This window comes from Struthio camelus, chromosome 1 (genome assembly GCF_040807025.1).
Source record: "Struthio camelus isolate bStrCam1 chromosome 1, bStrCam1.hap1, whole genome shotgun sequence".
NCBI classification, from domain to species: Eukaryota; Metazoa; Chordata; class Aves; order Struthioniformes; family Struthionidae; genus Struthio; species Struthio camelus.
The window spans coordinates 84,119,611-84,191,699 of NC_090942.1; the positions used below are offsets into that span (position 1 = coordinate 84,119,611).

Here is a 72,089-nt window from a genome sequence, read left to right on the forward strand (position 1 = left end):
AGTAATTTATTTCAAATTCTACTCACAACAGTAGAGCATTGCCTTTGGCAGTCTCCTTCTACCTCAGTTAGCCATTTGAAAACGGAAACTGTCTGTTATCCACACATGAATATCATGATAATTGGGTATTTCTGTACTCCATGTGGCACTTGCAAGACAATCCAGAAAACACTACAGTTTTCACAGCAGAATTTGAATAACATCCAGTAAATCAAGTATAGGCCACATATAATAAGCTCAAACAAGGCCATTTAAAGTTTGGGTTCTATGGAAAACACATGCAATCGAGTATTTAAAAAAAAAAAAAAAAAAATCACAAAAACAGTTAAGCATCAACCTAACAATATGCACTTTACTTCTGGTTTTTGCTAGCCTTTGAATGTGTGACTTGGCAAACTTATTTTTAAAGTGAGTGAACTTACCTTACCCAAAAAAAGAAAAAGAAAAAAAGAAATAAACAATCCATGAAAGCCAATACAAGTAGGCAGGATCAGAAAATTCACAGTATCACATGAACCCGCCTCCTCCCAAAAGTGTAAACATTATCAGAAGTAGATTGTACATCGACCAAGAGCAGCATGGGGCACCGCTGAAATTAAATAAACATTTTGCCTATGGTTTTAGGGTAGTTCACTGACAGCAGAGAAACCGAGATTCTGATCTGTGGCTTCATCAATGACTGATGCAATGGAGAGACTTCTGTGCTCCTTCCCCTAACCTCTTTGCCCTTATTCTTTTCAATCTGCTCATCTGCTCCTCTCCCCCCCTACCATGCTCCATTTTAATCACTTACTCAGCCCCAGTCTCCATTTCAGGTTTCTCCACCACCATTATCTCCACCTTTGATACCCTGATCATTTGTCCATCTTATCCCAGTTCCTCCTCTCCTGACGTCACATCCAACAGAGGCAAACAGTAGGAAACGTGATAGTGAAAACACAAGATGTTCTGTCACTCGCTGCATCCTCTCTCTCCCAGCCCCAATTAAAACCAGATTTCCCACCAATCTCAGCTCATCCTAGTTAATGCAACTTGCCTTCTCCCAGAACTAGCAGCTCCCTCCTTGGTTCAAGAAATTTCTTCTTTCACTTTTCTTGGAGCCATCAGAAGATTGCACTAAAAACAGAAGACCCAGACCTCTGCTCAGTCCAGTGCACAAATCTTACTCTGTCCTCTAGCATACCTAATGGTGCCACTGTCAAAATTTAACCAAAAGCCTCCAACTTGCCTTTGGATAAATAAATAGTATTTGGTCAAAGTCAGGCAGGTTTCTTTCTTTGATCTTTAATAATAACAATAATTATTCAACTTTGAAACAAAGCTCATCTCCCTTGCCAAAAATCAAGGCAATGCCCCAACACACAAAAGCTTTGAGCATCTCAAAATAATGAGATTCTCAGATTCAAAAATGGGGGAAATTACACATTTCCTCATGCTTATGAGCCACAGCACACAGAATTATCACAAGAGACCAGCTGATATGCAGTTTGTATGTAACTTGTTTGCTTATCTAATCCACCTTCCTTGATCTTAGAAACATCATACACTGTTTTGGTTGATTTTTTTTTTTTTTTTAATAATAATTCAGCTCAGGGAAGATGGAAAACAAAGCTCAAAAAGTCAAGAGCAACTAAGAAAATGGTTTTATTTCATGCCTGATAATCTGAATAGGTGGCAGAACTGGCTCTGCCTATCGGAAAAGACATATTCCAGTCCACATAGTTTTCAACTGTAACTTTTTTCAAATCATTTAAAGAGAGCACTTACTAAAACCCAGTGAAAGGCTTGCTCTGAGAGCATAGGGAGAAACTGACCGAGAGTTATGACATATTGTCCCTCACCTCAATATTTTAATGCTCACAAACTAAGGAACAATATGCAAATTTGCTTTAAGACCTTTTAAAGAGAAGTATTACACATCACTGAAATTCTGCCATAATTAAAACCGAGACAATAACACTAGTGAAATACAGTTTACGTGATTAACAGATTTTACTCAGTATGTACACAGTTCTCCAAACTAGGTCATAGAAAGGCAGTTTAACAAGCATGAGTAACTGCCTTGGCAATTGTTACATGGGATATGTCTTTGCTGGCTTTGCTTCCTCCAGCTCAGCCTCCAACCAGCGGTATCTGCGGTGACGGCGCAGAACTTCAATTGCTTTTTGTTCCAGAGGTGTTGGTTGAATATCCAGGTCCTCCAGACCAGGAAGATCAGGAAATGTCATGTCAGTTGTGTGAAACTTTAAAAAAAAAAAAAAAAAACAGAGAGAGAGAGGGGATGTTTCTTGAGCAAATGAACAGCGTTACAGTCAATGTAATTATGCACTTACTACAAAATACTATGTACTTACACCTGAGTTCACCTTTCTTTTATGGAAACAAACTAGCACAAATCACTAGTACTAGAAACATTTTAATATACCTCAAAACAATTTTCTACAAATGGCAGGTCCTGGGAGATTCAACTGCAAGTACTTAGATTTTCATTTGAAACACTCCTTTTAATAAAGGTTGCTGAGGTAAGATGTTTCTCCCAAGAAAGAACCTTAAAATATAACACACTGCTATATCTTGTACTACATCTGAAGAACTATTCAACCACAAGTGTGGGCTCAGCTGACTATTTATCAACCCCAAACCCCTGACCATGATTTTTGGGTGTTTGAATATTTCCTTCCTCCCAAGAAAAAGCAATATGGCCCTAAAGAACTATGGCCCAATTTTCAGAGATATTAAGTGCCTAATCTACTTCAGTAGGAGGTAGAGATGTTCTGCACCTCTACAAAAAAAATTCTTCAATCAAAACTTCAACTTTGCAAAATACCTGGGGGAGTACCTGCAAATTTCAGAGAATATCACGCATAGCGTGTAGGTGTCAGAGGGCACAACTTTACCTTTGCTAACCTGCATAGAGGCCAATAGTTCTGGCATTGACACTTATTAGATCCACCTTTTCTTTACTTGCAGTATGTTTTTTGCAACTTACTTGTTCACATACTCCACTACTCACATACTCTGAGAAGTCAGGAATAAATATGGAGCTGCAACTTCTTCTTTAGTTATGGAGTCTAACATTAAGCATGAATTTTGGTGGTAACCAGTGCAGTTAGTTCAACTTGAGTTGTTAAAAATTCCATTATCTGGATAGTATAAGCACAATGCTACCGATTTGAATACAGCTAGAGGTACATAAACTCACTAGTTACCTAAAGTGGGGAGCAACCATCCCCAAGAAGGGAGAGAAAGAAAAAAAAAAATCAGTTAGCTGCACATTGGATCTCTACTTTGGCTTCTCTGTTTTGAATATTGCTTTTTTGTTTGTTTCTTTTCGAAAAAGCAAGCAGCCTTGACCACTTTTAACATCTGGAAGGATGGGTCCTCTCCTGACACATGACTTCTTGCTATATAACCTTCTCACCAGTTGTTTCAACCTTTCTTAAATATATTAAGAGAAAGTTATTAACTCCTCTTCCTCCACCAATGCTAGCAACAAAGACTACATCCTAATGATACCTTAAAAAAAAAAAAAAAAAGTTAGTCTGTATCCCCTGCTAAGTCTTTGCAAAACCAGACCAGAGGAATTTCCAGACTGCTTTGACAGTGCATCCCCTTTGCAGTGTAGCAGGCCTGGACAGATAATTGTGAGATTGCAGAAGAGTAGCTGCAAGTAACTTGTTGCAAAATGCCCACACAGTTGGAAAGCAATTCTTTACTGTAGCCAGTGAATTGACTGAAATACTATAACACATAATGTGCACACATTTCAGCACTCCTTGAATTGCAAAGTTACAAGTGGAAGTTACAAGCACACAGCAAAACATTTCAAAGAACAACTTTAGGAATGTCCTACGCTTACCCGATCCACTTTGTCTCGCGTTAACCATGGTTCAAATGGATTAATCTCAAAGCATCTTGCAATTAAACTGTAACCAGAAAGAGTATTGTAGAAGTATAGTTATTATCCAGACTCACACAAGAAAATAAGAAATGGTAAGAGCATTTCAGACTCAATTTGCCCAGTGAGTGAGCAAGAACCCATTTTGTAGCTGCTCTTCTAGGCTAAGAATTCATTTAAGCAGTGAACAAGGAAGTCAGCAAGTTCTCAGCCGCATTTCTGGTAACTCTAACTTTGCTTCCAAATTCTTCAATGCCCTATTCTTCCACTTCTGAAGGGAATGGAGGAACAGAGATCTGGAAGTAAAACTTAGCGGTTAGGTAAAGTAAACCTCCCCTTTCAGTTTCCCACACACCATCGGGTTCTGTCTTGCCCCTGCCTCTCCTCCAAACTCTGCTCCCTAGTAGTGTAGGCAGTAATCCAGTTAGTCACAAACTTTGATTCACTGCCTCCATGGGAAAGCATACTTGCTGACAACTAAATGATTTAACAGCCATATAAACAAGATGATGGCATCTGGAGCAATTTGCATCTATAAAAAGGATGAGGATCAGAGTACTTGCAGTTTCCAGAAATGAAATTTCCCTTCAAAGTAAGTAAATCTGGCAGAGAAAAGAAAATAATATAACAATTTTTCTTCAGTGTCTCAGGACCAACAGTATTCAAGGTAGAATCTCTTACTGAAGCGCTCACCTAGCAGGCTAGGAGCTCAGACAATTAAGTTACTGCACATAAAGAGAGATAGGCCTGTCAGCCTTAGATACATCTTTCCTCAAAAATATGAAATATCACTTAGTTTAGCCTACAAAGAAAAAGGCTTAAATTGGCCTGAAGAGAATGTAGACTAATAAGAAGGGTAAGCAGCCACATAGCTACTTTTCAACAAGCTCTCCTGGGTCACCTGAGCCATGTTAAGCTACTGATGTGTCTATGGCCAATTTCTTCAGGACAGTCACAACAGTTTAAGATGTTGTTCTAGTATCATTCATCATCAGTTACACGAATGCAGTGTGGAGACCCATTAGAAGAGTGGTTGGAGAGTTCTAACATTGGTAACTTTTTTAGCTAGGTAACTTACATTGTACTAACACAGAGGAGGACCAGCACCCAACACCATCAACACATCTCAACAGTGCCAAGGGTAACTTTTGAAATGGTGTTTAGTGCTCAAGGTAGCTCTCCAAAAGGATATCTGATTATACCTTAAGGACTAAGCCCAGACTCAGATTTATACTGCACCTTTTCATGCACTGTTACTCAGTCGTCATGATTTAGCAGATCAGTCTCTCCTCTCATTTACCATCCCAGTGCCCCAAGAGGGTAAGATGTACAACTGCAGACAAAGTTCAGTGCATGCAAACTCAATCTTCACAACACATCTATTATAGTCATCTGAAGTGGTACTACACCTTTCTCTTACTGCCTCCCCATTTATTACTATCTTCTAAAGATGTTACTACCCTCATTTCACAGATGACAAAGAAATGTGTGTTCACAACTGCACTGCTCAAATTCCCAGGCCAGCATCTCAATATAAACTTACCTCCACCACGGGTTCAAATCAAAGGACTAAACTAGAACAGTCAAGATACACACATACACATCTTTATACCAATTCTGCTTCCAGGATGGCAGTGTTCAACAGACCAGAAGGAGAGCTGACACTAAGAACATATTAAGCAGCTGTAGAAAAATCTGTCAGAACCTACAGTCAAAAGTAGACACACAGATTTTTCTCTGTGGTATGATTAAAAGTTCACTTAATTTGCTACTAATAGTCTATACTTAGGACCATTTACTTCTTGATTCAGCAAAAGCAAGGCCATTCAATAACTCTGTAATAAATAGTTTTGTTAAGTCTTTTACAAGTACACATTTAATACACTACTTCATAATGGGCAGACTTGTTGCTGAGCAGAAGACTCAAAGTTAACTAACAAGTACTTAGGGAAAGCCAGTCTTCTCAATCCTACATTATTTATTTAATAACACTGTCAATTTAATATTAAATGACTAATGCAATAGTTACTTATATTTCTATGCTACTCGATGGATCATAAATTCTTAGTGAAGGATTCCACTTACTGATAAAGAGGACGTGGAAGTGGATATGGAAAAAAGGTTCGGAAGGAAACAGCATAGATGTATTCTACCAAGTCATGAAGGAGGTATCGATTCGGTCTAGATGAAAATAAATAAATAAATAAATAAATAAACAAACAAATATAGGTAAGTTAGGCTGCGGCTTTTTTCTTCTTTTTTTGAGGGGTAGTGCTGTTCAATTTTTTGTCGCTGCAAATAATTAAATATACCTATGAATGTCCTGTTTTCTTCATTCTAAATGCTTTGTCATTTTCCTCACAAAAGGGGAGCAAATTCTGCACTAAAGATTCTATACTGTTTGAAACAGAGAGAGATTAAGTTAGAAAAACATATCATCAGACTCCAGTGATGGTAACAATATACTTCATAAATTGCAAAACTGTTTCATCAGACAATGAAGTTTATTCTGAACACTTCTAAAGCACAATTTTGAAGTGCTTCCTCCATGTTAGGACTGACTCAAATTCCAAATACAAGATTTTCAGCACTGTGACAGGACTGAATTTGCAGAAGCCCATTCAGCAGCTTGAAATAGAAGGAAGGCAGAAAACAAACAATGAATTTAATACGGTTTGTTAACAAAACAGCCCATCTTTGGTAAGAAATGACAGCAGGGAAATCAATTCACTTGACTAAGAACACGGTGTTCTCTCCAAGAGCAAGAGGAAGAAACTAAGATAAATTCCCCCCAAAGGAACACATTTATCATCCCAAAAATGGAAGAAAGGAAGCAATCAAGTTTCCTGCACGCTTGCAGTAGATTAAGAGAAACATATACCATTGGGAGCTCCCATTCCTTTCCTGTTCTGGCTTTGCTTTGACATTTTAATATTCTGGCTTTAGGGATGGCTTAGACTGACAGAAAAATCTTCCTTGGCTTTCAAGACAATTTGCTGGTATTTTAAAACATTCTGAAAAATCTTCATGATGACACCCCAGAACACGTTGCTGAACTCTGACGTGTCACTTGGTTCAACCTTCAAAATTCCATCCTGCTGATCATAATCAAAAAGCAATAAGCACACCAGAAGTGTTTTTCTGTTGATAATTTGCTATCACTTCTCAGCAGAGCCAAAGTCCTCAAAGAGATAATAATGCCCTTGTGATTGACCACTTCCTAAACATAAGACTGTACCTCTTTCCATCTTCAATTTTTTTTTTTAAATAATAAACACTGAATTACTGTCAGATCTCAAATCCCAGAAGAACGAAACCACACTACAGTAGACAGTTTAAAGATGCAAAACTATTCAAACAGTCCAGACATCCAAAGCCGTGATGCAAATAACATGAATTTCAAGTTTGATAAAACCAAAGATCAGATTTCAAGGTCTGAGGTTCCAGGCATCCAAACTGAGGCTTCAGTAGACTTGCTCTTCAGAGAAAAACAGCAACGTGCGTAAGCACAAATAAAGTTGGCTGGCTGATGCTAGAAAAGGGACAAAAACCCCAAATCACCTTTTTCTTCTTCTTCAGTTTTTAAAGGCTAAATAGTGGCAACACATTCTAATGCACATACTTAAAGCTAGGTGAACATATTCAGGAGAATGGAAAAGAATTCAACACTCGCACATCCTTTCCAACTTGATCTGGGCGTTTACATTATAGAACCTGTGAGATGTGAATTTATGAAGTTGCATTAAAGGAGTTTCATCAAAAACAAGATACTAGTTTTCCTCTTTTCATTAAGCTTCCAAGAGAAAGAGAGTAAAAAATGGGTAACATTAATTTACTTACTCAGCTGAGAAAAAAGGAACTGAAACATTCATTAGTGATTTTTACCACATTTTCTGCCTTTACATCTTAACGTTCTCATGCTTATTTATCTAAAGCTAACAAAAGCCAATTTCAGTTCTATCCTAATAGACAGGAATACTCGGGGCAGCATAGCATAGCCATACTTAAATATGTGAGAATAAAGAAAAATATTGTTTGTTCCTCTACAAATTACTGAATAGTAACAATACAACATCATCAAGAAAATAATTACATTGGAGACTTCTTATGTTAACCACCATACAAGCAGATTGTAAGCTCTACAGAGCATTAGCATTCAAGATGCAAGATTGAACAAGTGGATGAAGCAAAACCAATGCCAAGGGGAAGACGGGAAGAATGAAAAATGTACAGACTCCTCAGTCATTCAGAAATGGCAATGACACGACCAACTGTAATGGCTAAAATTGGATTCTATCACAGAGTAGAACAATATTCTTTTACAAGATCAGTATTTTAAATTTCAAACTGCTAACTGCTGGAAAAAAAGCCTCATAAAGCTTTATTCAACGGTCTCTGCAGATTTGATTTGAACTTTCAATTTAGACCATCATTTATTCAAAGTCTTTTCAGTCACTGCTAGGTGCCTGAAACTCTGAATTCCTTGCACTGAAAGTCTGGCATCCTTCCTTGAATTTCTGCCTCTGAAACCTGGGCATTGAACTCCTGGCCTTCTGCAAACTGCCAAAAAATGAGACTTTGAAACTGTAAGAACACATTCAAAGTTTAGTCAATTGCCCTTGCATTTGGCTGCAAACACAGTGTTCTATTTAGTAAGCAATCCTTACTTTCTCCTGCAGTTGGAGCAGTTGCTTCTGCTGAGCCAAAGGGAGGAAGCCAAAAGCATCTCTCTTTCCTTGTCTGGTAAAAGTACTTTGAGAACATGTTTACTCATATTCAAGTTTGCACCCAGCAAATAAAGTAGTCATGTAAAGGGTTAATTCCAATACATCTGGTTTTGCTGGAAAGACATCCAAATCGGGTGCATTTTGACATTGATTGTGCTCATCTGATACATTTATATCTGTTTTCTTCAATAAAAAGTCTTTCTGAATAACCATTCATTGCCTAGCATTGGTTTCCACTTGCTGCTTAAGGTGGCACTTAACATCATTCAAGTGATTTGTAAGCAGCTTCAGGTTACTTAATAACCTGTCATGGCTATTAGTTCTTTCAGACCCTTGCTAGCTTCCTCATCTTACTTTGCCAGTTTTTGAGTAAAAGCTCTTAAGCATGACCCACAAGAATCTGAAGACCTGCAGCCTTTTCCAGTACACCAGCACACAGCATAACTAGCCTGGCTGCTAGGATATCTTCTTCAATAGCTTAGTAACAGTACTGAAGAAATGAAAGACTAACCAGCAACAATCTCTGCACTACAGGAGTAAAGAGCTGCCACTGTAAGAGCGTCAGAAAATGAATATGGAAAAACAATGATGTCACTGACATCTCTTTTGCAAAGTCCACATACTAAGCATACTTCCAGTGTAAGAGGGGGTAAGACAGAAAGATAAGCATACAATATAAAAGGGAGGGGGGTTCAGCATCATTTGCAACTTGGCTAATTAGCAATTGTTATCTTCTTCAGCATATGTAATGCTCCTTTTGCCATATATTGCACAAAGATTAACTCCAATGCTACATTACAATATTGAAACATGAACCTTAGCCTTTAGCATGCTGTTTTTTCTTAGAGCCAATGACATACTCTGCCTTGGACTTTTTGTATACAGACTATTCAAAAGGATCCACTGCCTCTATCTGTTCTTATTACAAGTCATTTTCCACACATTTTAAGCAGAATTTTCTCCAAAGCTATAGCTTTCTCTATTAGTAGATGTGTGCATCGGGCACTGCTTTTAATTTCTGGAAAGTTTTGTTAAGTTTTGTTTACTCTCTCAATTCTTTTACATGATACTGACTATACATATGGATTTTATTTCTCAGTTCTGTAAAATAAGTATCAGTTTTTCATAAGCATTCTAGAAAACAAGTTTTATATCATGTCCAACAGATACCTATCCCGGAACATCAGACAGGGTGAACTCAAACTATTTGCCCACAAGCTGAATCCCTCTCTTCCACCTATCTATCTTGCCTAGCAACTTTTCCAAGACTGCTTATTTCTTTGTGTGAATACACATAACATTAAATGCAATGGGGCCCCAACTAGGTTTATCAGTGTATTTGCAATAACAGCTTGAGTCATTTTTCCTCCCAAAAAGGAGGTGGAATTTATTGCAGCTCAAACTGTGTGCATGGATGGAGAAATTAAATGTACTGTGCAGCATGCCAAAAAAATGACACTAAAAAGAAGTACTTTGATTAATTAGAATCAGAAAAGTAACAACCTACCCAGCCAAGGCATATGTTTTTCCTTTAGCATCGGGATCCTTAATTGCATTAATAATTGCCTTTGCAACATCAACCACCTGTGAGAAACATATTGAGAAAATTACCTTTACCTTTAGAAAACATGAATGTACAGGCACACCCTTCTTCCAGAAGGGACTGGGGAGGAGAAGAATCTCTTTTCTCACACCCCAGGTTTGGAATTGTCTTGTTTTTCAGTAAAACTTACATATATTGGTTGCTTCACTGTTTTTTTGCCCAGAGAAATAAGAGGCACACCACCAAACCAGCGCATGTCTGAATAGAGACACATAAATAACTTAACAATAAAATTGCTGAATCTTTTCAATAGGCAAATAACTGACATACTGCACTAGAGCAAAACAAATCCAGAGTGCACCTATGCTGTGGATATTTCTTGAACAATGACTTATTAAAAAAAAAAAAAAACCCTACCATCCCAATTCAGTACTTTGTTTTGTTTTCAACTGACATTCAGTTTTCTTATCAACAACCACTGGACAACTGTGTTTACTGTTTACTCAGAGTGGTTCAGAGATCTCTCAACTTTGTGAGACAGAAACAAATCCTGCTCTATGTCGTCTAGCAATTTTGCTGCTGATATATTAGTCATTACTGTTGCTTCTGTACGAGCCCAGAATAACTCAAGTCAATTTTTACTTTCCAGTATTGCCAATTTGAAAAACTAATTTCAGAGGTAAGATTTCAGATGTTAGCTCAGAACAATCTAAATAAGCAGCAATAATACACAAAATCATCAAACAGTCACTTAGTCTAATTGGATTCAAAAAGAATTCAGAAGCTACCACTTAATCATGAGGTGAAAATGTATTATATTTTCATTACACACAGTGTAATGTAAACACACAGTGTACAGCTTATAAAATGTAGTCTATTTCTGATAAAAATACACCTTCCTGCTTTTTGAAAAGAAAATACCGCCTTTTCCCCTTTCTCCTCTAGATAAAAGGTATACAAACCAGACAGTTTTATTTCAAGAATACATACTTGCATAATGATTGAGAAAGCGGTCCTCTCTCCCAAACATCTCGGAGGGCTTCATAATTATAGCATCTGGAAATTCTTCTCTCACCGTTTTCTCTCCAACAGCCTATCATTAAATTAAGATAAACATATGAAACACTTGTGAATTAGACTCATTCTGAACAGGCCAGAATAGGATATCCTTTCAGAACTTAGTGCATCCTGACTACAGCACTCAATAACATAATACTGGCAGTAGCACAAAACTATTTCTACTTGACGCATTTCAGCTTGCGATGTTATGGTAAGAAGCAGGTCTCACAGTAAGCCCTAGAAGTCCCATAAGCATGCAGATAATTTGTATCTGAGATCCAATACAGTCTCATCAGTGAAGTGTTACACATTTAAAGTGAAGCTCAAAAAGCAAAGAAACTACTAGGTACTTCTCTGGCCTGTCAGCACCTTTAAGTACTTCTCCAGCATAAGTCAGACCAGAGTTTGGAAGAAAACAGAAAGTTTACAGATCCCTTTTATAGTACTGGAACACTCCAAGAACAGCTTACATACAACTTAAAATTCAGTGGCAGCTATCTGCTTTCCACATGGGGCTGGTCAACACAATAAAGCCTGACTATACTATAGAATCATTGCACGTTGACAGATACCAAATTTTAACCCTGGTTTGAAAATTGTGTTCATACTATAAAGCAAAACAGCAGAATATAGTGGGCGTAAAAAAAAAAGTCTGAAACTGGGAAAGCAGCCATTTGAGAGAGAGAGAGAAGGAAGGAGGGAGGGAGATCAAAAAAATATGTGTATGTATATATATGTATATATATTTGTACAGAAACAGGTAATAGTCCCACTATAAAGACCTATAATCGTGACACTAATCTGTCCTTGCAGCAGTCATTTTGGCATCAACTACTTATTTACATCTGCTAAGTCATTCCAGTGTTAGATGTTAGGACTGATTTCAGATCCCAGTCCATCATCAGACTAGCTCCTCTTTCATAATGACAGCAATGGTATAGGCAGGGCATATTCAAGGATAGAAGGAAGGAAGGAAGGATTTTAAGGAATACAATCACTTCCCTTCAAAGCAGATGAAGTACTAAGCAGGCTTTGTAGCTCCAGGAAGCACATAGTCTAAGTCCACAACACAGTTAAAGTACTTTCAGCTGAGGAAAAGACTCTTTAGTAGAGAAAATTCATACACAGATTTCCTTCAAACAGATTCAGTTTAAAAAAAAAAGAAAGAAAGAAAGAAAGAAAGAAAGAAAAAAGAAAAAATGAGAGCTCTCTAAAAGTATATTCAAAAGAATTCTATACTTACTTTACTTCTAAGGTATTTGGAAGGACTCTTCATGTTAGCATTCAGGTGAGATATATGCACAAATGTTTCCACACCAGCTTCCCTAGTTACCTGGGCAATACTTCTAGGAATATTTACAAATTCATCTTCAAAACTGAAGTTTCTAAAACAAGATAAACACAGGTTTTAATTTAAGAGCAACGCTGGTTGCCAACCAACCAACAGCAACTAGCAATGCGCTCATTGTTCAGTTATCACCTGAACATACTTCATAAACCTATTTTGATACCCTTTGTTAATAAGTTCCTTTACCACGGGACTCTTCATAAAATAAAAACACAATGCAAATCAAATACAACAGAAAGCTGCAAATATAGCCATAGTATCACCTGTTTTTTCCTGTGAAGATTAAATTGGTTTGAAAAACTCTTGCCCATTTCTCTGTTGACAAATAGAAACTCTTCCCAACTGAAAACATTTTAAAAAAAAAAAAAGTGCTGCTTTTTGAAATCTGAGTAAAGCTGTCTGTTTCCACAATACCTGTTCAAAATCTGCCCTCAATTACAGAGGAGCTTAAAAATCCTGAACACTCTCAGAGATAAAACAGATGCTGGAATTGGGAAACTGGACAAAAACAAACCAAAGAACTCACAGGTACTTATATAAATGGAAAATTTTACATAGATGGAGCAGTTACAACAGTCTCATAGCAACTGTAAGGGACTTCAAGGAAAAGCGTGCAGAAGAATATTAAGTTTATAGCATTCAAGGGGCCTAAATTAGGGGATTCAACTGTAATCTAGTTTAGCATTAGATCAGAAATAATACAGAGGCTCAGTCTCCAAGTAAAATTGACTCTATAGCCTGGCAACAACCCCCAAATTCCTTCCAACTACCCCAAGACTGAGGAGAGAGGGGAGCAAAAAATAAATAAATAAAAAGGGCACAACTGACTTCTCATGTTTCAATACTGTCCTTGTAAGCATCCTGCGCAATCTTTTACATCTGCTTTTGAGGAACAGACACTTTGTTCAAATGCCTATCTCTGTCCTTATCTACTCCCACATCTCTTCAGATCCCTTCAGAGTCTAAAGAAAGCCTTAAAAAGTTATTTTAGACCCATCAATAGCTAATCTGATCCTGGGAACCATTACTCCTGTTCTACTCATGAAAATAGATTTTAGAAACACACAAGAATGAACAACATCCCTCTTGTAGCTATGGAGCTCTCAAACAACATAATATACACAGATGAAACTGTATATTAGTACTAGGCGAGGAAGAAAGTATTTAATGGCAGACTTTACTTTTTTTTTTTTTACTCATTTACATTTCTAATCTTACTTTTCTTTTCCTGCTTATGTTGCTCATACATTTTGGCATTTTACAACGGTTAGTCTTACCTCATATTTAACTGGCCACAGAATTATATGGCAGGGTTCCAGCATCACCACTGATATCAACATGGCAGTTAATATATATGATAAGGGTTTCTGGGCAATATAGTAGTAACAACTGTAAAAACTAAAAGTCCTTAACATGTACCAAGACCTCTCACTGTTTTTGGCATTGTTGAAAGATCACAGTGACTAGGTTTGGGTTTTTTGACTTGGTTTTTACTTTTTTTTTTTTTTTTAAACTTCAATGAATATTTGTTTTTTTGTTGTAGTTGCACTTCTAGAAGGCTGTATTTCAATAAACAAGGAGCCGTCCCTTACATAAACCACATATTTCACATGAGTCCAGAAATCTGGAGGAAAAAAAAGCATGTGAAAAACATATCTGAATGATAAACGGAGATTATGTTGTCCTTGGGGCAACTAAACAGATTTTCTTTTCTTCCCTCACTCACATGCTGCAAAGAAATTATTCACTTCTATTCTGAGAGCAAAAGGAGTTTTAAGTTTTGTATTTGTATTCCAGTAACAGCATGCACTAATCTTGGCAGGTTGGTTTGTATGTCATTACCTACATCCTAAAGTCTGAAAAAGAGAAAAAGAATCAAGTACTTTGTCAGATGTACAAAGTCAAAGTTAAGATGAGTTGTGGTCTTCCTACCCCCCAATTAAACTACGCTATAAACTCCAGCAGTGGGATAAGGAACTAAACGACATATCAGAAAAAAGTGCCTCTACAAATTTGAATGCCAAATCAAAGTGTCTCCCAAAAGTTACATATGATACTTGACTAGGCAAGAATAAGTTGAAATGGTTGCTTGCCAGCAGACATATTATTTTAGGAAAATTAATTTTAGAATTTGAGACTACAACACCAAATGAGCGTCCACAAAAACAGGTAACAGAGACATTAAGCTTATAAACATAGATTAAACTGAGATTTACATTGGTTTCTGTCTGCTACAATAGGAAAATTATACACCTAATAAAGGTAAATCATACAAATAATGAGTACTTCTCTGGCAGTTCTGCACTAACAGGGCTTTAAATAAAGCAGACTTATTTGCATGCAAAAAAAAAAAAAAGATTACTACACATATTTTCAATCTAAAATAAATATCAAGATCAGCGAGTTATCAGTACAAGAAAACTGCTTAAGATGCTAATAGTATCTATGCCAAAATTCTATCGAGGAATGACATTATTAATCATACCTGTAGGAACACTCCACTAGCTATTCCCATTTATTAACATTTAACAGAGAATGAGAAAAACTGGACTGCAGCTTATTATACTAGGTTATAATTCACCAGTACACCAAAGTGATAGGACAAAAGCCCACTTCTGTAACACCATAAATATGAGCCCAGAGATTTGTAAACCCCTATCACCTACAAGAAGCCACCCACCAAACATCAGCAAGGTGTACGAAAGCAGTAAATTTAAACTGTCTGACAGAGCAGGAGTTGTGCATTAGACAGTTACGGAAAGAATGTACTTTCTAAGAACAGATCATAACCAAAATTCCAGTTAACCATTCAAAGAAATGGACGCACTTTTATGCACAAAAGTTCAATCTTGTCTCTTCATGGAAGGCGCGTGAAATATCAGTGTCACTGTGTACTATAAACATGCTGTAAAATGCTGCTACAATGTCTAATACATGTTGCAAATCTAGCCATGGGGGAGGGGGGGGGAAAAGGGAAATTACTTTGTTTCCCACTCCTTTCCAACAAGATTAATGACCACATTGCTGTGTTCCACGGCTCTTCGGATAGAGTCTTTGTCCTTACAGTCCCATTCCTGTAACCAGAGAATCAAACAGGAGAGATGAGATAATATGCAAACAGCCATAATCAAAAAAAGCTCTTTCAGACCACTTCCATTTAGAGGCTAAACAATAGCTGAAGTTCTGACTTTCAGAATGATTACCAGACTTCCTTGTATAGAAATGGTATTATATTTGATCTAACTCCAAAGCAAAAGACTTACTAAGAACAGAAGCTGCCCCAGGTCACCCATCGGTCGGAGATACATAAGGTCATACCGATCACAGCGATAGGGGATGATCACTTGAGATCCTATGCGACCTAAGTGTTCAAAGAATTCTTCAGTTATATTAAACTACTACATAACTTTAAGTAGATCATCTTCTGAATGTATGTCATTTCCTTTTTTTCACTGGCATTAAAACATAACAATAAACATAGATAACTTGAATACTCATCTGCAAAACTAAAAGTAGCATAGAAGTTCCTAAACTTACAGTATCATAGGAATTCGTAAGCAGGAATTCATACTTGAATAGTTAGGCAAATTAATAATCAAATAAGCTTATTAAACAAAAAAACTTTTCAATTAGTACAAATTATAAACATACTGCAATACCTAAAAGTGCGTCGCATCTAAGGATAATCACGTGCATAGATTTTATTTGCATTTTTAAAAGCTGGACAGAGAAAGGAAGAAGGAAAAATAGGGAAACAACTGCTTCTTCTTTTTTTTTTTTTTAAATCAAATTCATAAGGGCAATCCTAAAGAATTCTGATCAAATTCCAGATTGCTGCAAACATTTTAGCAAAATGTCCTAACATGGCTGAGAACAGAAGAACTTCTTGTTAGAATTGCATCTCATGAGCTAAAAAACAACAAAGAAACAAAAAACAACAATCCACTAAACACCTAACTGAAAGAGAATGAATAATCATTATGATTTGAGTAACCTCCAAAGGCTTCTGCATTTTCTTGCATTACAACTATACAGTTTCCACTACTTATCACACAGGTATCACACAGAACACAACTGCACTGCTCAATTTTTAAGATCCAAAATGCAAGAGATTTCTATGGCTATTCTGTAACCCGAAGGCAACCAGCGTTTGGTTAAGCATATGAACTTTTAATTGGCATTCCTGGGAAGTCTTACCTAAACGATTGACAACATATCGTCCCAGGAAACCTGTAGCCCCAAAGACAGTGGCCACGATGCCACTAACAGAGGATCGTCCGCTTCTTCCATGAGGGATTAACGCATGATGAACTTGGCAGTGCTGCTGCAAACTAGGTGGCAATGCAGCTAATGCAGAAATGCCAGAGCCTACAATACAAAATGGGAGTGAGCATGTGACATGATTTAAGGGTTACCACTGTCAAGGGGTACCACTGTCCAACTTGCCTCAGTAAAATTTCCCATACCAAGGTTCCTGTCAGGCTACTTCAAAGAAATCTAGATAAGTCAGAGGACAATGAGATTGAGGGAGCTGTGGATAAAAATCAAAGATCAAACTAAGCCACAGAAGGAGCTAAGACCATTGATTCCTAAACAGCACATAAAGCTTAACTGGCTAGCAGTAGCACATGACGTATGACTTGTGGCAAAAAGCATAAACAAATAAGGACTACCAAAACCATGCTGGCTATAGGCAGGGCCCACCTGAGTATGTCCACACCATGCTCCTAGACCTGGGAACTGTGGCACAAAGACATCAGAACGGCTCCAGACGCAGTTAAGCAGACTTTTTACCCCAGTCTAAAGATAGCAGTCTCAAAGGTTGGAGGGGGCAGCAGGTCTCCAATCTGACACATCTGGAGCGACGGGAGTGAAGAGATGCGAAGAGTCAGACCCATGTAGTATGAAATATTGCCTATTTTCTCAAGGAAGACCAAGTTGTGAAAAGTTGAAAGCCACTGAAACAAGGCACTGCTATGACAGTGATATAAATTGACAAGAGAGCCTGAATAGGGAGTCTGAAGAGAAAAAATTTACTTCCTTTCCAATTCAAGCTACACAAAAAGAAAAAATAAACTCCTTTTAAGAGATTTTTAAAATTAGAAGTTTTTAATGTTACTGCATGTCCATGTTCTTACTTTCCAAGGAGGTGAAAATGCAAGGAATAGATGAGGTGTAGAGTGCACAAACACACGACAGACATACTGTAGTTGACCAGATCAAACCATAAGAGATGTTAATACAAAATCAGCTTGAGGATGTAACAGAAAACCAGTAACTAACATTCAAGCTTCAAACAAAGCATTTTCTGGATAAGGATAAACAAGTTCCACCTTCACCCTACCACCAAAGTGACAAGAATCACAGAGAAAACAACATGACTAGTATTTGATATTGGAATGACAGATGCATTAGGGGATTAGACGAAAAAAAAATCCTACTTGCACAATGAAGGATGATCCAGGTATGGTTAGGTATTGCCAGGTTGGGCGCAGCACTGATGTTATCGCCATGACTTTCTAAGGAGATAAAATGGGCAGGGTATGTCTGGACATAAGATACATTTTATTAGATCAGCTGATACAACTGAAACCAGAAAAATCAACCAGTAAGATTTCAGTGCTTGAAGGAGGAGTATCTGGGCTCAAATGCTTGTCTATCCTCCTCTCTTCTTCCCCCAAGAAGGCAGTTTGACATTCACCTAACCAAACAAAGCAATAACAGATACACATTTAGACTTTCATCAAAATAATCTCATATATGCTTGAAAACTACATTTTGTCCTGTTTCCGTTGGCCAATTGGCATAAGACATTACCTGCACTAACATCCAGTAGGTATATGACTTCCTAAAACGCAGCTCTCCTATGAAAAGGAACTAAGCTCAAGAACAATGAGATTGGGCATGGTGTCCGTTTCAGTGACAGATAGGCAGAGCCTCTCCACTGCTGAAGTGAAGGCCTTAAGATTAATTATGAAGAAAAAGAGGCATCCATTCAAAAACAAAGTTTGCCAAAAATCTGCTGGAGTTTGATAGAAGTACCTCTGTTCACTTAACAAAAAATGCTTTCTCCTTTTAGATATTAATGAGACTGGATGTTATGAAGCATATTTTCTTGTGAGTGAATATCACACAATCATTCTGGTTTTGCCAGGAAAACATGTTGAACTCCCAACTGAAAAAATTATCAAAATTTTTCATTGTCAGAATCCTGTTTACTTGGGCTTTTTGTGTTTAGATAAAAAAGAAAAAAAACCATTAAAGAACAAAAGTTGCAAATGAAATCAGGACTATATACCAAATACTCAGTAAAGAATAAAGCCTGGCAATGCACTGGGTTCCCAGATAGCAGAGATCAAGTAAGCTAAGTGTTAGCAGCTGACCAGCTGGAGAGCAGTTTTGCAGAGAAGGGCCTGGGGGTCCTTGCTGGACAAGTTGAACATAAGCCAGCAATGTGCCCTCATGGCAGAGAAAGCCAACAGCATCCAGAGCTGCATTAGGAAGAGCGCTGCCAGCAGGTTGAAGGAGGTGATCCTCCCTCTCTACTCAGCCCTGGGGAGGCCACATCTGGAGTGCTGTGTCCAGTTCTGGGCTCCCCAGTACAAGAGAGATATGGAGCTACTGGAGAGGGTCCAGGGAAGGGCCACAAAGATAAAGGAACTAGAGCACCCCTCATATGAGGAAAAGCTGAGAGAGCTGGCCCTGTTTAGCCCGGAGAAGAGAAGATTGAGGGGGGTTCTTATCAATGTGTATATGCAGTGATGCCCAGTGATAGGACAAGAGGCAACAAGCACAAAACGAAACTCAGGAAATTACACTTGAACACAGAACCCTCTGGATAGCAAAGGGGTTGGATCAGATGATCTCCAGAGGTCCCTTTCAAATCCTACTATTCTGTGATTCTGTAAAGGGTAATATGGCAGACAGTTGGATGAAATTGCTACCTTCATTCCTGTAGTGTTCTAATAACAATGTTTTTACTATTTAATTTTGTTTTAGGACTGTTAGAGTCACTCAAAGAAAATTATTTGGTTCTTCATAATTAGCAGGATTCCTTCATGCCCACAAAATAGCTGCTTTTCAGCAGCTTATTTGAGATGGTGAAAGACAAAGCTCGGTGACCCACAGTCCTTTCCAATGCTTTGTTCTCATATATTTCTCTTTCTCGAGGTTTGAAGAAAATGTGCACAATACGCATATTTACAGAATTAATTACCACTACCTCCATTATTGACAGATGGGAACATTTCAGTCCTTACAATATGATGCCCAAAAGCAATAAGACTTTAGTTCACCGTGAGCACATATTAAAAAAACTCATTATTAAACCGATCAGCCTATGTAAGAAACACAAGAAAGTTAGTCCGAAAAATTTGTACACCTATCTTTCAACAGCTTTAAGATTTTTCTATTTCTACAAAAATTGTTGATGATAGACTCTTTCTGTTGCTATCACCATCACATTAACAAATAACATCCAACTACTGTCTTGTTTTTTCTACCTGTGTCTATACACCTGCTGTTATTTGTCTTACATCGTAAGCTCTTTAGGGGTGTACATCTTTTTTGTTTCATAACTGTCCAGGAGCTTCACAATATATCACAATCTAACTAAATCTGCAATTACCACTGCAATACGAATAACAACAAAGATGAAGAAGCAATGACTAAGTGAAAAGTTCAGCTTTTCTGCTCTGTAGTTTTAAGGATAACCACAACATCCAACAAAAGCAAGCTCGAGAAATCCTGCCACCAATTTCACAATCAGGAAAAGTCCATCTATATGGCGTGGAGTCCTACCAAAACGCAAGGCTTAGTAAATCCAGATAACATAGCTTCATAGAGCCCTACAGCTTTCACAACCTGTATTAGTGTTTCCAGACTGAGCAGCACTGCTTAAAGCTTTTTGCCCTATATTCACATGCAACATAGATTTGCCCAGGGATTTTTGCCCTGGAATGGTACGATTCTATCTTCCTTACTGACTAGAGTCTATTTGTCACTGGATATTTACTTTTACAATCCTTATTTGAAGCAGGTTATGAACACTGATGTGAATAAAACCTTAAAAGTCCACAGTCCACCAAGATCATCATCCTCTTGGAAAGAAGCACTGCTGCAACTAAGAGCGTGTTCTGTACCTTTGCCACCCAAAAAAATTCCTGTTGCCAACTCTATTTTTCATAACAGAAGAGTATGTGCTGTACCTATGTAATTAAAAATGGGTTATGCTTTGGCGGTAAAGGCCCAAATCCAGGGTTACAATATAAACGTGGCACCTGAGCATGCTTACAGACCTAGGCCAAACTGCCACGGTTACCTACAGAATCATGAAAAGAATTCAGACCTTAAACATGCAGGACAACATTTCATACATAGAGATTTTGCAAATAAACTTATAGCTTGAGCAAATTCCATGTTTCACTCTTGAGCTATGAACTACAGCTCCCCAAAGAGAAGTAAGGCAAAAAACAGATGGCTTCTGCCACAACGCACCATTTCAGCCAGTTGCTGTCCAAACGCAACTCCGTGAGCTCCCTCATCCTGCTCTACCCGGAAGGGGGTGCAGTCAGACAAAAGCGGCCCACGGGCATAGGCTGACACTGCACCGTGCAGCCTAGTGCGCCCTGCTTTCTCCCAAAGCGAAGCATAACACACAGAGGCGGGCAGACACGGAGCTGTCAAACACCCCCGCGCGGTGGCAAGCGGGGCAGCGCGCCCCGGGGCCGCCACCAAACATTTTAGGCAGCGCCCACCGGCCTGTCCTGGCCTGTCCCGGGCCGCCGAGGCGGGAAAGCGTAAGGGCAACCTGGCTCCCAGTGCTACCGCAAGCAGAAGAGGCACAGCGACTAGGAACGAGACGCGGCATCCCGCGAACCGCTCTCAGCGGCGGTGACACTCACCTGCCCTTGGCAACAACAACAGGCTACGGGGAGGTCGGCAGCAGCGCACTGCAACCGCCATCTTGCCTTACCCACAAGCCCTCACGCCGGACGGAATGCAGGCAGGGCCAAACCTGCCCGAACACGCATGCGCAGGAGAAATCTGCTCGGCGGGAAAGGTGGCGGGGGGAGAGGCGTCTGCCAGGAACAGGCCTGTGCAGAATCCCAGGGTCCGTATCGGCACTGCGCATGGGCACAAAGTGGCAGCCGCGGAACGTGCCGCCCGGACTCGACGGTTGGGCGCAGGCCCGCCCTCTCCTCTGCGGTGCGGCTGTTAGCACCGCCCGCTGCCTTGCGCCTCTGCCCGCTTTGGCGCCGCCTGACAGGGTGCCTGTAGTGAGTGGTTCAGGCCGGATTTATGAAGGACAGGTGGGTTTAGACTCACAGCTCTGGAGAAGGGAGGGTTTTAGAAGGACCCAAGAGAGATTAATTTCAGTGCGAGTGTGACCCCCAGCTCCTGCTGGTGCAGTTATTCATCTCTCTAGAGGAACTGCTGTTTTTCAGGTGCTTGTACCAGCATCTGAATGCCAGTCCAGTGGGAAATGAGACAAGTCCAACAATTAAATGACAGTAACTTTTGGCCACTGCTGAGCTGGACTTAAATTTTAAAACATTTTCATTATTTATGCCTTGAATTATCTGGCCTCATTAAATTAGCCTTAAATGGGGATTAAACAATTATGTTAATTTGTTATATTGCCTATCTTCTACAGATATCCGTCCGCTCTAAAATTCTTCACTCCTTCTGTCATCCTAGGTCTTCAGCATTTCAGTGAGTTTTTTTATTCCCCTCAGCAAGTGCTGCTGTTAATGTTGCATCGTAACCACACACACACACAGGATGCTTTAAATCTACCACTTGCACTACTACAGCCTCGTTTTTCCCATGGATTCCCTTTGCCTTTTAGTCTACATTGAATACAAATAGCCATTCTTTTGTAACCTGGATTACGCCACTGTAGCCAGTGCTTGTATTCACCAAAATATTTCCAAAATGTGAACACAATAAGAGGTAGAACAGAGAATATTTCTGATACTAAAGCCAATTTGGTGCAAATTCTAAAACACTTGTTCGATTTTAGCTCAACTGCCGACACAAGTCTTAAGTTCTGTGTGGCATAAAGCCAGAGCTGTGGCATAACAGGTGACTCATGGATGTGGGCAAAAATCTAGATTTGCTGTGAACACTGGCCAGCTCCAGTTCCCAGCCACAACACACTTTTTTTCTTTGGCTTGTAAGACAGATGCACAGCAACCGAGATGTTATCATCTCTTTTGCTGGTTCCTAGGAATCACAGGAGCAGGCTCCTTCCACCTCCTGACCCCAAACTACCTTTGCACCGTTTTTCACTTCACCTTCATCATGCCTGACAATCTCACCACAGCTCTTCTGAGTAAAACAACCTGCCCCACCCCTTCAGCAAATCTTGTCAGTACTGCTTTCTTTAGATATGCTGCAAAAAAGCTTTCAAGATCTACAAATATGATGAGTACTCATGAAAAGGAGTGGGAAGTTAACAAGCGGAACTGGATACCCATCCTCTTTTCAGAAATGGTGAAGACCTACTTAAAAGTTAATATCTAATTCCTGTATCTCTCATGGCTGTTTTGTTCTTGATGTAACCTGAGTCAGAACCTCTTACTGCAGAGACTTGGCCCTCATTTATTTTGTACAGTGCCATACATATCCATGGGAAGGGAATATGCAACAAATTGTAAGATTGGGCTAGAAGGAGAATAGATTTAGGCTAAGGCAATAGTCTATAAATCAGGAGATGTGTCTTCTGTTCCAGGTTTGCCACCAACTTTGGCTGTAATTTTAGGAGAGATGATTCAGAATTCTGTGGTTTCCATTCTTTATTTCTAAAAGAACACTTTGCTATTTCAACGGTGCTGTTCTGGGAATAATATGTACTAGCTGACCAGAGATGCTCAGTGATGCAGTCATAAAGTAGGTAATGGATACATCCAACTTGTTACAGCTCCAACTACCAGTTAACTAGATTAAATGAGCAATTTACAGAAAGCTGGATTTGATTTTAAAACAATTTAGAACACTAAAGTGCTGATTAGTGGCTATCTTGCTGAATTTGAAACCCGGAGAAATTAGAGCCAAACATCTAAAAGCAGCCTCAGGGCTACTGAACACCTGAAATGTGTGAGGATTTGCTAAAAGCTACGTGGGTGTTTCTGGCCTCTCTCAGCTCTCCCACTTCAGGCAAAAGGCAGGCTAGTTGCAAATGCTAGCTTTAACAAACGGCATGCCTCAGTTTCCACGGGCCCCTGCACCCTTGGTCTCCTGGTGGCCTTGCTGTTGCCGTGGAAACACTGGTGTCCCCAGACGCATTGTGATGTCACTGCTTTCTAGCTGGAGCAGAATAAGAGGGAGATCACAGAGTCTCTCTGTTGAGAAAAACTTAACAACTTGGTTATAAAACCATTCTTTAAAAGCTCTCTGGGCCCAACGCACCTATGCCGCTGAGGTAGGAAAGTCCAATCAATTATTTGTTTTACAAATGCTGACCGTGCAAGGCTTAAAAGGTGACACAGACAAAGCTTTCTTATGGGCCCACTCAAAGCCAGGTGAATCACAGATTGCTTTATGCATGTGAGAGAAAAATGAGACCATGAATTACTGACTCAAGAGTCCATTTGCCATCTGGTTTCACCATCTTTTGAATTTGTCTGGGTGGCTCTGCAGCTTAAGAAACCCCTGTGAAATAGTTTTAGATTATTTGCTTCTGAATCTTTCCTTCCCCATATAGTCTCCCTTGTTCCTAATCTGGCTTTTGTGAAAGAGCATGTGAAGAACAGCAGGCAGACACTCTCCTTCCTTTGAAGAACTGCAGGCAGATTATTCCCCTTCCTTTGCAATTCTACCTGCCTCTTCTGATGGGTTTCTCTGCTGAAGTGTTTGGATGGCTTAGTCTGGCAGTCAGGAGGAAGGCAGTCATTATGGAGGAAGACAGGAAGTACCTCCGCTATGTACATGCTGTGTTGCATCTATTTCATTTGTTAATGCCTATAAATTTAAAGTGTTTGAGTTGTAAGATGTCATGTAACTTTCCCAAAGTATGCTGCAATTAAAGCATCTCAAAAATCAGAATGAAGGCCTTTCTGAGCGCAGGAAAACAGATGCACGCTGTTGAGATCTTTGTGTGACAGGGTTTTTCCTGTGATGCTACTTATAAACTTGACTTAGATTAAGCTTGGCTATTTACTGTAGATGGCAGATGGGGTGACAAAATTGTCAGTGGATCAAGCACAGAGCTGGAACTCAGGAGACCTGGGATGCCTTCTCAGTTCTGCTGCTGGTCAGCTCTGTGACTTCTGGAAGTCACGTCACCTTCTCATGTCTCCGCTTCCCCATCTATAAAGAGGAATAATGATACCTCATTTGTGAAACACTTTGAAATTTGATAATGAAAAGCACTATATTAGACCAATGTATTGATTTTATTGTTATTGGTTAGCTTTACTTCCAATAGGTAGCATATTTTTTAAGTTAAAATCCCAATCCTACACCTTCCTCTATTTATATAGAATTCTAACTTTTATAATACCTATTTTGATTTTTTTTCTTAATTTTTTGTTATTACTAGGATGGTGTTACTGTTTCCTTTAGTCTTGTAAGAATGGTAACCTAATTTATCCTAGTTTCCTTAAGAATTATCTTTCTTGTAATATACAACAGTAAATAAGTGAGAAAAAACAATGTAACTACTTGCATAAGAGCCACATAAACCTAATATTTTAGCACTGACTAAAATAAAGATAAACTAAAAGCTAGAGCCAGCTAAATGCAGCTTCAGCTGAAAATGTCGATAGATATAGAACACTGAGACTGAAAGTGCCATGGCAAGAGGAAGCTGAGGGTGTACCACAAGCACATCTCCTGGAACTCAGTGCAAAGTACAGAAGCAATCTGAGATACCCACAACATCCTTAGACCCTAGATGTGATTTTGTGGCTACTTTGCTCCAATGGTAACTGCAGGCAAAGCAGTGCACACCTATGGCATCTCTCCTGCCAGAACTACCAGTCCTGGTAGTTGAAACCTGTGCTGTCCTGGACCCCACTCAGCACATCTGACCCAGTGTCCAAGTCCACTACCCTCTGACCAGGTACTTTTAGATATTCCACAGTCAGAGGGTTTAATATTCAGTACTAGATTTCCTTATTTGAAGTTATTTGATGTTATTTGGGATTTTGACTTAGCAGAGTGATACAGCAACATACTTAAGTTATAATACAGGTAGAAATTACACTTAGCAGAGTATAGTAATTGGAGTATACAGCTGAATCATGATACAAATGTGTTTCTCATTATGGGTCTCCCCATCATGACTCTTGGTGTCCTAATCATTGGGAAGTGTTGAAAACAGCTCCAGCCTGTTCTTCTCTTCAAAGTTCTTTTTACTCTTTATTTGATTTCTATACTCTATTTTAGGCTGAGACACATATTTACCCTCCACATGTTGGTCTGGCTAACTCACACATTTGCACTCTTTTGATTAACTAAGGGATGAACAGTTATACAGCTGTTTGATTCACTCAGCTAATACAGCCTTTTGTCTGGAACAAAGGCCACCATTTGGTCCCCCGCAGCTTTATTTGCAACAGCACTGGTCAGTTGCTCCATACATTCTTCCCTGAGCTTCATGAGCACATAGTCCTTGCATATCTCTTCAGAGCCTTTTTTCCACTGTAGAGGGTTCATTAATTGGTCTCACCCAGCAAGACATCCCTGGGGCTTCCCATTCTCATCTATCCTTTTGCTGAATTGCACTGATAGAATTGTTTTTCTCCATCCCCTTTGCTCTCTAGCAAGGCAGGCTTCGTTTCACTATGTACTGGGTGTAATGAATTGAGCTGTTTTCCTTCTAATTTAAAGGGACACAATCAACTTGAAACTTGGTCGTTTGCAAAGCAAGTGAAAAAAAAGAATTATAGGTACCATATCTGTTCTTGAGTCTTCCTAATGGTTTTTTAATCTGAATTGTAAGCATTTTCTCCCATCTCTAGCAATATGGAACACCCCAAAAAAGAAGGAAAGTAGACAAGAAGAAAACATTGAAAAAGTCATAAAAATATATGTCAAAAGCACAAAGTATATCATAGACAATTCAAATTCCCCTTGTGACTATGATTAGTAATCTTAGATGTTTTTGTACCATTATATAAATGAAAAACATTTGTGGACAAGAGAACAACCAAGTAGTGCACAACCTTCCTCTAAAACCGTAGCTAAACCTTTTTAGCAAAATTAACGCAATTTCTGCAGTAGTAGTGGTGCAGACTGGAAATTGGGTGGCATTTTTGGATGCTTTTAAAAGCTGAAATTTAATGAATGCAGCAGGATAAGACAGCGTGTGTTTTATTGGATGCTCTTTCAAACCTAAACATTTACTGAAGTGCACTTGGTGAATAGGCCCATTGAAATCAAAGGAAAAATTCACAAATTGTAATATTAACCTTCTGCATAACTTTGCAGAATTTGGAGCATAAAGAACTTTGGACTCCAGCTCTTTCTCAACATTAATGAATAATACTAGTGATATAATGTCTATCCAGTTAATTATTTTCTGATTTTGGTTTGTGCTTCCCCATTCTTTGTTTATGCGTTCCCCATCCTTTCCCCATTCTTCCCGTTACGGAGATTGACTGGTTGCAGAGCCAGAGAGAGCTCTGTAAAATGGATCGTTTTACTCCTGGAGGCGAGAAAGAACACAACTGGACAGTAAGAAATGTGACTTTTTAAATTATTTTGCATATACATTTGCATGTAGAAAAGTTACCCAAGAAAATAGGAAAAGAAGAGCCGGTCTGTTTAAATATTTTTAAGAAAGTCACACTTTTTCATCGGTACATTTGCTAAAAAAACTGAACACTCTGCACTGAAATACGAAATACAGTATCAAATGTTTGCATGTGTGTAACAACTTTTGATCCTTCTCATTGCTTTATTCAAGTTCTGTCCTCCCTTGAATGTAGGAAGGTCTCTGTCACGTATGATAGTTGGTACTGCCTTGCAATACGGAGTTTGTTGTCTAAATAAGGGAAAGTAAAAATTGTCAGTTTCTTCTACTGTAAATTGGGTAAGCACATGCAGAGACCTGAGACTTAGAATTCCTCATCTGATGTATGCATGTTATCTAATCAGCCAAAGTTAACCACTGCATGCTTTTCCAGACCGTAAAGGGGTTGCTCACTGCTTAACTTTGGAGTCGACCTCTTTCTCAACGTTAATTACTATTAGTAGTGATATAATGTCTATTCAGTTAATCATATTCTGATTTTGGTTTATGCTTCCCCATTCTTCTTTGTTTATGTGTTCCCCATCCTTCCTCTATTCTTCCTATTACAGAGTTGCTTCTATGGAAAATACAGAGAACAGAGACATTCTCTGGAGAAAGACGGGCATATGGTATTGGGGCAAAGGTATTTTACACAGAATGAAAGGCAGTTGGTATTTGGCGAGAATTGACAGGTTCTTATTTTGCTCACTTTCTCTTTTTGACAATCCTAAGTTATAATTTTAGCATCTAAGGAGATTTAGAAGGTCTGATAATGTTGCTACATTTTATTTATATTGTTCTCAGATACATTGTGACATTCTTAGTAAATTAAAGTGTAGCAAAAGTAGAGTGCTAGCATTGCCATTTCACGAAACAATTTTTCTCCATTTTAGACTCTGATTTTATATGGCTGCCTACAGGAGTTATTCTTGGAAATTGTGAGGAATATCACAACCTTTCAGACTTTCACAGGTATCCTAGGAAAAGGTAAGTTATTTCAAAAACTTACTTTAATTACAGCTCACCTCCAAAAGAAGCAGGGAACATTTTCTAGAGTTAAGACATTAAATTATAACTTTCTACTCCTTTCAAAATCAATGTGTAATATACTCAGCTTCATGAATTTTCAAAATTTGCAGGCTTACCCTACAAAAGCATCCTTTATTTTTGATACTTGTATTTTTATTCAGACAGAAATTATTAGAAGACCTTCATTTTCCCTGTAAGATCCCAGTTTCAGTTTGAGTCTGTCCCATCTATCCAAACCTATTGTTCCATAAATGCAAACAAAGGATAACATTATCAGATGAAATCCTGACTTCTCCAGTGAAAATTTGAAAACTTATTTCCATAATTCACCACACACTATAAACCCTTCTTTTTCTTCTATATCTGTGCCTTTCTAAGATTTTTATTTTTTTACTCACAGATGTCTGAAAATATTGACTGGTTGCAGAGCCAGAGAGAGCTCTGTAAAATGGATCGTTTTACTCCTGGAGGCGAGAAAGAACACAACTGGACAGTAAGAAATGTGACTTTTTAAATTATTTTGCATATACATTTGCATGTAGAAAAGTTACCCAAGAAAATAGGAAAAGAAGAGCCGGTCTGTTTAAATATTTTTAAGAAAGTCACACTTTTTCATCGGTACATTTGCTAAAAAAACTGAACACTCTGCACTGAAATACGAAATACAGTATCAAATGTTTGCATGTGTGTAACAACTTTTGATCCTTCTCATTGCTTTATTCAAGTTCTGTCCTCCCTTGAATGTAGGAAGGTCTCTGTCACGTATGATAGTTGGTACTGCCTTGCAATACGGAGTTTGTTGTCTAAATAAGGGAAAGTAAAAATTGTCAGTTTCTTCTACTGTAAATTGGGTAAGCACATGCAGAGACCTGAGACTTAGAATTCCTCATCTGATGTATGCATGTTATCTAATCAGCCAAAGTTAACCACTGCATGCTTTTCCAGACCGTAAAGGGGTTGTTCAGCGCTTCTTGTTATCCGTGGCACAAGCTAGGAGTTTTTGCATTAATTTTTAGTGTGTAAAACCAAACAAAGTCATCTAGATTCTTACTGGGGTAACTATAAAGGTTTATTTCCTGTATGTGAGGGCTTGGATGTCAAAAGGGACTACTTTCAGAAGCATGCATACTTCAGTTTGTGTTCTCTGTGCAGCTGTGGCATAATCCGCATCTTTACTGAACACTTTTTTGGGGTTTTGCTTTGACAGTGCCAATTTTCTATTTCTTCAGATTCATGCAGCCGCATACCCTGAGATTATCAAAAAATCTGAGGTTTGCTTAACTTCCAAATACTGATACAAAGATAGATACAAAAATTTGCAAAATCACAGAATCACAGAATGGTTGAGGTTGGAAGGGACCTCTGGAGATCATCTCGGCCAACCTCCCTGCTCAAGCAGGGACCTCTAGAGCATATTGCCCAGGATCATGTCCAGGCGGCTTTTGAATATCTCCAGGGAAAGAGACTCCACTACCTCTGTGGGCCACCTGTCCCAATGATCTGTCACCCTCACAGTGAAGAAGTTTTTCCCCAGGTTTAGGTGGGACTTCCCGTGGTTCAGTTTCTGCCCATTGCCTCTTGTCCTGTTGCTGGGCACCACGGAGAAGAGGCTGGCCTCATCCTCTTGACACTCCCCCTGCAGATACTTGTACACGTTGATGAGATCGCCTCTCAATCTTCTCTTCTCCAGGCTGAACAGGCCCAGCTCTTGCAGTCTTTCTGCATAGGAGAGGTGCTCCAGTCCCCTCACCATCTTTGTAGCCCTCCGCTGGACTCCCTCCAGTAGGGCCATGTCTCTCTTGGACTGGGGAGCCCAGAACTGGACACAGCACTCCAGGAGAGGCCTCCCCAGGGCTGAGTAGAGGCACAGGATCACCTCCCTCGACCTGCTGGCAACACTCTGCCTAATGCACCCCAGGATGCCATTGGCCTTCTTGGCCATAAGGGCACTTTGCTGACTCATGGTTAACTTGTCCACCAGGACTCCCAGGTCCTTCTCTGCAGAGCTGCTTTCCAGCAGGTCAACCCCCAGCCTGTCCTGGTGCATGGGATTATTCCTGCCTAGGGGCAGGACCCTGCACTTGCCTTTGTTGAACTTCAGGAGGTTCCCCTCTGCCCAGCTCTCCAGCCTGCCCAGATCCCTCTGAATGGCAGCACAGTCTTCTGGTGTGTCAGCCGCTCCCCCCAGTTTAGTATCCTCAGCCAACTTGCTGAGAGTGCGCTCTGACCCTTCCTCCAGGTCATTGAGGATTATATTGAACAAGACTGGACCCAGGACTGACCCCTGGGGGACACCACTAGCTACAGGCCTCCAACTAGACTTTGTGCCACTGACCACAACTCTCTGAGCTCTGTCATCCAGCCAGTTCTCAATCCACCTCACTCTCCATTCATCTAGCCGTACATCACGAGCTTACCTATGAGGATGTGATGGGAGACAGTGTTGAAAGGCTTGCTGAAGTCCAGGCAGACAACATCCGCTGCTCTCCCCTCATCTACCCAGCCAGTCATTCCATCTGAGAAGGCTATCAGATTGGTCCAGCATGATTTCCCTTTGGTGAATCCATGCTGACTCCTCCTGATCACCTTCTTGTCCTCCACATGCTTAGTGAGGACCTCCAGGAGGAGCTCTGTTGCATCACCTTTCCCGGGATGGAGGGGAGGCTGACAGGCCTGGAGTTTCCTGGCTCCTCCTTCTTGCCCTTTTTGAAGACTGGCGTGACGTTAGCGCTCTTCCAGTCCTCAGGCACCTCTCCTGTTCTCCAGGACCTTTCCAAGAGGATGGAGAGGTGGCCTAGCAATAACATCTGCCATCTCCCTCAGCACTTGTGGGTGCATCCTGTCAGGGCCCATGGATTTGTGGATGTCAAGTTTGGCCAAAAGATCTCTAACCTGATCCTCCTTGGCCAAGGGAAAGTCTTCCTTTCTCCAGACTTCCTCTCTTGTCCCCAGGGTCTGGGTTTCCTGAGGACTGGCCTTAGCAGTGAAGACTGAAGCAAAGGCAGCATTCAATAACTCTGCCTTCTCTATATCCTTTGTTACCAGGGCACCCGCCCCATTCAGCAGCGGGCCCACGTTTTCCCTAGTCTTCCTTTTGCTACTGATGTGTTTGAAGAAGCCCTTCTTGTTGTCCTTGACATCTCTTGCCAGATTTAATTCCAACTGGGCCTTAGCCTTCCTTGTCGCATCCCTGCACATTCTGACAATATATTCCTATATTCCTCCCAAGTGGCCTGTCCCCTTTGCCGCATTCTGTGTACTTCCTTCTTCTGTTGGAGTTTTGTCAGGAGTTCCTTGCTCATCCATGCAGGTCTCCTGCCCACTTTGCCAGACTTCTTCCTCAGAGGGATGCACCGATCTTGAGCCTGGAGGAGGTGACGCTTGAATATGAACCAGCTTTCTTGGACCCCTCTTCCTTCTAGGGCCCTACCCCGTGAGATTCCTCTAAGTAGGTCCCTGAAGAGGCCAAAGTTAGCCCTCCCGAAGTCCAGCGTTGCAATCCTACTCATTGCCCTGCTCCTTCCTCACAGGATCCTGAACTCCACCATCTCACGGTCCCTGCAGCCAAGGCTGCCCCCAACCTTCACCTCTCCAACTAGACCTTCTTTGTTTATTAGTACAAGGTCTAGCAGCGCAACTCTCCTCGTTGGCGTCTCCACCACCTGGGTCAAGAAATTATCATCAGTCCTCTGCAGGAACCTCCTGTTTTACAATGCTCTGTATTGTAGATTGTTTGCAATGGCTTTAGAGTGAAACTAGATACGGTATAACTGGAAAATTTCATTTCTGAGTAGAAATTAAAGAAGAAAGAATAGGTGAGAAGAAAAAGAAGTAGAAATAAAAAGAAGGGGCCACAGACAAAATAATTTTGTTTCCACTGAATCTTTATGTTAGGCTCAGGTTTCAGCTTGCAGTATTTATACCTTTTACAAAAGATGGAAAAGAAGACAGAGTGAAGGGAGACGGTCTGAGAAAGTAGGAGGAAGGAGATAGCTATATTCAGAGGAGTCACTAGAAGAGCAGAGATGAGAAGATAAAATGGAAAGCTGTAGAGGAGTGCAGTTCTTTACCCTTTGTTCACCAGTGTATGCCAGGGTAAATCAAAAATCTGTACAATATTCAAACAGTCTGGTAGACACACAAATCCATACCTTATAACACAGAAACATAAGGAGGAAGGTAATCATTTCTGGCACAGCCACAGCGTGGGAGGTTCCTAGCTGAACACACAACTGTCCACTGAAGGATATGTCATACATGCAGACCGTCCCAGGTAGCAGGAGTAGGCCATTAAGACCAGGTAGAAGGACCCAGGTATGGTTTAATGCCAGTCTGAAGAAACTGACGCTTTCAGGCTGTAAGGAGTAGCACAGCTGTAAGCGTCACACGTCTGATATTGCGGCCAGCTCTCTATGCTGAATTCTAGGTGGCTGGGAGTTCCTTAAATCAAGGAGACCGCCATTAAATCATCCCTGCCATTCTGCAGTTACATGTTCTACATGTTCAGAAAATAAAAATACTGAGAAACTGTCCCTAAATTCTCTCACTGTTCTGGGCTTTTTCTGTCACTCTTTTCTATTGAAACATGTTAATCCTCCACTTTTGCTGTAGAAAGATATACAGGAGGAACAGTTGGCTGACTGTACATTGATTGTAAGGAGCAACAACAGCACAGAGGGGTAGGGGGTCAGAGTCTATGTTTTTAATCTAACATAAAATTAGAAGTATCCACAATAATGGGTCCCCAACAAGGCCTGTGAGATAGCTGTAGCCATCACTCATAGAGCAACAGTAGCCCTCAACAGAAACAATAAGAAAAGCTTTAGCAGCATGATGGCAAAAACACCAAGGCTTTGTCTATATTAGTATTTACATAGTTTCCGTCACTTGTGGAGCTAGTTTGTATCATTGATATCATACTACTGATGCCAATACACATACTGATTCTTCTGTAATCATTAAGACCGGTCAGAATTTCATCAGGTACTCACACATAATTCCTTGACATGGGAAGAGCCTTTGTACCAAGGGTCACATAGACTGAGTAATGAATCATTATGCATTTACTTTTTGTTTTATTCCTCAGACAGATTCAGCAAAAGTTTTCAAACAAATTACATCTGATCCACTCAAAATCTTGAGCTGGCTTCGAAAAGATCTTGAAAGATGTGCACTCAGCATTCAGGATGTACTGAAGACTGCTGAGCAACAAAAGGGTGATGGAAACTCAAGAGAAACATCTACTGGGGGGCAGAGCTTCCAACAGCGTAGTGTATCACCAGGAGGAGTCAGTGTGTATGGTGAACATATTAGTGTGGATGTCAGATCCAACACTGGGTCACCAGATTTTCACTTTGAGGTGAAAACCACTTCAAAGGAGCCAAAGGACACAGATGATCAGGCTACTACTATAGAAGGCAACCAAGGGTTAGATGAGGTTTCCTTTTATGCTGACAAACTCTCTAACCTTGTCATTGCAATGGCACATAAAGAGATTAGTGAAAAGTTAGATAATCCTGACTCGTGTATACACAAGACACGTTTCGCTGTTCTTGGAGAACCTGGTCACAAATCTGTTGGAGTAGGTACAAATGAAGATAAAAGTAATCCATCAGAGAATGCTACTCATGTCAATATGAAAGAAACTAAATATGAAGAGAATCCACCTTCCAAGAAAGCATTTTTTTATGAAGAAATAAGACAGTCTTCCAATAGAAATGAGCCTATCCAGGAAAACAAAAAATGCAATCACACAAAACGGTTTGGCCAAGATGAATTTACAAATACTTTAAGCAAAGGAATACTAAATTATGCCAATAATGTGGTTTCAGACATGATGGTCTCAGTTATGAAAACCATGAAAGGTCAGGCAAATGAGTCAAATATAGCTTGCGTTGTGCTGAAAAATGTGTTACTGAAACACTCTAAGGCAATAGTTTCAGACTTCATTGACTCCTGTATGAAAAACTTACATGATGTAACAGGCAAACTCTTGACTAATTCAGATTTTGCTTCTTCAGTGAAGCAGACTCTATTCACCGTAGGAAGTCGCAAGACTGCAGAAATTGTACAAGCAATGTTGAATCATTTGCATTCTAGCTTAATGGCGCAAAAACCTGGAGGAGATAGATCTCAGTCTCAAAGTCTATCATATGCATCTATGAAAACAGGTTTAAGAACAGCAGATGCAAGGGCTCAGAATTTGAGGTTTGCAGCAACAAAAGCTGAAACATTGCCAAAAGAAAAAGAAATGACCTGTGCAGAAGTAGTGGGTAACCACATCATTAAGCAAGGGCTTACCCTCTGGCATGAAAACCAAAAACAGTGCAGTCAGTGCTCAAAATCACAATCAGGAAGGGAAGTCAGAACAAGATCGCCAGACAACGTGCCCTGGAGTTCAGAAATTCAGGATGTTGAAGACAGGTCAGCAGATTCATGGGCAGAACGCTTGATTGTGACTGCATTATTGCTGTTACAGTATCATCTAATCCAGCAGGAGAATGCTGACAAGAAAGCAACAGAAGGTAACCATACTAGCAAATCAGGTCCCACTGCCTTTGGGCTCTTGTTAGAGGAGTCCTATGGTCCTACCTTCCAACAATCTTCAGAAAAAAGTCAGGATTCATCGAATGAAGCTGAAGAGTCAGATTCACAGAAGTCTGACGCTGAAAGGCAGAAGCCTGAAAGTGGCATGTCCAGTGCTATGTTAATGCTCGTCCAGAAGTTAATAAATGAAACTGTATGCAAAATAGAAGGTCAGCCTGGAAATCCAGTCATGGATGATATGAACCAGAATTCTGTCAAAAGTGCTGAGGGACATATTAGCCTTTCAGATGTTGAGCAGTCCTGTGAAGAGGCCATGTCTGGACTGACTAAAATATTTACTGATCAGCTTGACCTAAGTGGAAAAGAGAGGAGCAGTGCACAATTTATTGACAATCTGGTGGATACAGTGACAAAGCTGAGTCTTATGGTAGCTAAATACAGCAACCCTGAGTCATCTCCGGCAGAGAGAGGGAACAGGGAAGATGTCACAGGATCAGTAGGCTCTAAAGGCACGGGAACTGCTGACTCTGTAGTTGGGTCCAGTGAAGAAACGACATCAGGTCACAGGGTAGTAGTGATTAATCAGAATCCTTCTGAAAACATATATAACAAACAGGTCCGAGCACTCTTGCAGTGGATGGTTGCCTCTCAGACAGACATGCCTGTGCTGTACTTCTTGGATGATGATGAGGAGTTCCTGGATAAGGTAAGTAGGACAGAAATTGGAATGGGATTGGACTCAGTTGTCAGGTTCATTCTCCCAACCTCAAATCTTACAGTCTTTCAGGGAAGAAAAAGCTTTTTCTCAAGAAAATCTTTTCTAGATATTTCTCTTTTTAAGTGAGTGCCTGGAGTAGCAATGTGGTAAAGTTAATGCTACTCTCTTGTTACAAGGTAGTCAACTTTTAGGAATTAGAGATGTAAAAAAATATATGTACATCTAATTCAGTACAAAGGTAGTTCAAAATTATAAGCTACTTTTTCCACTAATCTGATGGGTCTAATTTTAAAGGTAACAAATACATTTCCTTTCAACATTTATTCCATAAAGATGTTTACATTCATAACTGTTTTAATAGCAATACCATTTAATAAAGAAATACTAATATTATAAACATTATGAATTGTTCACAAACGTTTTTGCCTGTGTTACTGAATTGCTATGAATTCTGAATATCAAAATAATTCAGAATCCAAAAATTACTTTTCACTCTATATTCTCTCTTTCTATATGTATATTTTTTTTCAACTTGAACAATGAAGAGCATCCTGAGTTGTGTTTGGAGTCATTTCCCCTTTACTGATGACCTAGCAAACCGCAGATCTTCACCTGCTCTAATTGTTTCTAGTGTGGCAGATTTTTAAGAGTCCTGCCATAGAGAGTATAAGCCTCCAAAAAGAGAATGTGACTGAGATGCACCTTCTACATCACCATCCCCCCACCTCCCCACACACACATGCACACAGCACACTCCTCTTCAGTTCATCTTAAAAATAATCAACCTTAGCAGGACTTCTGGTATATCACACTTGTATTTTATTGTGTTTCTGTTTTTCCACAGCTTCAGAAACTATCATCAATAGCAGTGGAGAAGGGATACAAAGTTGGAGAAATTATACAAGCAATGCTGAAATATGAGAAGGAAAGGCAGTCTGGTGAGGCTCTGGGGAATGCTGATAGGTTGCCAGTCCTGGACTGGCTGCTTAATAACCTGTGAGCAGAGCCGTTGTCTCTCATGTCCTCCCCAGCAGCATGATGCTGGCCGGCCAAGCACAGATTTTTGATACCAGCCAAGCACCTAGCAGAACACCATCATTTCAGACTCGTGAATTCACCCATGATTTGGAGGAGCTGATATTAATTGTACTACCCCTGCTGAGCAAGCATATGAATTAAAAAAAGCATACGAAGTACCTCAGGAAATCTGTCTGAAAAATTTTGGTCGTAAACTCCCTTTTACCTGCCTCCACAAAGCAAAGTTGTGGCTGCCTCCACCACAGAGTTCCTGTCCTTCCTGAGTATCTTTCTTGAGGCGGAGTTTGGCCTGGTACAGAGGGACCTAAGTTCTTTACCCAGAGTTTTAAACATGCCTGCAGTCAAGTCTGATAGATACAGAGTGGTTACCAGGTTTGAGTCTCCCCTGCAAAACATTGAACACGATACAGCTTGCTTCTTTCTCCATTTATAGGACAACTGCCTATGAATGGAAAGAGAAAGTGGGAACATCCAAGGAAGAGCCAACTCCTTGCTTTCTGGAGTGACTCAGAGATCGTAACAAACAAGCCTATCAGCCATGCAATCTGTTCAATCCCTGTTTCCCAGCAAGCACTATAGTTTTAGCATTCCTCAAAGTTAGCTCAGTATCACAAAGCATGTGCAAGTGTGAGATTCTTTTCTAAGCATGTACAAAACCAAGTTTGATGTTCTATAGTGCATAGTCTGTTCTTCAGAAACCCGTACAGCCATCAGATGACTGCGAGAATTTCCATATAAATTTACTCTGCTTCACTGCAAGTTACATCAGAAAAATCAGAGGGATCCAGGGAAAGCATGTTGTGACATAAACTTTGGGACTGGAGATTGAGAGTGATTTTATATAACATGGAAAAAGGAGAGAATAGTATGCTATTGAAATTTCCAGATAACGTTAATTAGAAAAAGACAAATATTGCCACTGAGGGTATAGACTATGACCCAGAAAAATCATAAACATGGGTAAAAAATATCAGGAGAGACTTAATTTAGAAAAATACAGAGCAGAGCAGAAAAATAATCTGAAACACAAATATGCAGTGGAAAGCCAGGAAAACAGCACTGAAAGAGACCTAGGAATGTCAGTGAAGAATAAGTGAAATGTGTTTTCAACATGCAGTATTATTCAGAGGTAAAGAGACTGTTGTTAAGACCTGACTTAATAAGGTGCAAGGGTACAAGTGTCCTCAGTTGTACGCTTCTACAAGATTGCTCCTTGACTAACAAATCTGCTCCAAGAAACTGCTTTAACAGAAAAATACGGAAACAATGGAGTGAATTTAGAAGACACAAAGTGACTAATGGGCTATAAATGTGATTTTTTAAAATAATTAAATATATCTACATGGTTTACAAGATGACTGAATGGACATATCACATAAAGTCTGCATGTGCAAGAGATCTGTAAATATTACAGCAAGAAAGGAATATATTTAGAAATGTACAAGGAGGCATAACTAAGATAACAGAGGTAAAGCAATTACCCCTAAGTAATCATCATTAGCCCTCATCAAGATTTATACCTGTGCACTTGACAGCTGATATTGGCCAGTCATTTGTGTTACTTTATGAACACTTATACAGTGAGTATGTATGCATTAATGTTACAAAGGTCAGTGAATTGAGTACTCAGCATACCCTTCTGATCCTTGCAGCCTATTGAATGGATTTTGAATGCATTAAATGCCCAAGTTTGATCTTGTTTGCAGTAGTGTAAATCTGGAATGACTCCGCTGAATTCAGTAAACCAAATGGTTCTCTGTATCTTAAAGGGCATTTGTGATAGAAGTAGGACTGTAGTGGGGAGGTACTATGAGTCAAGTCCAGTGACCTGGGCTATAACTTCCCAGATGGCTCAGCTCCCTGCCTGGGCAGATTTTGCCAATCCAGTATTTCACAGCAGGAGACTGGCATGGCTCATGCCAGTAGTGCTGCTGTGTTTTCCACCACTGGAGGCCCTCAAAGAAGATCCTGCCAACAGAACCCAATTGTCCAGCATGGCTTCTCTGTGTTTATGCTGGTGCAGCCCTCCATCAATTTTTTTCCCTGTGTTCATAAGATACAATCACAGAAGAAAAACACCTCAGGTAACAAAATTGCTTTCATAGTGAGCAGGAAAAATCTCATGAGGAAAAACACTCTGCACAGCTGGAGGACCACACAGATCAGCCTCATTTGCCAGAGTATAGCCAGTGATCTCATTTGAGTGCATGATGTAGTTAAAACAGGGAGGTCTCATTAAAGCTTGCTTTGGATAGGGAAATAATATCAACAGTGGGGAGAAGTGGAAGGATTGGTTTACTCTGTGGCTATCATCTCAACAGAGCTAGGAGACAGACTCCTCAGACTGTAGGTTGCTTTTTTCAGAAACATTAGCTTCAGTTTCCTACCAAATGGACAAGTAAGAGCTGTCAAGAGCCAGTGGGAACATCCAATTGGAATAGATAGAAAGGAAAAGACAGTCACAAAGTGAGTATTGGAGGCAGAGAGAAACAAGCTCATTTTTTATCTGCTAATGGGACATCTTACTCCTGCATGTAAGTACGAATAGGTTTACTGCAGGAGTCTGTAGATCTCACACACAGTAAACAAACGTAGACATTCCCGTTTACTACCATCAGCTGATGCAAATTCTTTCATAAAATAGTAAAATATGCTTGGACTTGTGTTTATGGCAGAAGCTGCTGAATGCACTGCTAACAGAATGGGAAACTTTGTGTTAAAGAAAACATATAAAATTATTGCTCCTGGACGTCAAGGAAATAAAAGTCTCTGAAATTAACATGTCATTTTTCTCTATAAATAAACAGTACACAGGTTGGGGTGTAGTATTTCTGTCTGTCCTGACTACCTACATTTTAAAGCTTCTGGTGCAAACAAAGGTCTGGAGTTGAAATTGATTGCCCTGTTACGTTGAGACAAATTTTCCTAGATGGCTTTAGATCCCCCTTTAGACATATAGGTAGGTAAGGTAGCTGCATCAGGTAGCCAAGGCAGAAGAAAGAGACTATGTCTAATAATTTGTTAAAATGGAAAAAGCAAGCATTTGTCAGTTTCTGTAGTTGTTATTTTTTATGAGTTCTTCTTGCTGTTTTTTTGTGATTTATTTCATCATCTGAATTCTTCCCTACCTAGTTGCCCATTTTTTCTTCCAGATCATCTTAGAAATTTTGAAACACCTTTCTTGTACAATTCTGTGTCAAGAGAAGGTAACAGGAGGAATTTCAATATCTACTAATGTCAGTGAATCTGGACTCTTTTTGCTCAGACTTCTTTACTATACATAAATTGTATGGTGGAGAGGCAGAGTGCCTGTTTGCCTTATTCACTCCATAGGAAAGCTGTTCAACTAGATCTTCAGCAGACCATATCACTAGAGCTGACTGTTGGTCTCTAGGTGAAGTGTCATGGACTCAACATCACAGCTATTTCCCAGGGCAGGGGATCAGTTTAATTTTGCTCTGAAAAATACCATGAATTTATAAACACTTCCAGACAAATTTTCAAAGGAACTATAAAATCAGCTTGTAGAAGGTCACCTGAGTATTGAGGGATTTTTTGATGGGTCTCAGTTATGGCAGCAGCAAACTTGAGTTTGAAAGTCACAGCTGAGCTCCATCCATTAGAATGGAACTCTAAACACATCAATCTAATTTGCTGTCTTCAAATCAGCCATAGGACTCTTTTGCAACATAAATGATTTCCAGATTTCTTTTTCCCATTGAGGATATTGTTTTAGTTTACATTTCCCCAAATATGTTAGCATGCATATTTCAAGCTGAATCCTGTTTTGTTTTAAGCCCATATTTCAAATGCATATGTGTTATTTTTTTGTCCTCTTTTATTTGCAGCTCCTTATATGTATATTTTATTAATCTTCAGTTTGTACACAAATCAATTTAAATCATTACTACACACCTTCCCAAATTTAGCATGTTTTTGGCTGACAGTCCTTTCTGTTTGTAGGCACAAAATCATAGAGGATGCATTTACAGGAGACCTCCGTAGATCTCCTGATCTTTTCCACTGTGCCACCACAGGATCACCATTTGGCTTGTCACTACACGTAGTGCTGCAGCAAACACTTGCCTGATCTTTGCTTAGAAGTCTCCAGAGCTGAAAATTTTATGATGTCTGTAGGCAATGTATTCCATCCTGTTCTATTAACCACCCATAGGAATAGAAAGTCTTTTGTTTATCTCTCCCTGAAAGACTTGAAGTGGCTGAATAATCTCCACTTTGGTCCTTCATCTGAATCAGTTTTCATTCTAGGGTTCTCCTTCAGGTTCATCTGAAATTTATGCCCCCTTAAAGACATGCTTCTAGGTAATTTTCAGTGTGAATGGAAGAAATATTACCTTAACAGTCTCATTATTACATCTTTTTTTTTTTTTCAGATTTAGCTTGAGAATGGTCTGTAACTAAAGAGGATTTCAGAAGAGATCTCAAGGAAACACTTTCACTTGCCATTATAAAACTTGTGACTGTGCAGCAAATACAGTGGCTAATAGCCACAGAAAGGCATCTTAGGAAACATTTCACATGAGAGACTTAGTGAGAGCAGATTCTAAAAAATCTCAGCTGTACTTGGTAGTGTAGTATTTGTAGGTCAATTCTTGGATTTTTATCTTAAAAGCAGCAATTTACTGGTGAAGAAAGGAGAGTCAGCCTGACAGACTCACTGACTTCAGCCTGGAGACCTCTGGACCAAACTTCTTAGGTAAAATAGAATCAGATCTACACTTATTTAACTGTTCCTCAGGCTCCCTTGGTGGGGGCCACACTTGGACTGGTAAGTTCCTTATTGCCTCCTGGGCAATTTCCTTCCTGGGTAATCTTTCCTTCCTGGGCTTCTGACTGCAGACCACTCTCAAGAATAACAAGTATATTGTATCTGCAGCCATTGGTCATTAAGCACGTTACTGCAACCATCTTTTCACCTAATATAACTCACTGAATAGCCACTGGTTGGTAGCAAATTCTAGTAACTATGGGTCTCAATTAGATTTCATCTAGTCTCTTGGAGATCAGTTCAGCACTCTCTGAGAGACAGGGAAATCTTTCCATCAACTTTGAAAAGCATTAGGTTGAGCTGTCTCCTCAGGGTTCATGCTCTATCACAGTATTCAAAGCCATTTAGTTGTCACTTGTGACCTTTTCATCTATTACTGAGGCATAACTGAAGCTAAAGACTTCTCTAAAAATGCCTGTAAATTATATTTCAATTTTATCTCAGGCCATAAATATTTGACACCAGTGTATTATTGGAAGAGAATCAAGCCCCAGACACTAGAAGGTTTTAGAAGGATTATGTTAGCATAGGTCAAAGATGACCTTCAAGGACTAATAAATGATGGCATAGTAGTATGCTGGGATTACAACTGTGATGGATCTCTAAAGAGAGATTCCACTGGCTTTAATCTTCCTGTAACTTACACATTCAAATTACTAAATTGCTATTTAAGATTTCACGAACAGAGAGCCAGAGTTGGCAGAGAGTTGCTGAAGAGCAGGATGGTACTAGCGCTAATGCTCATACGGGGATCAAGCGAAAGTTTTGCTTAGCCTGTTCGCCCCTTTCTCTATTTGGGTCCTTTTTCCAAGTCTCTCTGATTTTTGACAAGGGCAGAATGGAAACTGCGTGCACCAGCTCTTCTCTTATATGTTTACTCTCATTTCGCTTTTTCCTTTCAGGCCTCTATTTCTCCCTATCCTTCCTGCTCTTTCACATTCTTTCACCCATATCTCTTTCCACTCCCATCTGCACATCTCCATTTGTTTATTTGCTTGTTTATTATAATATGTTTTTATATAGTATTATTTGGATTGCAGCAGCACCAACAGACCAAACTAAGACTGTGTTTTCATTGTGCAATTTAAATGCGCAGCAAGAGAACAATTCCCATCCTGAGGAGTTTATAATCTGAGTGTGCATGAAAAGAGAAGCCAAATGACTTTCCCAAAGTCATTGGCAGACACAGAAGTGCTTTAGTTTCTCAACTTCATCTCAGCCTAGTCCCTGCCTGTTATATCTGTCTCTTCTCTTACTCTCTTTGTGTGTGACAGTACATATTTTGTTCCTAGCAACCTTGATATCTGCTCGTACAGTACCAAGTCAGAGATGGGTAGGCAGAGTCTTTGCATGATTATTGGGTGATTGCTGTCTTCCCATGCTTTTTCCCTGAACTTTTGTCCCCGAAGCTGAGGCATTTCCTGGGATTTGCAGATCAATGCTGGATCTGAAATTCCGTCTGCTTTTGCTCCAATACCTCAATATACTTGGTACACTGTATGTGCAGGGCTGAGCCTGTTCTCAAGGCCAAACTTGTCCACCACTTTTCAAGCATCCTCAGAAGCTTTTAGCACTTCCTGGAGGAGGAGAGCCTGAATGCTTTCTGCTCATTTGAATAGGTTCTAGCTCCTTTACGTAAGGCAGATGAGGTAAGATGAAACAATACAACCCATACTATTCATATATCTTGAGTTCAGCTTGCTTAAACACAGGGTAGACACTTTGAGTCCTTGCTACAACCAGCAGTATAGATAGAAAGTCCCTGAGCTTGGCCTACTTAACCCTGCTGCCTACCTCTCAATATAGCCATAACTCCAGCCTTCTTTCCACCTATTATAGCAACAGGGAAAACTGAGAAATTAACACATTTGTAGAATAAATTAATTCCAAATTGTATTTCACTTTGAGAACAAGGGATAAAATTATCTTCTTAACCTCTTCCTCCTTGCATTTGCCACCTTCACTGCTTCAACTTTTGGTGGGACCTCTGCAGGGGCAGAACTTCCAAGAGTTCACATTCTGGATAACTATGCCGAGAAACATCTTTACAAGACTAGTCCTGAGAGATTTTTCCCTCTCTCTCCTCCCTTTTCCTAAATATTCTCTTCACTGAATCTAAACATAAGGTATGCCCAGAAAGACAAATCGATTCAACATTCACAAAGTCAAAGCCTGTATTTTTAGTCACTTGAGCAAATGCCTTTTTAAATGATTCTTTTTCAGCTCTGAGATAAGGACATTACATTTATAATCAGCAATTTTGTCTAAGTCCGTTTGTAATGTATTAGCATTAAACAAACGAACAAACAAACAAATGAAAAACAAAGAAAACCCCCAAACCCAATGCACAAGCTTATTTGAGTGGCAAACAGAAGGTATAAAATTAAGGAAGAATCGCTATGGACTGTTTCGTCTCCACAGAAAATCCTGAGATTGGAGACATTTTGACAAGCCAAATGCTGCTGCTTTATGATTATAGATGCTACTGTCAGCAGATTTACTCTGTGGGTCTCTTTAGAGTTTATCTCCAGTTCTGTGGTTTTATATTCTGGTGCACAGCATACTTTGATGGCGTACATATAGGAGATATTCATTAGGCTTTCAGAAGGATATTCCATAGCTGTAAGCCTTTTAAATCACATACAGCGTGTTTCTTATTTCGCTATGGCATTCTGCTTGCATCTGCTTGGTATGTAGAACATCCAGGCCAGCCACATTTCAGTGGACTATTTGTCTCCCAGTGATGGAGCACGTGGCTGATAATACATTCATGGTGTTTTTCTTTTGAAAGCATATGCCTAATGTTTAACAAAAATAAGACTAAATTGTCCTCTGTACCCAAGAAGAAGGAAAAATATTCGCGCATTTGCATGGTGTTTTTCTTTTGAAAGCATATGCCTAATGTTTAACAAAAATAAGACTAAATTGTCCTCTGTACCCAAGAAGAAGGAAAAATATTCGCGCATTTGTGCTTGCAGAATCTTCACATTTAGGGTTCATAGAAGATTGACTTGAAATTTCTCCTCCTAAGGCAACGAGTGTTTCTTACAGAGATTTTTGGTTATGTTTTTTTACTTTCTTTGCTAGGGAAAAATCTTGACTCTGTCTCAGTGGCTACAGTATCAGTGCAGTTCTGCTTCACAATGCCATGGTTTACTGAAGGTTGCAGCAGGCAAGTAGGGCAAAGTCTGGGGAAGAAATGCTGCAGGAATGTCTATGAGAGAAACCCTCCTGTTCTTCCATTTTTTCCTTTCTACACTCATGGTAAAAGAGCACAGAGAAAAGCTAGAATAGGATTCCTTACATTGTTCAAACACCATATGTGTGTCTAAATGCCCTTTTTTCCCCATACAATTCACTAAAAACCTGAACATCTCCTGCTAGAAAAACATACATCCCTCCATAACCTGACCAAGGTGAATGCACTGAAACCTCATTAAGCTCTATTAGTCTGTACAGGCACTCTCACTCTAGTTCAGCTGTAGGGTTGAGTCTAATCTATATTTTCAGAGCACACCTCCTAAGTGAGGCTTCATACACAGAAGCCCAAAAAGAAGTTTCTTTCCTTACTTCAGTGCTGGGCACTTTCATGAAGTGATCAAGAGCCAGGCTCAAATCCCTCTTCAGCCTGAGCAGTTGCGCATTCACGTTTCTAAAGCAGATAGTGAATACTCAGGTGACCATTTTTAAAAGGAGAGACTAAGACAACCTCCTTCCCACAAATAGCTCAGTGATGGGATGATCAGCAAAAAGAGAGGGAACTGCATCTGATCCTGGCACAGGCTGTTCCTCGTGAATAAGGCTGTATTTTGTAAACAGGAGTGGTCTTAGTTCAAACAAGAAGGTCCAGAAGAGGGTTCACAGGTGGTAATCCCAAACAGTGATGGATGCTTTCCTGTAAGATCCTAAATTATGCCATGTCCCATTTACTAGTGACTATTGAAGTATCTCCCCATTTGGTTTTTTGGGGATGCTCTGCTTTGAGATGCCTGACTCTTCACATGTATTGTTTTCTGGTCATCTCACTTAATCAAGGACTCTAAATTCCATTAGACACTTTGAATGCCTAAAAGCTATGAATCCTTTTATGGATCTAGCACAGAAAGCTTTTTCATGGGCCTGGGTAGACCTGCTGGAACAGCTCCACAGAGTTATCAGGACAGCTGTTCCTCCCTTCTTAGCAGTTTCCAGTTTGTAAAAGAGACATTAGGTCTATATTCTGCTGCTTCCAAAAGGAAGACATTCAGTAAGATAGAGTCTACGTCACATTAAGCCATAATGCTTCATTAAAGTTGTGAATGTCACTTCACGTTCACTGAGGATCTGCCATGGCTTTAGTCTTTTTGCTGCTTATTTATGTTACTCAAAGATGATACATTCCCAATATAGTGCTTTGTTAACAGGGAAGATTGCAGTATTTTAGTAACTAAGATCCTTAGGGAGAAATAACTATACCCATTTTGTTTCCCCACTTAAAATTTCGCGTGGCGGGATGGAGCAGGAGGTGCCATCAAATGGGCTCAGTGTCCCATTTCACAAATAAAGCGTGTACAAAGTGTGTCAGCGTTTCTACTGGGGCCCTTCTCCTGAAGACCGTTAATTAGTGCAGAACGCAGACTTCAGTTCTTTTGCCAGGGTAGATGAAAATGGTTTTGGAAGACAGCCCAGACAGAGGAATTTGTCATAGGTTAGAACTGTTCCAACTCTAAGAACCAAGTGTACAGCTTATGCAAATCACTTTGCTAAACACGGATTCTGTGTTAGTTTTTTTAAGGCTTTTTTTTGACTAGCAGCAATAATTCACTTGCCAAATCCTTGCTGAAATCAAAAGGAAAAGATTTCTTTTCTGTCCCGCCTCCCCCCCTCCTCAAAGAAAAATGTTTCTAGTATAAAACATGTCAAGAAAGAGCTGGGATGTAAGAATAAGGCCAATGTTCATAGGAAGTAGAAATGGCAAAGCCCGATGACATCACCACTCCATCTGCCTCAGGCCAGCAGACTCCTCAGCACAATGTGCTCCACAGTGCATTGAAGGCAAGGCTGGAGGAGGCACTGAGCAGGGGCCCAGAGTGCACTGATGAAGCGGTTCCACAAATTGCATGTCAGAGCATTTTCTTGATGGCCAGCACATGCCATCATTGTCCACTTTAACAGAACTATTTACAGTTCATGAATCTGAATATAGGTAGGTGTGTTGTCTGTTTCAAATTATTAGTGCTGAATTTTGTCAACTGTTATCAAGCTATTTGGTGCTTCAAAATTTGCCAGAGTAACACTAGAAATATTGTCGAAATCAGCAAGAAGGCAAAGTTTGGATGTGAAATGCCCAGTTTCACAATTTAAATTTAGCATAGAATTCCAAATCTGGGTACACACTTGCATCAAAAATGAGAATCAGCTCCAGAAGTGACACTCATATGCCTTTTCAACCACACAACTATTATGCCTCATTCTCAAAGTTCCTGAAGTTGGCAACAAAATGGCAACAGGCTGCAGGGATTAGCAATCACTGGTGTTCAAGTCAGTGCAGAGCATCAGACAGACTCAAGCTCTGATTATTTATGGTAGAAAGTTTCTGTCACTCAAAGTACAGACACCTCATTGGATTCACTTCATTTTGGCGTTTTCACTATGTCACTTGAAAAACTTCGTTTGAACCACAAGGGGGAATAATTTCACTTTGCATCTGCAGGAAAACAAAATCACTGTATCTTTTATAAATAAGGGGATTCAAATGGGGAATAGTTCTCTGAATATAACAGGTGTTGAGATTTAAGTTTTAATTTCTGGACCACCTATCATTAGGATTTAAGTATCTATTAATTTATTTCAAACCATACAATAGAGAGAAACATATCTAGTATAACATTTTCAAATTATTAAAAAATATTTTTTAAGTTTTGGGAGCCCAAGCTTTTACAATTCCATATGAATTATGCATAGGCTTGTATGCACTTTTCAAACTAAATATTTGTTATTTTCCTAAAAATGTGAGCATTATTAAACAAACTTAGATGGTATGGTATAAAACACATTCTCATAAGTTTACATTCCCTACAAGCTTGTGAATTTAATGAGTACAATGATTTCCAGTTGCAAAGTTGATATTTTAGATTCAAATGGTTAAAAAAGAAAAATTTCTTTGCTGCTGTGGCTCCCTATCCCTATGGTTCTTTACTTTTCAAACTCTTAGTCAGAAATCTACAGGAAAAGAGTTTGTTCAGTCAGAGTACCCCAGACCTGTATCAGTTTCCTGTGACAACTCTGCTTTGCAATGCAAGCTTAAGGAAATGCTTCTATCTTTCTTTACTTTTTTTTTTACTCTTATTTTCCATCCCAGTCTTTGTTTATCTTTTTCATTCAAGCTCTGTGACCTCCTGGGCAGTTAAAAATCTGTTTATACTGGACTTAGACTATAGGGCTCAAGTCTTATCTGGGTCCTTGTGTGGCTACTGTAAAGCTAATCAATACCATCGCTATCTTAATCTTTTTAGCCTCAGCACCAAACTGTACAGAAGATTTTTTAATTGTCTGGGATTTGTCTTCCTCTCAGGAAAGCCTCAGAAGCAGTTGCTGTCTTTAAACACTAGGCACTTGTTTAGAAACTGCAACAAGGTGCATTTGATGCTCACGTGCAACAGGTATTTGTGCAGAGCTTGGACCAGGCACCCACTTCACAAACATGGGTGGTTGCACAGACATCAGTGGACCTGCCTACATCCCAAAAGCTAAGCCTGTGCCTGCCTTACCAACAGTCCTTGTGTGCCAGACGCACAACAGCCAGGTAGGTTCTGTAAGGGAGGAAAGATGTGAAAAACACCATTTTTGAATCTGCATGCTTAGTCTGAGAGGCAGCACGAGGGCAGCAGTGAGTCAGGAAACAGCAAGGAGCAGCCACCCTGGACCAAGAGCATCTCCGGATGTGACCCCAGAGGGTTAAAAAGCTCGCCTCATTAAACCGAGCAGGACCTAAAACTACAGGGAATTGCCGAGGTCTTGGGAATTCAAATCTCAACCCAAATGAGATGCACATAGGAAACTGTTTCAGATTACTCATTTGAAACCAATATGAATTTTTTTCTGAGTCTCATTAGAGCAAAATAAATCTATTTCACATTCACACAGGCAAAAAAATGAGCCGCACTGGTCAAACTGGGAATATTTGGAATGTTTGTAGATGCAAGGACTGAAATCCTAACCTTACTGATCTCAACAACAAATATCTCACCAGACAGTGCCAGGACTTCCCTCACTGAAAAATTAAACAGAATTACAAGAAAAGACTGTAAGAGTTCAGCAAAGAGAAACTGGATAAAGATTTAGGCTTTCCAGTCTAACTATCTGATTCAATAGCAGCAAGGAAATGATGACACTGGTGTGTATAATGCCAGGATAAAAAAAGAAAAAAAAATCTTCTTTTATAAAGTTTAAACAATTTCAGAGACATGCTTGTTTCTTGCCAATTTTTAAAACAACTTTTTTTTTTTTTCTAGTTCATTGAGTTTTTCAGAAAAGTGATGAATTCAGTGAAAGGAAGAGACAGGTTTTTCCACCTGGTATTAAAAGTGTCATTGTCACCACAAGAAACACGTCACAAATACATTAGAGCTTGAACAGAAATATTCACTGGCTGAAGTTAAACATTAGATTTGACCATTGTCAGAAAATTAAAGTTTTTAAAGTTTGTTTCTTTCTATGTACACTAGATGCTGGTTAGCATTTAAAGTTCTATGTAATAACAGTGTTTAACTATTGTAGGTTAGTATTAAACAATTTTTTTCTCAAGTCTATAACAATTTACAACAGCAAAATTCTGGAAACAGAGCTCCAAATACTTGTAGTGGCAGTGGGAGGAGAAAGAATTTTCTTTAGACTTAGGGAAGGCTCTAGGACGGGGCTTTTGAGGGATTTTTTTTTGTTAGTTTCTCTGCTTCCCAGTGTATTTTCTACCAGAATGGTAAGTATTGACTTACTTCCCACTCCAACCTTCACAGAGCAATGGAGAACTCAAGCAAAGCTTTCAGTGATATCGATGAGGCCACATTTTGTCTCAGGGTCATATTAAAGCAACCTGTGAACATGCCTAGTCACCTACTGCATTTAAATTGAACTTGCTGATTGAACTTGGAGGCATTATAGTGCAAGAAAACATAGATACTAAGTGCTGCTGAAGACTTAAAAAAAAAAAAAAAGACATCAGTTACTGTCTTTGCAAAGGCAAAGTGTTGGTCAGAGCGTAAGCCGCATTCCCAGCAGGATCTTTAACACTGACACAAAGCATTTCTAGGAATTATGCGTGTTTCTTTTGATGGCAGTTCAAAACAGCAGTACTCTACTGCTGCAATTCTAAAATAGTGTAACTTCACAGCCTTTTCCCAATAAACAGCTGCCAGTTCGGGGGAAAACAGTCCATTTGCTTTAAAAGGATTGCCTGTCCTTCAGAGTCCATCCCACATGATAACAGTAAGATCTCTAAAAGAAACCAGAAAGACACCCCAATTTAGCAGAACCAAATTTTGAAGGGAATTTCAAGATTGCTAAATTCTGTGAAAAGGCAGAGAAAGGCTGTATACAAGCAATATGTATTTTGTTCCCTGTGTTAGCTATACATTTAGCACAGGAAGTATATTTTAAAATACAGTCATTAACAACACTGAAAAGATGATGCAGAACTTCTCAGGAGGCAACAACAGCAAAATGCCGCAAAAGATGTTTTACAGGTTTTACAGCCTGAATCATGGTTAAAGTTTATTGTTCTCCTCTGTTCATAACCCTTCTTTGTTACGGGGTGGCTGAGGTGTCTCCAAAATGGACTAGGAAGGTATCTACCAGCATGTAGCAGCGTCACTGAGGATATACCCCAGTGGGCCTGGGACAGTTTTGTTTCAAATACAGTTTTAAAATCCTAGCCCTGCACCTCCCACAGCCTGTGTTGCCACTCTCACCTCTAGGGTTCAGAACTGGCTGCCCACCTTGTGGACACGCAAAATGATACTACTTACAGATACACAAGCATTGTACCTTAAATCAGATCATAACAGTTCAAGGTATTATAGCAATAAGCGGCTAAGCATTACAGTAAGGTATGACATCTTCATGGCTTTTCCTCACTGCGGAAAAAGGCATGCAGATGTGTGTGTGATACTGCTTGTGGGCATAATGCTGAGGAGATCTAACTGCTGCAGCAGTGAATAAACTGATTTAGCACTTAAGCACACATTGAATTTCATGAACATCTTTAACTGCCATTATTTTCTGTGCCTTGGGTTTTTTTAAGCCTTTTGAGTGCTCTGCCAAACTGAGGAACTCAAATCATGCCACTGAAGTTTCTAAAAGATGAAGAGTAAAAGCACTTAGCCTGCAGTCCTAGCGAACCCACTGCTGCCACAGAACAAGTTAATGGGAGAGACCTCAGGCTGATCACAGTCCTTGCCACGCAGAATTCTGGCCACGCACAACAATATTCCAGCTCTGCATTCTCCATGTGGCTTTTGGGGCAGCTTCCTAGAACAAGAAGAACTGCATTCCCTCTCTCCCAGACAGAAAAAGTGATGTGTGCTGAAACCATAAACAACTCAGCCAAGATTCAACACAATTCAAATAGTGATGAACCCCACAAAAAGCATTTAGGTTTCCATCCTCAGGACTATGCCCTACTGCCTCAAATATATGTCACTTTGTGACTACTAACCTCATCTCTACCCAGATGCCCATTTGTGTGTCCCTGTCTCTACTGCAGATAGGGAAATATGCTGGCATCTCACCTGAGTCCAGCTTGCAGGAATTCCCAGCAAGGCTGTCAATACGTTCCCAGCCAAATGCAAGGACAGCAGAACTTCTGCCACTACTACCACAAAAAGTCATAGGGCAGACCCAATGCTGATCACCTAGCTTTGCCAGTTCATATCAGCCTTTGATCTGACTGTCTGAGCTTACCTTGAAATCAAAAAACAAAGTCATTTGCACAAATCAGCAGTGGTGTCAGGAGGAAAAATTTCAGATGAGGCAGAAACAGTCCTAGGCCATTTCCAATTCCAACGCTTATGCAGAAGCCATTAACCAGCAAATGAAGGTTATATTTCTGATCTTGACAATTTCTGTCCCAAGTCAGCACTCTGATTAACTGCATGGTCTCCCTTGTGACAGTTGGAAAAATAGTCTTTTCCCTTGATAATGTCCGAGTGTTAGGTTCAGGGAGCCTGTGAAGATTTGGTGTCCATGCCTTTTCCTCTGACCGAGATTAGCTACCATCTGGTAACGCCTCAAAGAAGAACCTGTCCCCATTGTCACTTCCTTTGTCTGATGGCCTGTAACATCTGACCTCTGCTTCACAGGTCATGGCCTTCACCTCATTTCTTTCCAGTAGAAATAAGAACAGCAGGGTTAAGTTTATATGATACCTCTGGTAAGTGCTACTTGTGAGCACTGGGCTTTCGCAGCACTCTTCCTTTCTTTGATGCTAACGTTTCTGTTTTGACCTTCTTGTAACATTAAATCAGTCTGCCCAATCTGGCTCTCTGGGTTGCAGGGATCTGCTCTTCTATTTTTCTCTCTCGACTCATGATCTATGAAAACTCTGAGTTGAAGGTGTGTACCTGTTGTCTTTGCAAAGTTTTTTTCTTTTTCTTTAATCACAGCCTTAAATTTTCTCCCTGTGTTCCACCTTCAGTGTTATAGCTCTTATTCCTTATGTAATTGATGTACTAAAGACCCACTGACCAGAGCAAGAGACAGCCTATGCCCCAAAGGACATATTTTTTACTTCTATTTCTTAAAGGAGTTAATTTAGCGGCAAGATTCCCATCAAACACTGTGAGAACAAGATTTCATGTTAAGCAGCTCACCTGTATTCATGGCAGAACATTCTGGCAAGACTAAGTATGGAGTCGCAAATTCCTAAATACCAGTCCTGGCTCGTAACAGCACAAGTGCATCCCTCTTTATATGGGCCCTGCACCAGTGTCCCTGAACACAAAAGCACTTCACCATGGGCTCCAGAGATAACAGGACTCAGCCCACCATGGTCTTCTAGTGTCATTCGTTCTAACTGTGCAGAGCATTCCTGTTCTCATTCCACAGATGGAAAAAAGGAAGATAGAAAGAAAGCTTGGCGGGTGATAGCCTTGGAAACAAACTTCTAGCCACACAAGAGGTATAGACATGGGAACAGAAATGCAGACTCTTCTCGCATGAACCTGAGTTGCAAGCGCAGTTCCTGAGCTTGGGGGAAAACTTTCCCTGTACCAAGATATGATTTTACTTTTCGTGGCCATTCAAGCATGGATTTTTGAAGAACTCTAGCAGATTCTGGTGCTCAGCTTCCCCTGGAAATCAGTTTGGGCCAGACCTAATTCCTCTTTGGTCTCTTAACTGCCATGAGACTGGCAAGAAAAGATGTTGAAGGCACTGACAGTTTGATGACATACTTGCCAGGATCCTGGGAACCAGACTGTGGAAGAGCCACAGCCATCAGGGTCATTGACTGGGATTGCAGAGCACGAGCAAAGTACATGGCTTCCCTGCAGCTGGGCTATAATTACACAGACATGGCTGAGCAGTCTGAACCTCTAGCTCTAGGAGGAAGCGAGATGGGAGAGGTGAAAGCACTTTCCTAAGGTCACTTTTGGAGGAAGCCACAGGCCCTGGCCTGCCTCAGCCTGTGGTGGAGCATGGGGAGCTCAGGAATCTAGTACCTCTAGTGGCTGAACTCATCCCAGGGCACTTTGTCCCCTGGCTATCCAAAGCTGTCACGCTGTTTTTGTTCACATGCAGATTTTGGTATGCAGTTCCTCGTCACGAAGGCTGGAAACTGCTGGGTCACAATTCACCACAGAGATATATGCATGTATGAGAAGTATGGCTAGATAGTGACTTAATTGTGATCAGCACTGAATCAGTTACAATTTCCTTTCTAGGCACTGTTCAGCACCCAGCATCTCTGATAGGTCGGACAGGGCTACGTAAATGTCATACAGAATTGAAGCACTGGAAATAAGGCGTTCTCACCGATGTTACTGTCTCTTAGTGGGCATTTTGCATTCCATTCACTTCTCTCTGATTGCTAGGAATGGGGCTGAAATGTTGCTCTCCTTCCATTGGTCAGGAGGGAAATCTGTTTTAGGCGTCCTTTCTTATAGTAACTGCAAACATTTTCCAAATGATTTACTCAAGAGGCTTTTAAAATTTTGAAAGCTTCAAAATGAAATTATTAGTAATAATTTAAATAGTGCTTTGACATTAAAATAGCTCGAGTAAAATCTTAGAAAAAAAGGAAAAGAAAAAGTCAGTTCTTGACATTCTGAAATGAGGTTAATATTTTTAAATTGGCCCAGCAGTACTTTTATCTCTCCAGCAGCTTCCGCCAGGAGCTAAGTTCTTTTGAGGACCTAGCCACCCAGCTGGGTGCCGAAGCAGGAGAGGGTTCTGTCCGACAGACAGCTCCCTGGGAAATCGGGCTCCACCGTTCCCAGGAACACGGAGGACCCAGACCTTCAACGGGCCAAGCAGGGCGGTAGGACTCTGGACCGCCTGCAGAGGGCACGCTCGGCCTGGGATTGGCGCTATTTAAAGCCTCTGTCGCTTCTGCCTCGCCATGAAACGCGCTTTGTTCCCGCCGAGGTGTGTTTTAGGAATCCAGCACTTTCATTAACATCTCTGTTCGTTATTCTTAGCAAAAGCACTGAGGTATTTAACAGTGTCAGGATAGTGCGACAGTTTCCAGATAGAGATGGATATTCACCCTTTAAAGTACACCCTGGCATCCGGCAGTTTCAGCTATGAGGTCAATCTGCTCTTTATCTTTGGGCATGTAATGGGAGGTCTCAACCGAAAAAGAGAATCGAATTATCCTGTCTGAATCTTACTACTAGCACAGCAGAGCCCTGACCTCAGCAGGGGCCTCTGACTACCGTTGTGGCATGAAAAAAAATAACAATGAGGAGGGGCATGAGACTGAGACTTTTTAAAGAGACAGGGTTTCTGTGTTCTCGTTTGCATCTCTTCTTTCACTCCTTCCTTCTCTGCTTTCTCGTGCCTGCTGAGACCTGAGCTGCTGAGACTGATTCCCTTCTGTAGCCAACCTCCCATTACGCTACTCTAGCAGAAGACCGCAGCATAAAGCAGCTTACCTTTCCTGAAGAGCTCCTTTTTGCTGCCAGAGGGACTCGAGGGGTACTTTAACAGAGAGCGAGGCCCAGTGCTGTGTGACTGTTTCAGTCTGATGTCTCAGGGTACTCACTGGCATTATGTATAGGCCGCCATAGACTTGCAAAGCTGCTAGGATTGCACGTAAGTAACACAAGGCATGCAAGGATTTACTTGTCATTCCGGTTATGGAATGCCTGCTTAAGGATACTTACGTATATTGTACACATGATCTCTTTTTGCCAGTATGGATAATGAGACCTATGCTCTGCACTTCCAAAAACCTGGAAGACCTGAGGGAAAATATTTCAGGTCATCTCTTTGGATTTGGCGTTTACTGTAGCATTCAGAAGTTAACCACACAGCTAATAAAAGAATGTGCAGTAATTCATTTTTAATGATTGTTTCCTGGGTGTGGTAAGTGGTTTTGTCGCTTTAAATTCTTATGCAAATAAAATCCAGCTAATCTTCTTAAATAGGTAGCTGTGGCTGTGTCAGCCTATTCTGAGCTGGCAGGAGAGCTGCATAATACTTGGAATTCTCTAAATTGTTCATGTCAGTGGGATATCAACAATTGGCACAATAATAATGATAATGGGCATGTGTTTGCTTGCAAAGAAATTATTGCATAACTAAGGGCCTCATTAAGGGTATTCAACATCTCAAAAGAATGCCTCCTAGCTTTCTGATTATTTTCATCCTATTAATACCACCATCGCACAAGCCACTCCCCAACAGACTTCTAACAAGCATGTTGTTTTAATCACTGGGTAGTTAGGAAATTCAGATGCAGCAACATATTTGAAAAGAATTAATAGCGCAATTAGGCCTGGAGTGTTTTGATTAACAGAGGAAAAAGGATGCCTGCTTGTGAAACTGCCATCTCTCCAAAGTAATACTGTCTCATTCCAGCTTGCCTGGATCATGAAGTGATGCTCCTAATGAGACTCCAGTCACCCTGCACAAGAGGTACAAGAACAACTATTGTGAAAGGTCATCCTCCTAGTAATTTCTACACGATCCTGCTGAAAAAGTGAACAGTACCAACTCAGCTCCACCCCAGCAACGCAGGAAACCAAATGACAGCTATCTGACACTCAGACAAGATCACTTATGTCAGCAGGTCCAGGGCATCACAGTCAGAAGCATCCTGTAAGCTGAAAAAATCCATGGAGTATCCATTCCCTGTCCATTCCCCCCTCCCGCTCTGCATACGCTACAAATATCCCATCATCCAAAATAATCTGAAAACCTTTGCCACCAAACCTGCACTGTGCCACAGGGAAATAACTAGAGATTTACAACAGGATCAAATTTCCAAAATGCACACTTGCTGGGATTTTATTAGGTGGAGATGCCCAGATGACACCAAGACCATCAGAAAGATGCTGAAGGCTTTGAGGAGACCTTGAATACTCCTGAGCCTGGAGTCTCTGCACAAAGAGTGGCTGTTTGATTATAGGAGGCAGGTCCAACCTTCAGGGTTAGATCTGCCTTTCCAGATCTAAGGATCTGGAACTCAGGCCTGAGTTTTTGTCATGTCTTAAGATGGCACTAGATAATTAATGAAGCCAACCACAACCCATACTGCAAAGCAAGGAAAAAGAAAACAATACAACTGTCCCTGCCAGTGCGACCTAGGGTGAAATTCCTTCCTGACCCTAGATCTGGCGATTGGTTTAACCCAAGTATGTGAGCCACACCTGCCTACAGGTACTTGAGAAATTTTCCAATACCACTACAAGCATAAGCATGCTTGTGCAGTCTCCTTTTTCTAGCCGGGGCAAATCCAGTGCTTCAAAAGTGAAACTAAACTCTGCAATGCAGGTGATAAATCATAGCATGTGTGCAGAGGATTTCTTCCTAGTCTTCAGGCAGCCAGCACAGGCATGAAGCATGAGACTGACACAATATGAATACAGTGCAGAAAACGGTAACTGAGTCACCCTTAAAACCCCTTTTCCCAACTCTCTCTCACAAGCTTGGGAATACCAACAAATCAATCCCCACGTCCCCCAGCCACGTCCTCATGAACAGCAGCTTCCCACCTGCAAATGCAAAGCTCAGGCCTGAAGCAAAACTACCTGAGAGGAAAAGTAAGCCAGCGACTCGGAGAGACCCGAATGAGCCAGCACTAGGCTGTCAGTCCTAGTCCTGTAGCACCAAGACTACTTGCTCTACCACCTTGTCCTCCTGTTGCAGACATCAGTGGTCATAAAGACAGCCACCCAGAGTCTTGCCCCCTTGTCACACTCCGTAGGCTGCTGATGAAACCAGTCACTGCCCTGGCTTCTGTGTTTCTGAGTCCTTCAGGTAACTCAGGGCTGCTGTTCTTCCTGTTCAGGTGTCAGCAACAAGCATATTTCTTTTCAGATTTCCAGCTGCAAGCGTATGCTGGAATGCTTATTTAGTTATGGTTTTAATTTCACTTTTCCACTTTGAAATTACTAACGTAGCCATAACGTGGGGGATCATCATAATCAGCTGCAATTGCCATCTTACGCGTATAGTACTTTATACCCGAGGGTTAGGCAACGCATCCCTAGAATATAAGGTAAGTAAAACACTGTGGTGTGCCTCTGCTCTATCAGCATCCTTGCAACTGATTGCAGGTAGGGCCAGATCCTCTTCCTTTTAAAGTCAAGAGCAAAACTGCCTTTTTTTTCACTTCTAAACAGGCTTAATCCCTATGAAGTCCATGGGATGGAGGCTCCTAAAAACCCAAGGAACATTTGGAATTGGTATTTCAGCTGCAAGGTAAATTAGCTACTTCTGAAAGGTTCTAACATCTGTCCCTCACTAAAGGCTGTCTGGCTGTAGGCAAGCTTATGGGACAATATGTATCTCGTTTCACCTCTTTACTCCTTTTCCTTCTTCTCACCCTGAACTTGTCAAGGATTTGCGTAACACCTACCACAACCATGACTGTATAGTAGTTCCTATGGGCACTGTACCACCAATTAAGAACATGCAAAGCAGCCATTACAGTAAATAACAGCAGCAGGCATATTGACGTATTTTATTATTCTCTCAACGTTGGTTACCCTATTTCTGATGGCTATGCAGAAATATTAGCCTGCCTGAGTTTTTACCATATTCACTCTGTAAATGGAAGATAGCCCCCTCTTTTCCCTTATGTTTTGATGGTTGTATAGACTTTAGTACAAAAGCATGCAGAGCGGACACATGCAATCACAGCACTTTGTGATATTTGAAAGCTCTGTGCTCCATACATTAAGACTATAAAGATGTATCTTAAAAAATCTGGCCACATTTTTTTTTTTAAACTTTTATTCTGCCAGTCTAGGATAAGGTCAGGGCTGAAGGCAGGGGCAAGGTTGGGGAAAGAGCTGTGGTTAGGGATAAATACTTCCAGGACTTCAGAAGTGGAGCAAAATGAGTGTGTGTAATTCTCCTTAGGTCATCAGGGATCTGTACTGATAATCCTGAATATACAAAAGAGACCAGATGGCCAGCATGTAGAAATTTGATCATAGTATTAATGAACCCATAATTTTTATATATCTTACAAACCAGATTCTATGTTATAGCAACAAGCAGGAAAATCATAACCAAATAATCAATACAAAGATGTTTGGAAAGCAGACCCATAGTAATGGTTATGAGCCAAGTAGGAGATATTTGGATTCAGTTCCCATTTTAGCCATTGATTTTGCTGTGGGGCAGGTCCCTCATCCAGGCTTCAGCTTCCCTTCTCCCACCTTTGATCTAGTTTTATTTAGTCTGCAAGCCTGAGAACACGTACTGTCTCTTAACATGTATTTTTTTCAGCACCTGGTATGACAGAATCTGATTTCACAAGCAGACTCTACATCCTACTGAAAACATACACAAAAACGGTACTGAAAGAACATCATTTACATTGCGATTACCTATAACACTGTGGTCTGGCTGTAAAGAAGAGGTGGCCAGGCCCATGCGCTCAGCAGAAAAGGGAGTAAACTCTACCTCATCTAGAAACAGATGAGCTCTCCTGCCCTCCCTTTCCCCCCATTTCCACTACTTCCAAAGCAAGCACACAAAACGCAGAAACTCATAGTCTTGCAGTTCCCCAGGGGTGAAACCCACATTCTGCCTCCCTGTTCTCCCCAGCTGCGGTCTTGATGAGGCTGAGATCCCAGCATAAATCTTGCTGTCAAATATTGCTCCCTCTTTCATGCGTACGAGCAAGTAGAATTAACGTTGTCTGGACAATCAGAATCTGTCACTTCCTTTCTTTCAGGCACTTGGTGATGCTACTTCAGTAAGATTGGTTTTGCAGGTAATTCCCTTAGAATCATTTAGAAAGAAAACTTTATAAATTCTGCTATGTCAGAATCCTACCTATCAGTTTCATTAGAAAAAAGATTTATACCCTGAATATCTGGGACTGCAGTGCAGATTTCCATGGCTCCTTCTGCAGGAACGTCTACATTCAGTATCAGCAGAAATATGCTTCAATCCTAGAAGCATAGGAATGTTTTCTGCATACCATGTGCTCGGTCTAGCAGTAGGACCAAGGTGGAAAATCAAGGCTAGCTCTCCACGTAAGAAGCTAAAGGATATTCCCAAAGGAATACTGCTCTGAAATGAAGCATAAATGCTCTCTCTCGAGCATTCATGTTCAGTGATACTGTGGGAGATTCCAAGATTTTCCAATAGGAAAAGACAGGGATTTTTTTAAAGCAATTTCTGTTTCAGCTCAATTTTAGTGAGATTCCTCAGGATACAAAAGACTTTTCCATCTCAAAAACTTCCTTCATGTAGATTTTAAAGATCCACCATGTCAAAGTGAAACACAGATACAGGCAGTCATTCCTTGATCCTGTAATGATAACGACAGTAGCAGCAGTGCTGTGTTCTGAAGACATATGCCCCAAGGTCAGCAGACCTGATTTTGAGCTCACAGTTTTATACCACTGAGGCCAGTGGAGTGACATCCATGTAAGTGAGAGGAGAACCAGGCCAGTATCTCGTCCTATGGAGCTGAGGCACCACAGCAAATGCTGCTGTCCCTTGCTTTCTCTACAGGACCGCAGTTAACATTGCAGTAGCAATAACAGCCACTCTGAAACTAAACCCAAATTTTTAGATTTGACAACAGAGAAAAATACCACATCTCAAAGCTAACAGTGATGAAGTTTGTGATGAAATCTTCGGTAACTCAGTCCTCCATGCACTGAATGAGTAGTAAGCTTAGCGCCTTATTCATGGAGATGTTTCTAAGATAATGTCTTCTTAGAAAGAGATCAAATGCAATCAGTTTTGTACAGTTGTGTTTTGCAGAGATGCTGCCAGAATTCTGCAGCTGTTTCTTCTTTGTTTTGCTCCCAATTGTATGGATGAGTGTTTTAAATCAGTTGCTTCTTAGAGGCCCTGTTAGTGTGAGTGGGGTACATGGGGCACCTGATCATGTCTCTTGGGAGCTGCATGGTCAGGCCATAGAACAGATTATATTCCATGTTCTTAAGGAATAAGAGCAGTTTATGTGTTGTCTGTTCATTTAACTATGAAATAGTGACCTACTCCATCAAATTTTGGCTTGAACTAGCGATTGTTTGCCTTAGTCTTGTTCCTCTAATCTGTTGCACCTCATGTGGTTTATGCTAGGATTATATATTATACTCATCATCTCTTGATGCAACCAATATAGCAGTTCGCACAAACACATAGGAGACAGAACAACATGACCAAGGTTTCAGTATCTGGTCTTTTCAAACATTGGGCCTGAATAATCAGTTGGGTTGGCTGTGAACATTATTCTTTGTGTTGCATATACCTCAGAGCAGGAAAATAGTGATACATTCTGATCACTAGGGGACTGCCCTGGAGAATTTCTCTTTTCCCCTTATACAGCATGTTAAGCTTCTGGCTTTTGCCCTGCCAGACCAGAGGCTAGTGAATATTTATGGTAATTTTTGTGGTTGATGAATTACTCTGTGGAATGATTCTTGTACTGTTATTATTATTTATTATTTGCTGAGTGCTGGCAACATGTTCCCATCTCAAAACAGAGGCTTTACATTGGAAACTTCTTTATCTGCATGCACACATAAAAGCACATATGCCCTCACTTCTACCTCAAATTCCAGTAGAGTCTCTGTTTCTCTGTGAGTTTATGTATGAGGTGCTTTTGCAGGAACTGTGCCTGGGTGGAGAGACAGCTCAAGATAGTATGTATGGACTTGATTAAGAACATTAGTGTCTATCTTCTAGACTGAGTGTGCTCATGTGGGAGAAAGTCAGCAGACCCACCTCCTACAGCTGTGCAGAACAGCCCCAACAGGAGCCGCATTTTGTGTCGTCCTGGCCGCCTGCACTCCAGGTGCAGCAGCATTGCCAGTTTTCAAGCCCACCCCAAGAGCAATGGCAAACCCATCGCACATATCTCTAGGAGGTAGTGTAATGGTCCCAGGGCACTATGGAGACCAACATGAGGAAAGGTGGGAAGTGGAGCAGCTCTTGCCAGTGCAGGCTTCAGATGAAGCCTGTTCTCATTTTAGAGTACTGTGTGCAAAGCTATGTATGCCCCATGGACAAGATCAGCCTTTATGCATGACTGCGCCCCCTCGATCCTACTGGATTTTGGAGTGACAAGCTTAATAACTCTGGGGCAGCTCTCTGTAAATCCAAACTGGAATTCAGTATGAACATGAATAATGCAAGCTGCACATTAGCCTCTATTTTTTTTTTTTTTTTGAAGTTGAAGAACATTTATTTTAGCCTGTCTCTAAACAGTCCGGGACACATCCTAAGCAGTCTTCCACTGAAGTGGGAGGAGCAGCACAAGGAATACTGCAAATACCAAGGTAATGTTATCTGTTTTTTCTAAAGCAACCTTGGCAGATTTTGAAAGGACACCCACTGTGCCAAATTCCAGGCTTCAGTAAAACTGGTTAACAATGAAACTATGAAATCTCAGATATTGATAATGGAGGGCAGATTCTGGGATCTGTTGTGGCCTTTTGAGATTGGGGCAGAAAAGGAGTCATGGAGCTTTGTAGTAATTGTGTGGGTCCGGGGGACCAGCACTGAGACATGCTTTCTCCTACAGTGCCCAAAGCAAGGGGCATACCAGGGCAGTAGAGAGATGTGATGGGAACATGTAACCTCAGCTGATGACACAGCTCCTGAGGGACTGCTAAAATTGGCTAGGAAGACATCAGTGCTATTTTCTTCTCTTCTTTCCCCCAGTCCGTATCATTTCCAGTTGGGCAATACATGTAGGTTGGGCTGGGTGGAGAATCTGGCCCCTAAACTGCTAATTAAACATTTCAGGAAACTTTCAGCTGGAGAGTAATGTTCAAGGAGAGTTAGGCTCATTGTTTAGTCTACCACTTACTGTCAGGGTAGGAATACGTGCAAATACTTGCTCCCTCCTCTTCAGAAGAAGAGATGCAAATGAGCACAAGGTGGTTATTAAGATGGAGAAAATTTAAGCAGAAGGCTAGAGGAAAGCTTTTGAATGATGAAATTCATTTGCCTGCCTAATAACCTCAGAGCACGAAGAAGATGCAGTATTTGAGTCACCAGGGCCCTAGAGCCTGTGCTGTGGCAAAACAGTCCTGCATTGACTGAAAATGGACGGTTACACTGCATGTTCAAGCAGATTTTTCTATCCCAAAACACAATGTGTAGGCAGCTCTACGGAAGAAATGTTTCTTTCTGTTCCCCTTTTGCACACAAGTGCTATTGTATGCATGCTGTAAGTAGGCTGTGTTTGAGTTGGCCAGAGATAAACCAGCGCCTTTGCATCCATTGACTTGTTTGTTTTCACATCTACCTAGCCACGGGTACCATAGTGCCTCAGCAAATGTTTCTGAACAGCAGATTATCAAAAAGCACGAGGTGGGGTTGCAGTCAGACTGTGGTTTTGTCTCTCTCTCTTTCTGAGGCAGAAAGCATTTGTAACCACTTTCCTGTCTTCACAGAGCTGCGGATGACTGCATCTTCTTGGAATTTGCTTGCTTGTGCTGGCTCACAGCAGCAGGCAGAACCACCGCCATCATCGGGATTTGTAGCTTGTGTCTCTTCTCCTGCGGCTAACCAGGGTCACTCTGGTTTCTCTTTTCAGGGAAGGAGTCTAGTGATGTGTGTGATCTAGCTCCAGTTAAGCTCACGGCTGATAGCAAAGCCCGAGGCAGGGAGGAAGTGGGAGTGAAGAGGAGATGAACCATGCTTGAAGTGCTGAGGTGCTAAACCACACTGCAGCAGCGATGGGTGGTCGGGTGGGTGTGGGACATGTAGCCCTTACCTAAGCTCGTAAGAAAAATGGCATCCCAAGAATAAGGAAGGGCGATTCAACAGCTTCACAGCACCTGTCCTGTGGCAACCGAGCACTTTTCACAAAAGGCAACTGACCAAGGCAGGGGTAACTGACCACTGCTTAGCAAAGAGTTCTTGGGGGTGGACTTCCTATTAAATCATTGCGTAGTCTTCAAGGTGCATGACTCCTTGGCCTCTCCCTCCTTAGGGGGTGATCACAGACTCCAACAGAAGCAGCAGCACATACAAGACGTGTGGAAACTGACTGTTGCCATAGCACACAGAGTCAATTCGCAACTGAGATAAAACCTCAGCCCTCCTGGCAGGAGGGCTTTCCAGTTTTACTCCAGGTGGGGATTTGGCCCACCTCCTGTGGTACCATTCAATACGGTGGTAAAGCCGTATAACCTTTATTTGGAAAAATATGTCCTGAGGAGTTCCCCCTATTAGGGTGAAATTTCTGTCTTGCCTCTAATCTACCTATCTGCTTTGCTAATCTCACCTCCCGGGATATAGCTCTGTCTTTTGCTGCTTCCATCTAAAGTTGGTCTAACCATAATCTTTCCTTTTTTTTTTTTTCTGACCACTTTAATTCTATCCACTTAGAGATACATATGTTTACACTGGTGCTGCTCCCTGGTAGGGATGCTGCTAGAGGGTGTAGGCTGCTGAAGTTGAGAGCAAAGCTTACCCGGCAAGGCCCTGTGAACTGCCTTTTGCAGCTCTTTTTGATCAGGCTTTGCCTGGGAACGCCAAGCTGCCTGCATGGATTCCTCACATGCTGTGTAATGACTTGTGCGGCCTAGAGCCTATGAACAGCAATGGCTTGTGGTTGTTAAATGATTGCTAATTTTTGCCCAGGCCTGCTCAGCCTGTAAAGTATTTCTTACTTCTTCACATAATCTCTTTAAGCATAAGCACCAGGGTGGGCTATTGCTAATCTGCTAGCTGTGTTAGCTGTTAGCCTTATACTTTCAAAAGAAGTAGTGTGTGGAATATGGGAACGTGGCTCTCCCTGTCCCCGCTCTGGCTGATGATGGCCCCTGGCTGCGCTTTCCCATCCCCTCCTTGTGCCACTGTCATTGCTTGAAGATCTACGTGGGAGTCAAATCTGGGAATTGATCCACTGACAGCTAAATGCAGGCGGGAGAGGGGGAAAGATTCATTTTCAGCCAGGTTAGTCACCTCATTCAGCTGACCCTATCACAGCTTGAGATCTCACAGAGGTACCACAGAGGGCAGCAAGAACAAGTAGACAGTGCCAAGGAAAAGGCCACTTTTAAATGGCCTCCTAGCTGAAAGCTGTTCTACCTTGATTGCAAACGTCCCATCCTTGCCATCGTCTTCACTCTGAGTCCTGAATCCTGTTTCCACTCTCCATATATTCCTGTCTATCATGTCCCATCCAGCCTCTCTAGGTGTCTCACTCTCCCCTCAGTTTTGATCTTCTGCCTTCCCACCCAGACCTTATCCCCATGCAGATGACCTGTAGCATCCTCAGCTGTGCAGTTCCTCTCATTCTTTTCCCAGCAAGTTACTCCCTGACAGTTGAATATCACCACTGCTGACACATTTAATTAAAGCTACACTGGCTAGGATTTCTGCTGTTCTCTACCAAGTACCTCCCCAGTCTTCTAGGACAGGAGAACATTTGGTCCTATTGTAGCAAGGTACAGGACAGTATGGGCAATTAAGGCCAAGAAATGAAACAGAGAAAAATGAGATTGCAGAAGAAGGATATTGAGCTAGACCCTGATCTACCGCAATAAAACAATACCTGTGTCTCCATCAATACCTACTGAAGCACATAACCTTCTGATAAGCACAACAGAGAAACCAATATGTAGCCCTAAACAGCAAGTGGGAGGTTTTGGCCTTCTCATTCTCCAAGCAGTTTTAAAAGTTAGTTGCCTTTGAAAATTCAAGGCCGGATCCAAAGCCCCATGAAGTCAACAGAAGGAATGACAAAGCTTTCAGATCCTCTTGGATCTTATTTGCATGCCCTGGCCCCTGGAGGAGAAAGGGAGGCAGAGCTGTTGGAGGAAAAATAATTCTCATGCTTGAAGAATTCTTTCTGGATTCCTCAGGGCATGTCAGGCTTGCAGCATGCCAGCAGCTGAAAAGTGCACACTTTGAATGTTATCCTTTGCCAAAACCTCCTATTGCAATCAGACGAATAAAGGACCTTCATTTGATCTGACTTATTCTGCAACACTATTGGTGCAAGACTTGAATACCCCTCTTGAATCATAAAGTCACTGCATAGTTTTTGCCCAGAGTGCTCTCAGCCTGGGAAAAATGGTGTTGTACATTACATCAAAGCACTGCAATCTCTTTGTAGAAGTATCCTTAGTTCTTGAGAAGCAGAATGAGGGAACAGGACATCCATTGCAACTCTTCTTCTCATTCCATCTCAGCCTTAAGTCTCAGTTCAAAATGACGGAATTCTGCCATCACGGCAGAGACCCATTTTGGATCTTCAAAGATGATCCCTAAGTTTGGAGCCAGCCAGTGCTTGAAATCTCTTGAGATTTTTGTTAGCAAATATTACCTCCACTAGCACAAGTAACAAGTCAAAAAACATTTTTAAGAGTTCCTGAACCAGCTAGAAAAGAAAAAAATAGATTAGCTGTAACAAATATGCCATGTCAAAATGGCTGATAAATATATGCCCTTTGCACAGCAAAGACTGCGATACCCTAGGAGACAAGGGCCACTCCAATTCTGTTTAACCTCCAGTGGATAAAGAGAAGTAGTTAGGTGTCACTCATGCAAGTGAGTTAAACCACAAGCCAAGGTCTGTTCCACTCCAGGAGTAAAGTGGTTAGTGAAATGCACAAGGCCTCCAGTGCTGGAGGATGGGCAAATAAAAACTCCTTGCCGTCTCCATTGTGTTTTCAGTGGCTGATGCTGGTTCTTTCTGAAGCCCAGGATCATCTGAAGCAGTGACAAGAGGTTGGGAGCACCTACATCTTCCTTAGTTTCTTTTGGTCTCTTTGTAGAAGGCCTTGATAGCCAGAGCACACGATGTATAACTGCTATGCTGAGGACTGTTTTCAGTAAAAGCCCCCTTGGGTTAGCCTCTCCTTTTGCAACCTGCATATACGTTTGCCCTTGGGGAGGACCTGCAGGTGGTCAGTGTTCTCTTTAAGGGGTGTTTGGCACCCTCTGAGTTTGTTCTCACTTAAATCCTTCCACACATGCTTTCCAGCTTAAGCATGAGAAGGAAACAGGGAAGGTGTGGGATCATATGACCATGCTAACATAAGCAGGAGCTACATCCCATTTAAACCACACCACTCACACCAATACCAATGACAATACAGAGGATAGGACCAGATAGCATCGACCTCAGCATGTAGGCATGCTCATGAACCCACATAAAGCAAGGCTAAGAGTTTTGTAAAAATCTGAGACTATGGCCTGAGAGAAATGGCTAACAGAAACAGGTATTATTGGGAGGGAAATTGTGCTGTTATGTGCAATGAGTTACACACGTGTAGTACACTTTACTCTGTGTGGGTGGGTGGGTGGGTGGGTGGGTGTCTGTGATTTATCTGAGCCTTCAGCATTTTGAGTGACTTTTTTTTCTGCTTTTGCCAGCGTGGGAAGGTTGCCTCCCACTGTTCACCACACTGCTCGCACCCTCTCTTGCTGGCCAGACGATGCTGCTAACATTTCAGCTGCATCCATCTAACCGACACAAAGATTTAGAGCTATTAAATTAATGGGCTGAGTAAATAGGATTAGCATTGTGCGCCCAAGGGGAGGGGGGGGTGCCACTGCTTACACAGACTGATAGAAAGACAAGAGGGAAGGCTGATGAGGAGAAGATTGCTTTCAAGCCTGGAAGAATACGCAATATGGGAGGTATGCAGATAGCTTCCAATCTCCTGATGATGGATTAGACATGCTTTAAACATGGAGTGGAGGCTTAGCTGGTGCTGGTCTGCTGAGAATCTGCTGAGGTGCTGCTGCAAGGATCCTTGCCACCCCAGCAGGCCTCGGGCATGTCTTGCTGTCATGGGACAGAAAGCCCCCACTGCTGGGACCTACCCAGCCCATGGTCCCAGGCACCAGATCTTCAATCTATTCCCAGTGAAAGCTGAGATCCTTTGCTTCCATCTGTTCGCATGACATGGCTTTACAATTGGGCACCTAGCACACTGAAGGAAAGTGTGAAGTGATCTCTCACTGAGTGGTAGAAGGAAATCTCCCTCCTCCCCTCTTTTTTTTTTGTCCATATGAAGAATTTGAATGTCTCTCATGGTCTGTTTAAAACATAAAGTGGTTTTATGACACATTTTTGAATCCATGCTTGTCTGGACAGTGATTATTGTCACTAACAGCAAAGTGAACCAAATGTTTTCCTTTTTCCCTACGCTTCATTAATATCTCCAAATACTTTGGCTGCTCTTTTATGAAGACAGTCTTAGACCTGAAATAATAATAAAAAGGTTACACCTGGCCCGTTCTGCAGAATGGCAGTGAACACCATTAAGTGAGACCTTTCTTAGATTTATAGAAATATTTTTAATCAGGGCAGAAAAAAATCTGATCACAAATATTTTTGCTGCTGAGTAGAGGAAAAATTAAATTAATTTTCCAGCTGCAAATCTTTCACACAGCATAAAATTGTGATAACTGTGGTTTATTATATGGATATTATCCTCTTCTGATTTTCTAGTCAAAGAGAAAATATGGGTGAGGAAAACCTTTGTTTAACATCTATTTTGGCAGTGATTAAAAAAACAGCATTTCCATGTGCCCCTACTTAATTAAACACTGTGCTTGTTTCTGAAACAGATGCTCACCCTGATATTCTGTAAAGGCATTAGTTATAAATCTTTACTTTCTTTTTTCTTATTTTTGTTTATTCTGGCTGGGAATAGCAATAGCTCACCTGTGAGGTTTAAGCTGCAACAATAATTTAGACAAATTGAAATAGCTGAGAAAAATGCAGGAATGACATGTTTTCTCTCTGTAGCCCTCTCCACAAATTATTCCCATTTTACCCAGGGAGAAAAAGGGGCACAGACTTGACCCCAGAAAGTGAATTCTGGAGGGAGAAACGAATCCACCAAACCATACCAGGAGTACAGACTCCTAGTCCACTGCTTTAGCTACTTATCCTGGGTTACAAGTAGCTAACAGCGTATGGCAACAGTGGAGTAATGCACTGTGGACACATCCAAAATGCGGAGTGCAGCATTTCTCTCTGCAGAAAAGGAGCTAGGTTTTCTTACCATAAGTTAAAAATTGACTGAGAATTACAGCTAGACTTCAGGGAGACATTCAGGCTAAAATAATATCTATGTATATAGATGGGATGTATAAAACATATATTACTAATGAATAATGTAATAAATAGGATGCAAGAACTTTTAAGCATTATGAAGCTTCTTGAATGATCTGGAACATAAATAATTCTCCACTTCCCACCAGCAGCCTGGTCACAGTGAATCCTCTTGGATAAGGTACACATGAATCTAGCCTGGGTAATTCCTGGCCCCCATAGGAGGGGGAGGTGGAGGAGACACCAGAACCTCTCAGCTGTATATACCAAGTTTCATCTTGCTGCCCTAAGGATGAAGGTCTTGGACTGGGCCTCAGTCAAGCTACTTCTCACACTAGAAGGAGAGGAGCAGTGGGAAGGCAGAACGGACAACGTGAGTGACATAAGACCAGCCTCCCTGCCAGCAATAGCTACAACCCTGTCCTTTCCCTCAAGAATAATAGCACCAGAGACCATCCTGGCTTTCCAGTGCTCTTTCATATTGGTAAAGCAGAGAGCTAGGCTATACCTGCTCCGCACACACTCTGGACATCCGAGCTTGTAGTCCAATGTAACTGCCTGCTTTGCCTGTGCTTGAGGTGCCTCATAGAACACCCTCATGGGAAGGTCTGCGCTCTAATGTAATGGGAAAACAAGTTCTGAACCGAGAAGTATCTCATGTTTATGAGATCCCATTCTTTGTTTCCACAGCTAATGAAGTCTGCCCAGAAATGACTGTGCACTGAATGCCGAATACATCTTTTTAAAGGAATCAGTGACTTAGAAATGGGGGACAGCATTCTTCTGAGCCCTGATTTGATACCTTGTGCACTCATCCTTCAACTGACAGTAATAGCCATTAGTCACCCTGTTTCCCACAACCTAGTCCACACAGACAACTAGATCTTCATGGATTCTTCTGTTGGAGCATAAAGCCAGGCAGAAGGGCAGGAAGTACCAATCAGTGAATCAGCCTACAGGAACTTAATTTGATCACAGACAAGCTTCAGAGTGGCTTAGTTCATCACCTACTCCTGGTGTGTGATTGTATAACTAAAAGCAGAATCAGATCTACTGTTTCTTAATTTCCCAGATACTGTTATCTCCTGATATAGTACTTCAGGCCTCCTGCTCACTGCAATTGCAGAGTGAATCCAAGTGCCCCATGGTAGATTGATTGTAACATTGTCAGGAAAAACAGCTTCCAGGCGGCTTCTCTGCTGATTAGGTTTCTGATGCTGATATCGTAAAATTATCTTCCCCATAATTTTGGAGCAGCTGTGGTGATGACATGTTTGGTTGTGCTGCTTGCCTGTTAGGCGTGGGGGTATCTCTAGTGCCCCTGATTGTATTATCTTGTGCTTGAAATTGAATGCAGCCACCTAAGTGTTCCTTCTCCTGTCCTGGGGGTTTCTGCATATCCAAAGCCCACAGCAGTTTCTCTTTATTTTTCTCTTAGCTCTGCTCAAGTAATTTCTCAGTCAACACCTTCCTTGCATTTCTTTGAGTCTCCATCATTTAGACACATCTACCCTTCTAATTCAGCATCTGTAGCCATACAATTGTGGTCACATTTCCAAAGTGTTCATGCTGTGCTGTCTTTTGAAGCATGTATAGGCATCAAAAGAAGCCCCTGGCCGAAGCCTGATTGTTAGATGAAGCTCTAGACTTTCTACCTTCCATGGATGAAGCAGACTGGAACAGCACCAGAGCTCACTCAGGCCCTAGAGTTCTGTCAAGTGCCCTTAGGACCGCTGTGTACATAAAGACATTTCAAAATTTCAGTGGAGTAGGCAATGATACCCTTCTCTTTCTTCTTCTGAGGAATAACTTGGGTATTAATGTACATTCTTTACATTAGATAAAATTCTCATCCTTTCCCATCTTCCCACAAATTTAATTTCAACTAACAAGCCAATAGAATTGACTGTAGAAAACTGGTACTTTTTGTAAAAACTTGTGTTTCTGACCAATCCCTGGTCGTTGTTGGTGGTCTTTGCCAAACTTGTGTTTAGAAACATGCTCTCAGTCGTTCCTCTGCGAGACAGATGGTGGTCTGTCTCTCCTGATCAGTCTCGCTCACTCACCTCAGAGATCTCTTGAGCTGATGCCATTTTTACCCCTTTTCTAGCCTCATTAAAGCTGTTCTCGATTTTATCAACCCTTCCTGCACTTGTGCTCTTGAGTTTTATATAACTAAACCAGATAGCTTATTCAAACAAAATAAGAGGAAATCAGGGATGGAAAGGCTTCTGTAGATCAATTAGACAAACTCTACAGCCTCCGGAAGAGGGCAGGAAAGGAACATTTACTTCTCACTCACCCAGGAGGTTTGGCTTTCACTTCTCCCTTGAGAACAAGTTCCAGTCTAACAGACCTCACTATTAGGAAGCATTCCCTGGTACTTTACTTAACACTTCCATTGCTTAATTAGTTGAATCATATATAGTCATGCTCTTCACAATTCAAAATAGTTTCTGAAAGGTCGTTTGCCCTCTAAAATACTTGCTCACATCAACCCCTATCATTAATCAGCTGAGGTTTACACCCCTGGAAGTCAACAAGGATATCCTCCCCCTGGCTTCAGTGGTCTTTCTGTCCGTTTCTTCACTAACTTACCCTTTTCTCCCAAGCTGGGAGCTATTACCACATCTCCCTAATGCACGTCTCTCTCTCCAAGGTACCTGTGCAATTTGCTCCAAGAGGAATCAGATTCCCAGATTCACTGCAATGTTTTGTCTCTTATCATTTCAAGATTCTCCACTCAGGGAGATGTCCTTGGTTCTTCCCACAGAAAGCTTTCCTGCCATGTAAGAGCACATGTGGAAAGACCCCAGGAACTCATCCCAGTGCTCCATAACCCACTACATCATGAACCCTTATGAAACTAGCTACTTAATTGCAAATGAGCTTTTTAGAAAGGGATCCAAGACTGGGGGAGGCGGGGGTGGAAGAGAGGTCGGTCAGTGCAATTGTTTACTTAATTTTCCCTGTGGCAGCCCAGGGAGTGGCTTTAACGAAACCACAGCCCACGTGTACAGTTGGCAGCAATCCTGTGGATTTGCAGGATTCCCTCTAGATTTCTGCTTGCTGTTCAAACACCTGCCGGAGCATGTCACTGTGGGCTACCTTGTCTTTTAGAGACTGTGTGAATGTTAAGGATAACTCTATACAGAAATAAAACTGAATTCCACTACATAGAAACATAGAAATCATCAGTAGAACTACTCTGTCTTTGGAAATGCTGGAACCGCTGGACTGTGATGAGAAGGCAGCTCATGAATCTACTGAGTATGATGGTACTGAATGGTACTGAATACTGGAGATAGCACAAGACAGAATTGTTTCCACAAACATTAGGATCACTGCGAGCAGTTTCCCCACTGCTGACGGCTGGCTGCTCTACTAAGAAGCCATGCTGGCCGTTGGCCTCAAAGATCAGCAGTGCGTTAGCATGAGATGTAGCTGACGTACCAGAGAGCTGAGAACAAAGGATTTCTGGATTAATATAAACTTGTACATCGACTTGTACATTGACTCCTGTGACCTTGGCCCTAGTTACATTTTTGCCTATGTTTACTTATCTGTGCAATAAGCATAATATTTATCTACCTTATCCCATCACTGTGATGTTTCATTGGATAACATCTGTACAATGTTATGCAATGCTAAGTATTGTATGATGGAGGTGGGAGGTGGTAAAATACTGTTGAGATCAAAGAGAAAAAACAGGAGGCCAAACTTAGCAGAGGTAAGCTGGCATCCTTTTTTTAACATCACGGAAACCACTGATTCAGGTCCATTGAAAATCTGACCTCAATGAAGCAAAGGTGGATACTGTTAGACAAGGAACAAGGAAGAGGAGGACTTCAAGAGGAAGAGATGGGTTCAATGTGAGAGAATGAGAAAAAAACAAAATGATGACTTACCAAAAAAAGAAAAGGAGAAAAAAGAATAAACACATTGAAACT

The 72,089-nt window shown here is 40.9% G+C and overlaps 2 protein-coding genes across 4 annotated transcripts; one reads left to right on the forward strand and one right to left on the reverse strand.

Annotated features, from left to right (window-relative positions):
* Positions 1-1,620: 1,620 nt before the first annotated feature.
* On the reverse strand, positions 1,621-21,613 carry NDUFA9 (NADH:ubiquinone oxidoreductase subunit A9). 3 transcript variants are annotated; one of them, XM_009675402.2, is made up of 12 exons: positions 21,479-21,561; positions 17,280-17,431; positions 16,773-16,943; positions 15,839-15,936; positions 15,558-15,649; positions 12,471-12,612; positions 11,159-11,261; positions 10,359-10,426; positions 10,133-10,209; positions 5,984-6,079; positions 3,860-3,926; positions 1,621-2,243 (listed from the first exon to the last, which is right to left on the reverse strand). In XM_009675402.2, exons 2-12 carry the CDS (start codon positions 17,296-17,298, stop codon positions 2,073-2,075), a joined length of 1,104 nt encoding a protein of 367 aa, XP_009673697.1. In that variant the 5' UTR covers positions 17,299-17,431; positions 21,479-21,561; the 3' UTR covers positions 1,621-2,072. The 3 variants fall into 3 exon arrangements, with proteins under 3 accessions (XP_009673697.1, XP_009673696.1, XP_009673695.1); XM_009675401.2 differs by lacking the exon at positions 21,479-21,561 and adding an exon at positions 18,017-18,117; XM_009675400.2 differs by lacking the exon at positions 17,280-17,431 and having other exon boundaries at positions 21,479-21,613.
* AKAP3 (A-kinase anchoring protein 3) lies at positions 21,602-37,995 on the forward strand. Its single transcript, XM_009675399.2, has 5 exons — positions 21,602-21,886; positions 28,209-28,302; positions 28,745-28,837; positions 33,431-35,596; positions 36,453-37,995. Exons 3-5 carry the CDS (start codon positions 28,745-28,747, stop codon positions 36,606-36,608), a joined length of 2,415 nt encoding a protein of 804 aa, XP_009673694.2. The 5' UTR covers positions 21,602-21,886; positions 28,209-28,302; the 3' UTR covers positions 36,609-37,995.
* Positions 37,996-72,089: the final 34,094 nt, after the last annotated feature.

Excerpts from the sequence above, each read along its gene's own strand:
- NDUFA9 (XM_009675400.2), bottom strand. The coding sequence starts at position 21,539 with ATGGCGGTTGCAGTGCGCTGCTGCCGACCTCCCCGTAGCCTGTTGTTG. Across the intron at positions 15,650-15,838 it reads TGGGGCAGCTTCTGTTCTTA|GAATGGGACTGTAAGGACAA; the intron begins GTAAGTCTTTTG and ends CTCTGGTTACAG. Across the intron at positions 2,244-3,859 it reads CGCGAGACAAAGTGGATCGG|TTTCACACAACTGACATGAC; the intron begins GTAAGCGTAGGA and ends TTTTTTTTAAAG.
- AKAP3 (XM_009675399.2), top strand. The coding sequence starts at position 28,745 with ATGTCTGAAAATATTGACTGGTTGCAGAGCCAGAGAGAGCTCTGTAAA. Across the intron at positions 28,838-33,430 it reads AGAAAGAACACAACTGGACA|ACAGATTCAGCAAAAGTTTT; the intron begins GTAAGAAATGTG and ends TTTATTCCTCAG. Across the intron at positions 35,597-36,452 it reads ATGAGGAGTTCCTGGATAAG|CTTCAGAAACTATCATCAAT; the intron begins GTAAGTAGGACA and ends GTTTTTCCACAG.